Source organism: Podarcis filfolensis (genome assembly GCF_964270895.1).
Source record: "Podarcis filfolensis genome assembly, chromosome: 7".
Taxonomy (NCBI): domain Eukaryota; kingdom Metazoa; phylum Chordata; class Lepidosauria; order Squamata; family Lacertidae; genus Podarcis; species Podarcis filfolensis.
In genome coordinates, this window is record NC_139603.1 from 19,482,549 (window position 1) to 19,554,637 (window position 72,089).

The window sequence follows — 72,089 nt, forward strand, 5'->3', positions numbered from 1 at the left end:
AACATTTTGAAAAATATACAGAATTTGCCATAGCTCACAATCGCCATCTAAGTGTCACATTTGTATGTTGCACTTTACAACACACTTAAAATGTTTTATTTGCAGCTGTATAGCTGAGTCCTAAGACTGGTGCAAAGATGAGCCAGAACTTAGGAAGACTCTGTTGCTCAAGCAAGGATCCTATGGAACACAAAGTCCTTTATTATTTTATTCCTTCCTGGAAGGATCCAGTGACCATCTTTATGGATGGAGTCAGTGCTGGGCCTGAAAATGCTTCTCGCTGATGGCTGCCACCTGCTTACAACGGGAGGGGGAAATGCACAGAGAATAGAAGGACACAGTGCACTGATGTGAAGAGAGGAAACTTTCTTCCTCTTTCATAATACTGGGGTGTAAGTCACTAAAAGAAATTGATTTGCAGTAGGTCTGGGAGAGATAAAAGTTGGCATTTCTTCACGTTGGTGTAGTAATAGTTAGTGTATCAAGACACTGTGATAACAGCTCACTTAGATGTCTTTCCAAAAAGAATTGGCAAATCTCCTTTGGCGGATAGATCGAGGTGGATGGTTAAGTCCAGTTGTGGCATTTGCCCATTCGTTTAGAGCCTGTCTGTAACAGGGGGAAAAGAAAGGGTTAAAAATGTAGACCAATAGGAAAGCTGGAGGCGGAGCCTACATGTGTATAAAAGGGCTTAGCCCGAGGTTTGTTAGAGTTGTTGGTGGGTAGTGGGTTGGTTTTAGTGGGTTGGCTGGTTGGGAAAGGCAGTTGGAGAAGCAGTTGGGAGGCAGTTGGAAATAGAGACAGTTAGGGCAGTGGGTTCTTGAGTGAGGGGAGGTAGAAGAGCTAGAGAGAGGAAAATAAGACTAAGAAAGTAAAGAGTAACAACTTTTGGAATGCCGTAAAAGTTTGTTTGAGTCTCAAATAAAATACACTCTCTTTTATTAACTTGAGAATCCGACTGAGACTGAAGTGATTTTATCAGGGAGGACATGGTTGGTGGCAGCGGATTAGTGGTGTACAGGTCAATAGTCCATGAGACGACGGGGGGCTCCATACGAACGCCACACCAGTCAAAGGCAACTATGGGGTTGCAGCGCTCATCTCGCTTTCAGGCTGAGGGGGTCGGCATTTGTCCACAGACAGCTTTTACAGATCATTTGCCAGCATGACTAAACTACTTCTGGCACAACAGGATGCTGTGATGGAAACCAGAATGCATGGAAATGCCTTTTACCTTCCCACCACAGCAGTACCTATTTATCTACTTGCGCTGGTGTGCTTTTGAACTGCTAGGTTGGCAGGAGCTGGGACAAAGTGGGTGGTGCTTTGATCTAAACCACGGAGCCCCTGGGACTTGCCAATCAGAAGGTTGGCAGTTTGAATCCCTGTGATGGGGTGAGCTCCCATTGCTCTTGGATAGATCTATCCATAGCTGTGAGTTGTGATGGCTAACAATGAATATGAGGGTGCACAGATGGATGGTTGGGCTCCGAGTCACTCTAAGCCAGAGTGCAGAGGTACAATTTTTGTACTTCTCTGGGCCTGGGCCCTTTGGGGGGGCAAACTAGTCAACTCCTAGGTACGCTGTATGCATTCATCTCCCAATACTGATAGGCACCACCAAAGTGGTACAAACCAGCCCAAGCAGGAAGCGGATCATAAAACAAACTATGCACATGCCTATACAGCAAGTGTGATTTCAGAGGGTCTGCTCAATGTTGTGCCTTAGGAGGACTGGTCTGTCAAAATGTGCCATTTGCAGAAGACAACTTTGCCTTTAGATGAGTTAGTTCGCACCCTGCAAGTGCTTCAACTGAAAGCATAAAAGCATGCCGCAATTCAGAGGTGACCTTGGGCTTTTTCGTTATTATTTATTGTGATCTCTCTAGGCATCCTTATTTAGTAGTTATGAAGGTTTTACTAGTGCACTGTGAACTACTGTATATTCCGGTGAGACAATTTGCTTGCAGTTCAAATTAGGTTTCAATTTGGGTTCCTCGCGTCATATTTTCTCCTGGTAATTCGAGATGGCATATTCTTTTACCACAAACGAGGAGAAAGCAGTTTATAAATTTAAGCAAGTTACAGCCCTTCGAGCCCTTTCCTATATACTTCAGTTCTCATTTCCTTTTCATAATATTTCCCCCACTCTCCGTGAGCTCTGGAGTTATCGAACATTGTAAAGGTCTGGCTGGATGCTGAAACTGCAGGAGCCTTACATTGGACTATGAGATGATGACAGTAAAAACCAAAGGTGACACATCACAGAGTCAGCCTCATTTGACCATGATCTTGCTACATGGAGACCAGGTGTAATGTGGTGGCTTCTACACAGGGAAGAGCTTCTATAGGAAATTCAAATCAGGGACCTTCAAAAGCACATGTTACTATAGCATGGTGAGAAGATGTATTCTGCAGTTAAATATACATCTTGCATAAGTCGGTCATCTTCTCCCAATGATCACCAAATTTGAACACATGTGGCCCTCCAGATGTTGCTGGACTACAACTTTAGCCAACAATGACACCACCAGTCATTGTTTATTCTGTCTGTGAGGCATTCACAAAGTAAAGGAAGGATTGAACTCTGATTAATAAGAATACACACAGAGGCTTGAACCAGCAAGACTCTGGGAAGGGTGTGTATAATAGTCTCTCTCTGTCTGTCTGTGAGGCGTTCACAAAGTAAAGGAAGGATTGGACTCTGATTAACAAGAATACACACAGAGGCTTGAACCAGCAAGACTCTGGGAAGGGTGCGTATAATAGTCTCTCTCTGTCTGTCTTTCTCCAGCCCCTGGCCCAGGTCGTTTTATTCACAAAAGAACTTTTTACAGAGTGTTCGTAAGAACCACTCAGATTTCTTCTAAGCATTTCAACAAACCCACATGGGGACAAGTTAAACTACTAAAACTAATTAAGCACAAATATTTCTGGGGTAAACAAAGAACAGAACTACAAAGGAGGACATTTGGCAACCCTGGAGGTGATAAACAAGCAATACACATGATAAGGAGGATGGTCAGGAGGACAGCGATCATTATCACCTTCATGTGAGATCTGTTTACTGGCCCTAAGATTAACATCCTAAGATTAACATATTAGAAAGCTACTTCAAAGAAACTTGCCCACTATCTTTGATGATCCAGGATGCCTGCCTGGCGAAGCAACTGGCAGTGTACGTGACTTGTGAAGAAAGAGAAATGGAACAGGGATGCAGAGGTGTAGATTGATCAAGAATCATATCAAAATAGTTTAAACCCAGTCAACACAATGCTTTCATTGCTGACACAGATGGCTTACTCTATATTTGTTATAATTCCTCATAGCAATCCCACCTGATCACTACATGTCTGGGGCTGCTAGGAGTTGTAGTCCAACAACATCTGGATGGCCACAGGTTCCCCAGTCCTGCCAAAGGGATTGCAATGGCATGAGAAGTTCATCAGACTGCACTGTATTTCCCATTAGCACCATGCAGCAGAGAAAAGTTTCATGCAGAAGCAGTTCCCTCTAGCAGATATTCCATCTCTTATTTTTTCATACATAGATTTAATTTTTTACTTTGGATTTAGCAGCAGTCTCCGTGACTCCATCCACCCTAGTATTTAAAACAGATGTAGTCATTTTGCCTAGGGAAGCTTATTTTCTTCATCAGATGAAAGGTGTTAGTCATTATTTTATCTCGCAGCATGGATGTGCTCCTCCCTGCCCAACCGCTGTTTGCCTTCTTTCGTTTCATTAAAATGCATTTATAACTGGAATTTTACCGGGTGTCATTCAACAGATTAAAGAGAATCGGTGATACCTGCATCAGACAAAATGAAATCTGTCAGCTCGTCTGGATAGGATTAGCAGTTAATGATTTTTATCAGACACCGGCATCAGAAGTGACGTTTGTTAGGACATGACAGCACAAAAATGGGGAACGTCGCTGGTCTCAATCAGACAGATATCTTACAGGCACCCATTTGTTGTTTATAAGTCTCTGCAAATATGGTGATTTATGCTGCTTTACATGGGCAGGTTATTGACACTGAGATCAGAGTTTGTTGGTGATGGTGCTCATTCATCATCATTACCATGGAAAAATATTAGGGTAATTTTGACCAATAAAATAAACCTAAGTTTGCAGGTAGGAAGTAAATGACCTTACAGTGCATCTTCTGTTGCAGATATTAATATTGTGCAGTTTCAAGCAACTGGAAGCATAAGAACTGACTCCTTTAGGAAGAAATAATTGTTCAGGACCATAAAAATATCATTTAAAGTTTAAGAAGAAGAAGAGTTTGGATTTGATATCCCGCTTTATCACTACCTGAAGGAGTCTCAAAGCAGCTAACATTCTCCTTTCTCTTCCTCCCCCACAACAAACACTCTGTGAGGTGAGTGGGGCTGAGAGACTTCAAAGAAGTGTGACTGGCCCAAGGTCACCCAGTAGCTGCGTGTGGAGGAGCGGAGACACGAACCCGGTTCACCAGATTACAAGTCTACTGCTCTTAACCACTACACCACACTGGCTCTACCACCACACAGTGGTAGAACTCTTCAAAAACAGAACATAAGCATCAAAGATACATCAAAAATATCCATATAGTATATCGTGCTGTCCAGCACGGGCTCAGCTTAGAAAATATGAAATAATACAAACAGACCTTTAAGCAGACATCTTTCTCTTTAATAGCATCCATTTCCATGGAACTGTTTTGCTTGAGAGCTTCATTTACATCCTTCTGTTCTGTGTCCCATTCAGAGAAAGACACTCAGCCACCACCCTTTCAAGATGGCAAATTTGCAACTCAGTACCTTTGTCACCTGATCTAAGGTTACAACAGCTTAGCAGGCTTCCTCAAACTCAGCCCTCCAGATGTTTTGAGACTACAATTCCCATCATCCTTGACCGTTGGTCCTGCTAGCTAGGGATCATGGGAGTTGTAGTCCCAAAACAGCTGGAGGGGCAAGTTTGAGGAAGCCTGGTTTAGAGTAACAGAAAGCAATCAGCATTTATTCAGTAACCTATTGAGGAGCCCAGAGTCCTTTAGAAAACAATGGAGGAAAACCCCATTGTTCCATTTTAAAACTTCATTAATACACATACATTTTCATTCCTTTGTGAATTTTACTTAACACAGTTAATTAAATCAATTATACTTAACATCTTCCAGTCTTAAGCAGACTTGCAAGAAAATCCACGAAGTTACAAGTGCACAAGCAGTTTTAATGGTTCATCTGTATCTCCTTCTTGACCAGGGACTCAGCTACATTAGTAAAGAAAAAGTGTTTTAAATGCATTATAACACTGTGAAACCAGATGGCGCTATGGACTTCCATCTTTCAGCAACATGATTTCTCATTATGAGATTTACAATGTGTTTTCCTGAAACTTTTTTTTTTAATGTGTCTGGATCCAGCCTAGGAGAATCCAATAAGCGGATGAAGTTTATTTGGGGTCTGTAGAAGCTGAGAAGCTACCTGACTGCAGTTCTCCATCTACAATGCACCATATTTAATTTGGCAAGAGTACTGTCACAGAAAAGGGGCCCAATGAGGGGCAGACAGGGTGATCCAACTTGTTTATCCCTCTCTCCAACGATATTTTTTTCCATCACTTACAATAATGCGGTATGTCTCTGGAACAGAATGATGGTGACACTTTTACATAATCGATTTATAATTTCTTTATGGCAAGCCATGTTATGGGAAATAAATTACATATGGGATGATGCACTCAAATTCCCTCATTATTGAACACTCATCACAAGGTTCCACATGCAGAGTCATCAACATTTATATTACGACATACTAATCGCTAAGTGATTATATTAACAAAAAGGGAATGTTGATTGTTCCCATGGGGGTAAGGATGCAATCACACACCCTGTTTTGCATTGAATAAAATGATCAAAGGGTTCAGTTTTTGTTTTATCTTTGAATGATTGACATACACTGAAGTATTGTGGCAGCAGATTGAATATTAAAGGGAATGTGCGGTTTGTAAAATAATAGGTATCAAACGACTTTACTCGCAGCGAAGGAAATGGATTCAAATTTGATGTCATTTTAGAAATTGCAGAGATACTGTGAGGAGGGATTAGATTTTAGATCAGTGTATACAATAGTCTTTGGATGGAGTATAATAGGTGCTCTGATGTTAGGACTGACACAATAAACCTTAAAGTGAGATTAAGGGCTTTATTCTTTATTTTTATTTTTTCTGGAGAAGAACCAGGATTGTGAATTACAGCCCAGATGTTTTGAATCAAGTTGTCAACAAGACAACTTGCCTTTTCTCTTTCTGTGTTCTCCACATGGCATGTTTTAGGTTTGCAGAATAGCAGCAGGTTAGATGGAGCAGATAAGAGCATCAGCAGCACAGAAAAGGATTAAAGGCATGTTTGATGCAGACAAGCAACATCCAGAGAAAAAAAAGCTCTAAGGGAATGCTAAGAGGAGAACAATTATCCTATTAATATAACCAAGTAAATGTTAACCTTGGCTACAGCTGCAGTTAAAATTCAATATTATTGAATTTTCAGGTCAAATATTTGCATCTCCTCAGTATTTGAGCCATGCAATATTTTGTTATTCCTGGCCGTAGCATCTTGGAACAGGCTGCAATGCAGAGCCGCAGAAGCATCCTATAGATATTGCACCACCTCGTAAGTGCTGATTTCTTAGAAACTTTCATGCTAGAGGGAATTGGGGCTGACTGACCCATGAGGCAAAGTGAAGTGGTTGCCCAAGTAGATCCAGCCCTCCAAGGAATGCAACCAATATTGCAACCCCTTTCCCCATATTCCTAGCTCGTATATCTGCATAGTATCGGTCGTGCCTTTTTTCACTGCCAATACAGTGGTGCCTCGCAAGACGAAATTAATTCGTTCCGCGAATTTTTTCGTCTAGCGAATTTTTCGTCTTGCGAAGCACGAAATGCCATAGGAATGCATTGAAAATCAATTAATGCGTTCCTATGGTCAAAAAAAGTCCAAACAAAGCCAAATTTGGTACAACAAGAGTTTATTAAGTGCTCTTTAAAGTCACACATACTGTAAAGAGCATTTCAAAATTCAAACCCAGAATTTTTTTAAAAAAACAGCAGAGTGGCCCAATGGTCACAGAAAATCATAAAAATGCAGAAAAAAACACACAAGCTTCCAGATTCTTGCAAACCCCTCCCCAACACCAAGTCCTTGAATTCCAAACACCCCAACCCAAAATCCAACCCCCCCAAAAAAAAGTTTTAAAAGCTTAACTTACCAAATGGCTGCAAAAGAAGTTTTGGAAAAGCTTCAAAAATCACCAAAGTCTTTAAAAACCTCAAAAAAGGCTACTATGTACACTGCGTTCTATGAGTTGCTCCTCGAAGTCAAGTCACAAATGTATTAACGGTGTTAAGAAAAAGGAAACAAATTTGCAAGACGTTTTCGTCTTGCGAAGCAGCTCAAAAAACGGAAAACCCTTTCGTCTAGCTAGTTTTCCGTCTTGCGAGGCATTCGTCTTGCGGGGCACCACTGTACTATAAAAATATAGGAGCTAGGTTCCTCTGGCCTATACTACATAAATTTCCAGGTTGCTCAGAACAACTTTATACCTCCCTGCTACTTCCAGATGAAAACCGAGATGTTACGTACTCAGTTGCTAGATTTTGCGCTGCCATGATGGATATTTGTCGAAGGATGGTTAGCGCCACAAACTAGGCCCCAAACACAAGAGTTGTGCTCCTTCATGCTCCTTCCCTTATAATCACTTTTAACCATTTGTCCTTTTTTCTACTTTTTAAAGTTATGCATGATATAATCACCTTTAACTACTACTTTTTATCCCTTAACTGTTTTAAGTCTTGTGTTAAGTTGATGCGTATGTTTTATCTTATGCTGGTCCGTGACAGAAATAAAGTTTGATACTAGGGTTGACATATTCCCCAAAGTGAAAATCCGGACATCTCTCCCCCAAAAATTAAGTTTTGAGGCTTTTATTGGATTGTTTTAAAAAAATCACCCTACTTGCCATACGTCTGGGTTTTCCTGTACATTTTGCCGATTCGGCAAAAATCTGCTCGGACGCAATTTTGCCAGCCCGATTCCCGGACGTATGGCAGCCCTATTTGATACTGAACCCACTCTGTTGTGACACAGACCTTCTGACACTTGTGATGCTCTGCACCAACCACTGTAGTGCTGGTACCTTTTGCTTCAGGTGCCCAAACCTCCTGGGCCAGCCCTGATCTCAACAATATATAATGGTGAGAAGCCAGGCCACTCCTGTGACTCTTTCTCTCCTTCAACTGTGACCCAGCAGCAACTATTCAGTTAGGCTGCAGAAGAGCAGAGGGAGAAATGAAAAGCAGTCCTATCGATGGTTGGGACAATCTTGTTTCCAGTGACTTGTAAACTGCTCTGCTCCTTTTCAAATTGGAGAAAAATGACTTTCACTGTGCAAGGGTAAGGGCCACGCTCCATCCACTTTAGCTCTGGCATATGACACTCAGAAGCTTGTCCATGAGCGGATGTGGGCTTTGGGTTGAAAAATGTCTCCCACCCCTGTCTTAGAATACCATGTACGTTGTAATAACCACACAATGAAGTTGTTGCTCTGCACCATTCTGGATACATGTTGGCTATGTGAATGGTGTAAGGTTACTATAGTTTCTTGGTCATGGTCTGGAACTATCGTGTAAAAACTCAGATCATTTGTAACTCATAACCTCCAGAAGGGCACAGGATTAATTGTGATAGTTCCCTTCCAAGGACTCGTGGATCTTACCAGAACTCTCTGAGGGATTTATTCAACGATATCATTGATCATTCTGTCAATGCCCTGGGACATGAGAAAACATAGCCACTTAAATATTTCTGACAAAGCCTTTCCCACCACTTTGGTGAGGATTCTTTATTTGGGATGATGAGGAACACCAAGGAAGAATGAACCTGGTTTGAAAAGCATATTGTGGCTTGCAGACAGAGAATAAATAAGAGTTTCCTGGTTCGGATGGAATGGGAAATGGATTTAAACAAACCATAACAGAAGTGCCAGAGCTGGAAGAGGAGGAGGCAAGAGGCAACGAGCCTACGAGCATGACACTAGACCTCTCTCAGCCTAACAAACCATGGTTTGAAATTAATTAATTAATTAATTAATTAATTAAAAAAAAAAGTCCAGTAGCACCTTAGAGAACAACTAAGTTTGTTCTGGGTATAAGCTTTCGTGTGCATGCATATACCCAAAACAAACTTAGTTGGTCTCTAAGGTGCTACTGGAGAATTTTTTTTAAACAAATATTTATTTATTTTGATTGCATCTGACCAACATGGCTACCTACCTGAATCTAAAACCATGCTTTGTCAAGCCAAGATTTTGCCATCTGAATTAGCCCATAAATTTAGTAGATGGAGAAGCTGTAAAAGTCATTATGGAGTGTGGATTGGGGGGCGGGGGCGGTTAAAAGTAGGGGCCATGAAATAAAAAGTTCATGCTCATTTATAGTCTTTATTCTACCAGTAGAAATTATTAGAGGCTTTTATACTGCATCATGTACTCTGTTTTCTTACGATATTTATTTGCATGTTAATGTTTGCATTCTTATTTTAAGCTTGGTTGTTGGGCTGTCTGCAATATCTAGCCAAATCACTGTCAGAGGATACTCACTGAAATTGATTTTGATGGGTCTACTCTGAGTAGGACTTTGTTGGACACTATTTATACCCAAATACTATCATCTCTAATTTCTTTTCTGGTGGCTCAAATGCAATGTGTTAACCTTCTATTTTGTATGTATTTCAGTGGAATCTATTAATATTAATCACTTTCATAAAATTCTGCTGATGAGCTAGGGTTTATGGTCTGCTTCTTTTTTTTATTAAAAAAAACCACAATCTGGGTCCATGACAAATTTCTACATTTCCTAGATCCAAGTATAAGAACAACGGAGTCACCTGCTTTGCTCGCCATAACTGATTAATTCCAAGGTAAGCAGACATGACAAATGTTATGCAAATCTTTCTCTTTTGCTAAGAAAAGCATTCTTAATTATAGGAGAGCTGGCTCTGGAATTTTCCTTCTCCTCACATCTATGCATATTTTTGGGTGTGTGATCCATCAATTTCAGGTTTTGACAGAATCTATGCTTCTCATTAAATATATGCTAGCATTAAAAAGAGGTTCACGTTTCTGGCATTAAAACAAAATTATTCAGCATCAAAAACTGTACTGAATGCACTATTAACAAACTTCAGGCTACGGTGAATGGAATGAGAAATAGCAATATGTTTAATAAGGACCTTAATAGTTCATTTGTCAACGTGTGCATTCGGCTTTTCTTGTTCTGTGCTGTCTGGGGAAAAGACAATTATTAGCGTTTTAAAAATAGTCAAGAGAAATACCTTCAGGAGATGCTTGTGTTTAACCACCTGTGTAAGACAGAAATTGTGTTGGATACTTGCTCTTCTGATGTACAGCAACACAGGAAGTTGCTCAATATTGTCTACATTGACTGACAATTCCTTTGGCGATCACTTGTAGCTGAGTAAGATTGTCTTCCATGAACACGGTTTTAACAGTGAGTCCGTGAGTGACAGTGGAGGCCAATTCTGGATCCACACATCCTTCCACAGTGGGGAAATAGGTTTCTGGGTGGGAGTTGATCATGGTGAGGGTTTGCCAAGCGTGCCTTCCTCTTAGCATGTTTCTCCCTTTTGTCCTGAGTTTGTGCTTCTTCAAAGTCCATAATGCCTTTGGTGCAGGGGCGGAGGAAGGGGTGTGTGGTGGGTGTGGGTCATCCCGGGTGTCACCACTCCCTCATTCTGCGATACCTTAAATTATTATTTTAATATTTTCTGCATATACCAAATTAACTTAACTTTATATACTCTTAGAAAAAAACCCTGCAGGTTATTACAATAATTCTGCCAATGTTCTTATCTGTTTACAATAAGCCACTTTCATTCTTTTATGAAAAGTTTGTTATCTTGAATTCTTATTTTTCCAGTAAGTTTCTCCATTTCTACATATTCCCTAAGTTTTTGTATCCATTCTTCTTTTGTCGGGACCTTTTCCACATTCCATTTTTGGGCAAGTAACATTCTTGCCGCTGTAGTCACATACATGAAAAAATTTCTATACAGTTTGGGTAGTTTGTGTAGTTCTGCCCCTATAATTCCCTAAAGGAAAGTTTTGTTGTTGTTGTTTTACAAATGTTATTTTAAACATCTTTTTCAATTTGTTTCTTGGTTCGTCCCTAGTCTGCTTAGCAGGTGGATCACTCTCTCTCCTGGCTGCCGAGCAAACTAGGGGCGAGCCAAGAGGAAGAAAGCCCAGCGCCTTGCTGGGAAAGGACCTGACTTTTGCCACTGCTACCAAAGGCTGTCTGGCAAGCCTGCTGCATGCACTGATTTGTGGAGACCCTTTGCAATCCAGTGCATGCACCAGACTAGCCCTTGGCGGCAGCTCCTCCTGCAACGAGGCTTTGTAGTTCCCATATGTCCAGGTTTTCCCTGACATTTTTTATGATTTCCAGAAATTCCGCCCGGACACTTTTTTTGTCAGACAGATCCCAGACATGTCCAGGGAAACCTGGATATATGGCAGCCCCATGAAAATGGGGTATTCTGTGGAAAAAATGGGGAAGAGGCTAAGCTAGCCTGAAATCTGCTGGCTCCAAAGCCAGCCCCTCGGATATTAATTCACAACATTGGGCCCAGTCACCGCACCAACTCTAGGCTGAGTTCCCTGGAGTATTTTGCTTGCCCTTCTGCCCTGGCAAGCATGGGTCATGGGGCCGCAGATATAGCAGGGTCCATGCCACTCTGTCATGCCCCATGGTTGCCCGGTCCAACTTTGGATTCCCCTGCCATATAATTCTTAGAATAACTCATCCCCTGTAAAACAAACATCGCTCTGATTCTATTTCAGAGGGAGAATAGAATGAGAAACAGCTGGGATGGTATTAGCTAAGTTTTACTCAGAGTAGGCACATAGAAATTAATGGATACGGCTTAGGTCCATTAATTTTAATAGATGCACACTGACTAAAACTTAAATGCTACCCCTGAACTACAATTCGGGTGAGCTGCTCCGTAGCTGAATCAAGACAAAGGATTTTGAAGCACATTACAGGGGTTAATTAGCTTATCAATGCCATGATATTTGTGCAATTGATGACGGCTCCTTGCAAATTGTTCTCTGCCCCACCACAGGTATTAATGTACTAATCTTGGCAATGCTGAATAAATTATCACCACTTTGCTACGGGAAAAGGTTAAAAGTGTGCCTATTTAACCTACAATTAAGTTCTAATTATCACTGACTGTATTATTTAAAAGCGCATCATGGGCACGGAACAGGTGTAGGGAACTTTTGTTGTATTGCAGCTTCCATTAGCAAGCATAATGGAAGGCCTGGGATGATGGGAGTTACAGTTCAGAAACATATCAAAGGGTCCCTACACCCGATACAGAGGATTTCTCCTTAGGAGCATAAGTTCATCATAGAGTTGACATTTGCCTTCAAGAATCTGAGCTCTTTGTTTCAAAGCCTAATCAATAGGGCCGCCAGATGATTGGATTTTCCCAGACATTACCGGGATTGACGTCTGGGGGGGGATTTCTGAAAGGTGGCACTCTTTTGTCCTGGATCTTAGGCAAGTTAATTGAAAAATTGGGAGTTTTCCTATTTTTTTGAAAAAAGCAGCTCAACCATTTTGGGGTCTTCCTTAAAAAATATTTCAACAACTTTTGAAGTGTCCTGGTTTTTACTTTCCGAAATATGGCAACCCTAACTTAAAGCAAAATATGAAGACAAGAAAGCGTGCAAGATTATACACTGCTGCCAGTACAGTGTTTTTCCCCTGTTGCTTTTGAAGCAGGATCACAAGCTGAACTTGAATCTCACTCAAAGCCTGATTCCCTCTATTTCTGATATTCAGACTGGGTCAAATGGCAGCTGTTATTGGCCAGAGCAGTTAACAGTGGGTCTCGGTGTCAGGAAGATAGGAGGGCACAGGGAACTCTCCTGTGATGAGTCTTTCCAACATCACATTTAAACCAGCAGCTCTAATACATTTTCATAATAGGTGTATTTGAAGACTAGAGTTATAAACCTGGCATTTTCTAGCATGTCATTCATTCAACAGAAGTGACTAGGAGTGACCTGGATTACTGCTAGATAAGCCAAAGATAATACGGTATTTAATCACTAACAATATTGCTTTTTGTGGAACTAATACTGGCTCACCAGGAGCTATGTTCAGCTGCAGTTTCCTTCTCAGATCTCGAAGTTTCAAGAAGGGAAACATACTGCAAACCGAGTCAGATAATTTGTTCATACAGTCCCATTCTTTTCTACTCCAATGGGCAACGGCTCTCTAATATTTTTAGCAGAAGTCTTTGCCAGCCCTGCTATTTGAGTTTGCTTTAACGTTAAGCTGTGAGATATTCACCTGAGAATGTGTATGTATTTGTGCTGTGTGCAAATGGATTCTTGCCGTTCTCCATCATCATTGGGGGGGGGGGAGAAATTGGGGGCAGGAGGAATTTCACCAGACTTCCCCAAAGGGATTGGTGGGCAGCTTCCGACTGCCAGAAATGACACCTTGACAAAAAGTGGTTGCTTTGGTTTATGTGGCATAATACCAAATGGCTTTCAGATCTAAAGAAGAAGAAGAAGAAGAAGAAGAAGAAGAAGAAGAAGAAGAAGAAGAAGAAGAAGAAGAAGAAGAAAGGCATGACTACAAAATGGCACAGGCAGTGTTTTTTTTCTTAAAAAATGTTTAGGGGTACTCCCATTTTGACTCAATAAAATCACCATTTTATATTTCAAATCTTATATTTCAAATTGGGAAAAATGAATACAGTAAATGGACAAAAGTACAAAGATTCACAAAATATTTAGGGGTATGTGTCCGCCCAGAAAAAAGTACTGGGTGCAGGCATGCCCACACTTCAACCTTTCATCAAAGGGGGTGTCACCCAACACCGTACTTCTACGCTCCTTCACAGAGAGAAACACTTTGCGCTTCTCCCCTGTCCAGAATGTAAGAGCAGGTTGGCAACCCACACTGGCATGCAATGAAATGTGGATATATTTAAGGATATGGGTTCAAGAGGGGAGACTCTGAGCCAAATAATCTCTCAATAATCTCTCAAATAATCTCTTTGAGGTGAGACCTTGTATAGGAGGTAAGGTAAAGGTAAAAGGTAAAGGACCCCTGGACAGTTAAGTCCAGTCGAATTTGACTATGGGGTGTGGCGCTTATCTCACTTTCAGGCCAAGGGAGTTGACGTTTGTCCCCAGACAGCTTTCTGGGTCATGTGGCCAGCATGACTAACTGCTTCTAGCACAACAGAATACCATGACAGAAAGCAGAGCACATGGAAATGCCATTTACCTTCCCACCAAAGTGGTACCTATTTATCTACTTGCACTGGCATGCTTTTGAACTGCTAGCTTGGCAGAAGCTGGGACTGAGCAATGGGAGCTCACTCCGTCGTGCTGATTCGAACCACCGACCTTCTGATTAGCAAGCCTAAGAGGCCACAGTGCCACCTGCTTCCTATAGGAGGAATTCCTATAAGAGGCCCTGGCAATCCCACTAATGCCTGTGACCACCATGTTGGCAGCCCCTGCTATAGGAGGAAGGGGGAACTGACCTCAGCCCTTTCCACAGAAGGGATCCTCTACTGGATCTCAGTCTCGTCAGTGAACAGAAAGAGACCTTCCATTCGGAGATGCTAGGCATTCTCTAAACTTGTTTTGTTGTTAAAGGAAGTGGTGTTTGAAAAGAACCCTCGCATCACTTCCAAAGCCATGCACATGTAAAACCATTTGCCACAGCTGCACAGACGGAGCTTTGACTCTCGCAAGACACATGCGGCAGGCAGCCTTTTATTAATACGTCATGTCAGCCAGGGAGAAGCGTGCGTACGAAACATATGTGTTATAAAACAAACAAACAAGGAAGTGACTGCCGAGTCAATAGCGCCACAGCAGAACAGGAGCTATTGACTCGATGGTGTTATTAGAGTGCCAAAAAACGGATAGCTTAACTACAGTGCAAAAATATGAAACAGATGCTGCTGAGTAAAAAGCTGTAAAATTTAATTACTCAAGGCAGGCACGGAGGAGAAAGTGAGTGTGTTTATGAGTAGTAGATTAATTTAATCTTTCGGGGGTTGAAATCGTTATTACTTCAGGTTTCATCAGAAGAAGGCAATGCCTTTGTACATTTCAGCAGCAGGGTTGGGAATAATAATGCTCTCCCCTTCCCCAAGAGCAAAATTGCATGTACCAATAAGTATTTGTTTCTGGTAACAAAAATAATGATAAGATGCCAGAGCTAGTTGGCCAGGCCAGTCATGTCTCCCAAATAGTCTCTTAAGTACCCTTTATGCATTTGAAGAGACTTGCAGAAGGTATGTGATGGATGGGCTTCAAGAAATGGCAGGGCGCATCAGGGCCTTTCTTCGCACTCGCCACCCTGCCCCACTCCAGGCCTGTCCGGATAAGTTGCAGTTATGTCAGCATCAGAAGAGTGGTCCCACAGCTCTGCTCCCCTCCAAACCAGCCAATCCTGGCTGGTTGTGCAATGGAAAATGGCAGAACTCTGTGCACCCTGGGTTATGTTATCCATACTGTTCCTTCTGCACAGAGATGCTGAATCTCAATGCATGCACAGTTCTATCGAGTTTTGCCTCGGATGAATATAGCTCAAGCAAAGCAACAGGACAAATTGTGAGGAAAGCTCATACAACCTTGAAGACTCATAAGATTTCTCAACATAGCTGTCAACCGTCCCTTATTTGGCGGGAAACTCCCTTATCCCAGCGCCGTGTCCCGCTGCTGTCCCTTATTGATGATGTCCCTTAAATTTCCCAGGTTTCAAAGGAAGCAGCTCCTCTCCTTCCCTCCCTGCTGGCCAGGGAGGAGGGAGGCTCCAACTGGGTTGCTTGGCTGCGTTGCTCAGCCAATAAGGAGTCTAAGAACGACTGGGGGGTGGAGCTTGCATGCCTTGTGCTGATCAAATCGGCCGCGTTGCCTGGGGACTCGCCTTTGCTCAGCGCTTCCCAGCGGAGAGGTGACGGTGGTTTTCCTTGCTGCATCCCCTTTGCCAGGTTGCTGCGCTGTGCGAACCACTGCTTGAGTCTTCGTTTGGCTGCTGGTTGACTAAAATCCCTTATTTTGGCTGCTGATCCCTTATTTTCGAGGCTGCTGGTCCTTTATTTTCAAATCTGTAAGTTGACAGCTATGTTTCTCAAGGCTTGGTAAAAAGTTGTCTTTGTGGGGCTGGTGGGAGCAGGGGTAACTTCTTTTCGTAGTGGTAAGTGTTCTACCTGAACAAGCAAACACGCATGTCAGGATGGAGAAAGACATTTATTGAAACTGCAGCAGCAGCGACTTCATCCTGTTACTTGTTTAGCTTCTGGTCATGGGGCAGAAAACCTTGGAGCCCCTGAGACTCCAGAAAATTCTGATTTGGATTGGGCATGAAAGTGTTTCCTCCCTGATTCTCTAGTCTCTGTGTGTGTGTGTGTCTCTTTGTGTGTGCGCCTTTTTGAATAGGGCAACCCTATTGTCACTTTTTTGTGCATTGTGCAGAACCCTGACCTATGTACCCCTTTGGGAGTATTTGGTTATTTTTCTCTTCCCCCCTCTCTCTTTTTGCTTGGCTTATACCTAAAGGCCAAAGCATTTACATATTACATATTACACCTGTGTATATATTTGTCAGAATCATCATATTCTCACAAAATCAAATGGTCTTTTCAGCATCAGTGAGCAACATAGCAGTTGTACTGATGTCTGCTTAGGAATAAGGCCTATTGCATTGAGTTAGGCTTACACCCAAGTAGGAGGGATTAAGATTGAAGCCAAAAAAACTAAATGAACGGTGATGAAAACAATTCTAAATTATAGCAATGTGATTTCCCAAAAGATTAAACAGAACTATACCCCCCCACCCAACAAAAAAAATGGTGGACCTTGAGAGGAATCATTTTCATATGTTATTTTTCCATGTTGACCATGCCCGTTAAATATATATATATATATATTGGTTTTCTCACTTTACAGGTGTGTGTTTGCTATGACTACCCCCGAAACTGTGAGTTTCACAGTCACATAACTTTTAATTGTGAAAGGGATGGGAGAGTCGGTGGCATTCATTGCTCCCTGTCAAATCAAATTGGTTCTCTGTGTTTTTCTCTTTTTTTTTCTTTTTAATGAGCCGTATTTACATTTTAACATGTTCCTGTAGAGCCTCATTTTCAGGAGATGCTGCAGCGCTTAGAAGCCGCATGGTAAGTAACGAACTGTGTAAGACTAAATTCTTGCAAATGTGAAAGACGTACCGTTACATTGTAAGTACATTTTGAAATATATTTGTCACTGCATTTCTGTCGATGCAGCTAAAGGACGGGATTAGCTCCTGATCCCTTATGAATGTAAAAAGATTTTTGTAAATCTTGTCTCAGGATATCCTTTTGGAGACTCCGCAGGTTATCTAGGCGGTGAAAAATATAATATATGGATGTCTAGTCAAGTCGGTTTGTCCTGTTATCATTTTGTGGAATTACCACCAAGGCAGAGCTTGACAGGATCTTTCACCTTGTAATACAAAAATTGCTTCGTGTGGCAGAGATTCAGCTATTAAATACAAGCATCAGATAAATATACATCCCAGCTTAAAATACTAAAGGGTGTTATGGGGTATTGTTTTCACTTTGTCACATCAACAGCTACAAAGCTTAGCAGCAGCTTAACATTTAGAACTCCCCAGTCATAAAACTCTTCCGATAACATATTATCTCTATGCTAGCAGTGCTCAGCAAGTGCCACATTCTTCTTTGTCTTCTTTCTAAAATATACAAATTCAACTAATGCTTCTGTAAAGGTTTTTTAGGCCTCAAACCTCAAACTACAAGTGGAATAGGCCTCTATTGAAATTCTGGGACTATTATGCTTCCACCCTTAAAAACAGTCATCACAAACTGGACCTCTGTGCTGCCTTTTCTTTCCATAATATGTAGTTGCCTTGTCCCTCCATTCAAGAATATGGACATGAGACACAGATATGGATTAAACTAAAGCCACAAGTTTAATAAAAACTGATCTGTGACACAATTCCCCACTTAACTGCCTTCTGCCCCACTGTAGCACAGGTTCGTCACATTATAGGTGAGATTTTAGGAAATTAACATCTCTTTGCTGCCATCCTGGCCCAAAGCTAAACCCTCACCTCTTGATGTTTCCTTGCTCATGAAATGTTAAATGTGTGCCCAACAGGGGAGCCTAGCCACATCACCCATCAAATAAGTCCCATAGGTTTCTAAAATAGCCTTGGACCAAATTAGTGCTCTCAGGTTCCCTTTGTCCAGTTTGGGGGAAACTGTTCCAATTTGGATCCCTCTGAAGGCATCATTGCCAGATTTGGGACGATGGAGAAATTGGTTTTGGTCTACATTTGGACACCATTTTAAAAAGATGGTGGACCCATCGGTTCCAAACGGCACTGATTTAGACATCTCTGAAGATACATTGTTCAGTTTAAGGTTCCTCTGAATATGGTGCCCAATTTGGTGTCATAATTCCCAAAAGCAACAAGTAGGTTTTGGTCTACATGTGGATGCCAACTGATATAGCGGAACCTCGATTCTCAAACACCTCTGTTGTCATACATTTCGGTTCTCAAAAGCACGGAAGTAAATGCTTCCATTTTCGAACATTTTCCAGAACCTGAACGTGCAACGTGGCTTCTGCTGAGTGCAAGAAGCTCTTGCAACCAATGGGAAGCCATGCCTCAGTTTTTGAACATTTCGGAAGCTTCTGGAACAGATTTCATTTGAGAACCAAGGTACCACTGTACCACTTTGAATCAGGATGGTGGACCTGACCATTTGAAACTGAACCAATTTTAACTATCCTTTGCAGAAATGGAATAGGGCTGGGTATGGGATTAAGTCAAAGCCTGAAAAACGTCTGGTGGATTTGGGCTTTGACTGAATGAGGTTGAGGCAGCCTTGACTCGCCCCTAGGTTGGGCCACCTTGGGCAATCTGAGACTATCGTGAGTGGGGTATTGAATGTGCAGAAGGTGAGACGGGTAGCTTCCGCAAACAACAGCAATCGGTTGCTTGCAAGAGGGATTTCAAACAGCTCCACACTGTGTTTTGGCTATGCATGCAAGGTCCCAGTCAAAATTGGCACTACTGAACTCTCAGTTGCAATCCTGCTGACTGTAGGAGTCTTCATTGCCAGTGTGTTACCTGCAGTAAATTTGCTGGGAGAGCAGACCCAAGCATAATTGAATATGGTGTGACCAAGACCAGAGAGGTCCTAAGGAGGAACGAGAAGACATAAACTTGGGACTGGCAGGGTAGAGAAGAGGAGAGAAGAACAGGCTACTGACCTAGTATTGAACCACGGCCATGATCAGTTGAACTCACCATTGGCTATGGTGACAGCTTATACAGGAGTTTGTTTCGGGTGTTGGTGAATGAGCTGAGTCTCACTCAGGAAGCCATTTTCCACAATGCAGCAGCAAACATACTGGAATGATAGTTGGCTGTGCACAGCCCTGGAAATTAACAACTGTATATACAAATCACAGCGTTTTTGGTTTTTGAGAATTCCCAAGCAACACCAGGCACTTGCAGCTAGAGCCTTAATAAAAGCATTTCTTAGTCTTTAAGATGCTAGAGCACTTTTTGTTGCTTTTGCTACAACAGAACAGAACAGATTTCCCTCTGGAGTTTGCAGGGTAGCTGTGCCCTAAGACCTGTGACTCACTTGGATTTTAGAAATCCCTTTGAAATTTGAGTGGGTGAGTTTCAAATGTTGATATTAACTCCCCTCTCATCACCAACTTCATTTTAATCTCATAATGGGAGGAGACTGCTGAATGGAAATTCTGAGTGTAGGTGCACATAATTTCATCCACAAATACATATGTAGCTGTGCACCAAAGATTTATATGTCAAGCAAAAAGGGAAAAAAGTGTAAAGCCAGGGGACATAATTTATGTTTGTGAATTTCTGTTTTTATGATTAACGTAGGTGGCACAAGTTTTCAGGATGAAATCAAAGACGAAAACTCCAGACTCATTAATTTTGTCACCTGTAAATCACTAAATTTTTTAGAGGTCTGATTAAATCAAAGGGACGTTCCAATGACAAATGCTTAATTAGTTTATAATCCTTCCTCATAGTGATGTACCTGGTCAGTATTAGCTAGCTAATCTCTTTCTTTTTAAATGGGCATTATGGAAGCATCAGCAGTGATTTCCCTAGTCAAAGCTGCGCTGAGATTTTTTCAGTGGAAGCAATTTAGTCTAGACTTCAAGACAATCAGTGGATATGAGATATAACATCTTGGTAGACAAGATCTGCTTAAAGTAAACCCCTTGCCTGCTTAATACAATATACACAGTTAGGGAAACAACCCCTGAACAAGAAGGAGCTGCTGCTGCTGCTGATCTGCCTAAACCTAAAAGAGTAACAATAAAACAGTGAACAGGGTGGTGATACAATGACTACTGCAATTGACACAAGATAATATCACCAAGGTAACTACTGTATCTGTAGTTGCAAACAATAAACATCCTTAAAAATGGCAAAAGTAGTTTCCTTCCCAAATAGGTTTTATCTTAAACAATAGCAAACACAGTTCACTTGTCATATGTCAGTGGTTCAGTGCTCACTTCTTTTCTTTCCAAAATAGATTTTTTTATTGAGCAATTGCAAATGCAATCACTGAGCTGTCAAAATCTGTTGTAACAGAATTGCACTCATCTATTTATTCTTGTAGATAAACCACTGCTTTAAACCATTTCCATTCTCTTCTCTTGTATATCATTTACTACAAAGGTGTGTGTTAATTATGCATTTTCAACGTATTTTTAATTTTAATTTTCCTTATTCTACTTGTTAATTCAGTGCAATTCTGTTGCAATAGATTCTGACAGCTTGATGACTAAGCTCTTTAGCGACGAAACGTTGGATTACCAGAACAACGTCTGAGCTGGTATATCACAAGTGGACTCTTTATTACTGTGTTTGCAATTGTTCAAGATAAAAGCTATTTTGGAAAGAGAAGAAATGAGCACTGAACCACTGACACATGACAAGTGAACTCTTTATTTACTACAAAAAAAAATTAAAGACATTGAACAAAGACATTGGATTCTTATCTCATTATACATGACAAAGCCATTTTTCACCTTCTCACCCCTTGCTTTTTCCTGTAAGACCTATTGCAGTCGTTAAGAGTCGTCAACAGGCTCATCACAGCTATCTGCCAATCACCCATTCCCACCGCCCTTCTGAGTAATACCCCTCCCCACCTTCTCACTATATAGAAGGATCTGGCAACTTCTGTTTCAGTGTATCTGAAGAAGTGTGCATGCACACGAAAGCTCATACCAAGAACTAACTTAGTTGGTCTTTAAGGTGCTACTGGAAGAAAAAAAAAATTTTTTGTTTTGACTATGGCAGACCAACACGGCTACCTATCTGTAACTCTTTATTTACTGTGTTTGCTATTGTTTAAGATAAAACTGATTTGGGAAAGAAACTACTTTTGCCATTTTTATGGACATTTATTGTTTGTTTACAAATATTTGCCTTGGTGATATAAACCTAAAAGAGGGCAAGTACTTAAAACATTCCCTGCACTAGGTTGCCATGTCTTGTGGCCCAGGTATATGGGCTTAGGATCCAGCCTAAGTGTCCCAGGCTCTTGTCCTGCCCAGGCCTGACTCTCATAATACCTCTTTGCGGGCTCTTACACCAATACCAACTCAGCCAGCTTTGGCTCCGCTCAATGAGGAAATTATGCTGGTTGTCAGGCTTCAGCGAATCAGCTTCCTCCCCCTGTGGCGGTAGATAAGAAGATCAAATGAATGGAACGTCTTACCAGTTAGAATCACAGCGAGAGAACAAAGAACACATCTTCTAGAAATGGCGGTGCTCCCAATTAAGGGTCACCCCATCCTTCCATTCCTATTAATTCACATCACTCCTATGTCTTGTAATCTGAGCTTGTACCCTTTGTGCTTTCTGTTCTGAGACTTTCTGAGCTCTTATTGACCTTGGGGAGAGCGGAGACAGTGAATCTGTTAAACCCCCCCCCCCTGTGTTTCTTCTCCTAGCTCTTCCCCATCCAGCATTTCCCAGCTTCTGCCTTCTGAACTATGGCCCTCTGCAAACCACTGTTCCAAATCTATACTGTCCTCCTGCTCCTGGGAAGATTCAGGATCGGGTGAGGGGGTGGCTCCCACCATTCTTCCTCAGTGCAGCCCTCCTCAGCATGGTCCCTGACATTGGTGGATTTCCCCCCAAGGTAAGATTGGGGACTTAGCACCAGCTGAGCCCAAGGACTGGCCACCTGAACTAGAGAACCACTGCATTGGAGGTTGCTCATTCCAGCCTATTTTTCCCATAGGGTTGCCCCCGACATGTGCTGAAAATCCTTGATCTGTCAGTCACTGATGTTTCTCCTAAGGCAGAATACAAATCTTGAAATTGAAACTTCATTTTCAGGCCAGATGTCTGAGGAATGTTTAAGAGTTTTGATAGCAGCAAATTACTTAGGGGTCTCTGGTGTCTTCAAATGTTTGACTTCAAGTGAAATGAGAAAATTTTGTGCTTTAGGCAACTTCCAGTATTTGGGGATACCTCCTTGTGAATAAATACAGAGTTAGGTTTATAACTCCTTCACCAGTACCCCAAACTCACTTTCTTTTTTCTTCTTTCTTTTGAAATCTTTTTTTTTAAATAATTTTTATTGGTTTTACAATTTAGTTTTCCATTTACAAAAAATAATAATAAAAAAAATAAAAATCCAAAAGTATAGAATTATTCTCCAAATTCTCTAGCTTCCATCCTCCCTTTCGTGGGATCCACTAATAATCATTTTCACCACATATCATATTATCTTCCATATATCCATAAATCTCTATTTTCTCCTTTGGTTCCTTTCACATTGTGAGCGTTATTTCAATCCTGCTAATGTTTTTATAACAGTTTACAATGTTCTGTCAAATATATTACATTTTTTTCCCAGTCTTTGTTGAAGTTTTTGCCATCCTGATTCCTGATTTTTCCAGTCATTTTGGTCATCTCAGCATAGTCCATCAATTTTACTATCTACTCTTCTCTTGTAGGTATTGTGTCATCCTTCCATCTTGGGCTAAGAGCAACCTGGCCACCACCGTTGTGTACATAAATTGTCTTTTGTACTCCCTTCGTATCTCAGCACCTATAATTCCTAATAAAAAGGCTTCTGGTTTCTTTACAAATGTTATTTTGAACATTTTTTTAAGCTCATTACATATCATCTCCCAATATGTTTTATTGCCTTACAAGTCCACCACATATGAGAAAAGGTGCCCTCTTTTTCTTTCTATTTCCAACATATATTTGAGCTAGTCTTATACATTTCAGCTAATTTACTAATTTTATTTGATTTTACATATGTAAATTACAATTAGTTACAGTACTAAATACATAACCATAAAATGATATTTCTCTGAATTTCAAGACTTTCCCCCATACCCACCATCAGTCCTATTGTCAACATTTCCAACTGCATATAATAATAATAATAATAATAATAATAATAATAATAATAATAATAATAATTTATTATTTATACCCCACCCATCTGGCTGGGCCTCCCCAGCCACTCTGGGCGGCTTCCATAAAAACCAAAAATACAATAAAATATCACACGTTAAAAACTTCCCTGAACAGGGCTGCCTTAAGATGTCTTCTGAATGTCAGATAGTTGTTTATCACTTTGACATCTGCTGGAAGGGCGTTCCACAGGGCGGGCGCCACTACCGAGAAGGCCCTCTGCCTGGTTCCCTGTAGCTTTGCTTCTCGCAATGAGGGAACCGCCAGAAGGCCCTCGGCGCTGGACCTCAGCGTCCGGGCAGAATGAAGGGGGTGGAGACGCTCCTTCAGGTATACCTTCAGGTATATTATTTCATAGTCTATGTTTTGTATCTGTCCATAATATTTGGTACATGACAAGTGAGACTAAAACCCTGCTAATGTTCTCATCTGCTTACAGTGGTCTCCTAAATAAATTAATTAAACATTCCCCATTCATTCTTGAATTTATTGTCTTCTTTGTCTCTGAGTTTCCCAGTCATTTTTGCTATTTCAGGATAGACTAAGAGCTTAGTTTGCCATTCCCATCTGGCAGGGACTCTTTCTTCATCTCTGGGCTAGTAGCATCCATGCTGCTGTTGTCACATACATAAAGAGTCTTTACCAAACTCACCTTCCTTTAGGTGGAAATTTGGCGGCCCATTATTTGGTCACAGTAATCAGCAGCAGCGTGTGTGTGTAGATGTGATAAAAGAAAAGGAACAGAGTTTCTTTTGTGCTTTTGCGAACCACAAGAGAAGAGCTTGGGATTACCCATGGGCTGGACAACTGTGGCCTTAATCCTTTTCCTTGCTTATTTTCAAATATATCAAGTAACTTTTTCAAATCGCAGCAGAAAGCAATCCTTACCCTTCGAGGCTCGAGCTGATGCAGTCCAAGGACATAAAAGGCACAGATGTTCAGTGTCCACAGATTGCATTTCTTTTAAGGAGAGTAAAAGTTATAAGGTCTTACATCCCCCCCCCCCAGGGAATTTCTTTTTGATTGCTATGAACCTGTGACTCAGTCCAGTAATGACAATGTATCACAGCTTAGTTCCATCTGTGGCCATCTGTTTGTTGAATTTTTATAAAAGCTGAAACTCTTTAGGGAAGCCACTTCTCAATCTATATATTTTACACTGCATCTGAATGCATATTAATTGACCCAGGGAAAGAGCACATCCGGTATATTTAATTGCTTAGTGCTACTCTGTAGACAATGGAACCATTCTTAATTATATACCATTGAGCATTGCTGTAATTTCATATCCCATCCTATCTTGACTCCTTACCCCAACATTAAATCCCAATGATATTTCGAAACGAGTAATAGGCTTTGCACAGGAAGTTGACTTTAATTAAGTTCAAGAAATTGGGGGGGGGGTGTTGCAGGGTACAGTGGTACCTTGGTTTTCAAACTTTATCCGTTCCGGAAGTCAGTTCCAAAACCAAAGTGTTCCAAAACCAAGGCGCAGTTTCCCATAGAAAGTAATGCAAAATGGATTAATCTGTTCCTGACTTTTTAAAAAACACACATCCTAAAACAGCAATTTAACATGAATTTTACTATCTAACGAGACCATTGATCCATAAAATGAAAGCAATGATCAATGTACTGTACTATAAAATAAATAAGACAGTATTTTAGATGATAAAAATTAAAATTTATTTATTTTTTCTTACCTGCACTGATGATAGTCATTGTTTGGATGGGGGGCTTTTATCCATTTCCGCAGTCAAACAATCAATTCATCAGTAGCTGAACTGGGTTCCACACAGTCACAAAAACACATTAACCGAAAAAGCCTCAGAAACAAAACCACAAAATAAATGGCAAAAACAAAAGCACCAAACTAATCCATTCCGGAAGTCTGTTTGACATCTGAAATGTTTGAAAACCAAGAAAATACTTCTGATAGGTGCAGGTGCCCCAGAAACAATAGCTGACAGCCACATCAGACATACAGCTTCTGAAAATCATTCGAAAATCGGAACACTTACTTCCAGGTTTTCGGTGTTTGCGAACCAAGGCATTTGAGAACCAAGGCACCACTGTATTTAGGATTGCTAACCTCCATCTGTAAAAAGAATAAAATAAATAAAGAGTTTCATATCAGAAATGCAAGCAAATTCCCACTAATGCATGGCATATTGAAGTGGTAACTGGAAGTACAATTTTCATTTTGCTGATTTACAGGTATTTAGTTGCAGATCAAATTGAGTCCGGGATACATTTGACGAACCAAGACTTAAGATGGTAACAGTTTTGGTCACAATCCTAAATCACTTTAAGATCTCGTCTTCATCTTCTTTTCCCCCAAATGGGAGAGATGTAACAATAATATGAAGTCTGTGTTTGAAATCAGTGGGACCTCAACAGTATAATTCTCTATAAATCTAAGCAAATGTAATCCCCATAGGCTTCAATGGGCCTTACTCCCAAGGAATTGTGCAGAGGATTGCAGCCTAAATGACTTAATTTGCCTGAATCTTACCCTTTCATTATGGAATCACACCAGTTCTCTGAGCGTTGCAGTATGAGGATTGCTTCAATTGAATCAGAAGAACTAATAAAACTGTAGTATAAAAGTGCTTAGAAAAGAATAAAAACATAAAATCTGGCAATCGAAACATACAAAACAGGGTCTGATCTTATGGGTCAGGAAAACCTGGGCAAAAAGATATTTCTTTACAAAATGTGTGTTGCCTCTTTGTGTGGGCTGAATAATAAGGCAGATTGGGGTGATTCAAAGGTCTTTTACTTCTTCCTGAGTCCAGGTGTGATGTCAATAACATCTCCTACACATATCAAGTCGAATGAGGACTCACACAAAGTATTAACTTGCTCTGTTTTGCCTATATCTTTAGATATCTCTAAGTCCACGAGCTATGTTACCCAAGGATGATCTTTTTAAAAGTCAAATGCTTCATTTAAGTATTTTTCAAGATTTTACATTGCTCTGACTAAAAAAAAAAAATGTTTGAGGACACAGGTTCTGGGCTCCAAATATTTTGGTCATGAGCACTGGAAAGGAAGGGCTAGTATGTTATATAAAGTTATCAAAAATGTACAAGCAAGAATTCACATCACTTGACCACATCTTAATTATTTTAAGATAAGGAAGAGTGAGAGGCAACCCCCTCCCACTCCCAACTCCTATAAGAGATTATGAAAGAAAATGAAGGGTTTCCCCCCCCCTTCTTCCACAAGATGCCCCCTTGACTAATCTTTCTGTAATTTGTCAGACTTAATCCACTCTAGGGGGACTCCCAGGTCTGTGAAATTCATTTATTTTGGCCTACAGGGGGAAAAAATATAGTCATTTTTAGACAGGGAACCAGGCGGAAGGCCTTCTCAGTAGTGGCACCCTCCCTGTGGAACGCCCTCCCATCAGATGTCAAGGAAATAAACAACTATCTGACTTTTAGAAGACATCTGAAGGCAGCCCTGTTTATGGAAGTTTTTAATGTTTGATATTTTATCGTGTTTTACTGTTCAGAAACCCAGCCAGATGGGCATTATTATTATTATTATTATTATTATTATTATTATTATTATTATATTCCCCATTATAGTGAATGGAGAAACACAGAGCTTCATTTTAAAAGAGTGCCTCAGAACCCACAACACATATTGCAATCGAAACAGAAAGAGCACAGAGTTACTCAGAAAGAGTAAATTCCATTTATATGGCATTTACTTCCAGATATTATGAGGGGTGCAGCTTAATTTGTATGCACGTTTATGATGGACTGCAGCTGAAGTTTGTTTGCCTGTTTTGCAGTTTTCTATAATTTATTTATTATTACTATTATCTATTAAATTTGTATACCAACCTTCCTCTGCAGAGCTGTGTGGTTCACAATTCTATCCAGACTCTCCCCTCAGGAGCCTTCCAGGTGGCTTACAAAGGTTATTAAAAAAAGAAAGAAAAAAGAAAATAATAATTCTGAAACTAGTACAAACCAGTAAAATCTTAAAAGGGCAACATAGGCTAAAGGGGAGAGAGAGCTAGTAAGATCTGTTTGATGTTAATAAAAACTCAGAATAGGGTGGGATTTGCATGCAGGTGGAATTGGCCAAGAGGGAGCAAGACAGATTGGCTTGAGGAGAAAATCCCACTGCTGTATTTCTGAAGTTCCAACATATAATGTAAACTATAGAAACTGTTTGTGCCCACGTTCTAATGAGTGTCATTTGCATGTGCGTTCACAGAAGTTCATTTAGGTTAACTGAGATTCTGCACAATTTCCTTCTTAAATACGCCTTTATTATTTCATTACAACAACTTCCATCTGAGTGTCTCACAAGAGCATTTAATTTGGATTTAATGCGGTGGGTACTGTTTATTAATTAAACATCAAATGATTATTAAAACATACTTATTGAGATTTAACAGCTTTGTCAAAAGATGTGGCTGGCTGCAGACATAATTAGCTAGGAAATAATGAACATGTTATTATGCCAGTATATTTTATATATTAAAAAGCGCAAGAGTGTTCACTTGTGAAAATGAAATACACGGACACTTTCCAACATTATCTATTAGCAAAGAAATTAGATACACAATATTTGAAACCTCAAAATTATATGTACATCTTCATGCAAGAGGCAAGGAAATTTGGGCAAATTCTAAGTCGTGGCTGTTATGTCTTTGCAGTAACAATGATTATTTGCAAATAGGCTTATTAACCCAAGATTTAACCCTGCAAATGCAACCTGTAGAAAACAAGGATCCACTATCCAAAATATCATCCAGCTGTTGATCTATACTATGATATCACATTGGCCCATGTCCTCCTGACATCTCACTGTTTTCCCCAGTATTCCCCTGCTTTACATCAGTTTCTGCTGGAGATTGGGGGTGGGAATTTGGTTTGCATTTTAATCAATACATGAGTCAAAACACAGCTGTCCTTCCAAATTCACATTTCCCAATGCAGTCCTCCAACTGAAAAAGCATACAAAGCAGTACAAAGAAGGAAACTGTGTACAGCCATGCACATACAAGTGGAAATTAAAATTCAGAGATGTATTATATTAGGGAGAATTGCTTGCAAAATGTGTAAGCAAAATTACATACAAAACGAGGTACATTGTGAGAAACGCACTTGAGGGTGTGCTTGAATATTTCCCTTGACTTTTTTTTTACAAACTGATGTGGAAATCAGGTAAACAGAACTTAAGAACGGGAAAAAAGAGGAAAGGAGAGAAGCCAAAATTGACAGATTCATCCATCCTATTGTCTACCACTGGCAGGAAGTGGAAAAATACATTACCAGAAGGCAAGTTTTGCTATACTTTACAGAACAGGAGGCGGAGGAGAGGAATGATGCCATTTTTAGTGGTATCTCCTTGCTTTTTGTAGCATCAAGTTCCACCCTGGATTTTCCATTTTCTGCTTAGTGATGTACTACGCAGGTAGCATTGATCTGTTCACAGCATTTGATTATACATCGCCAGAAAGCGGAGAAAAAGCTCTCCATTCTGCTACTGTATATATATATTTAAAAAATTGCTGCTTTGTGCTTCAAAGAATTGCGATCTGAAATAAAAAATACAGAATCCATGTCTCTACAGATAGCCTACCATTCATTCTGGCTATCACCTTGTGGCGGAGTGGCAAATACATAAACCAAAAACAGCAATGTGAAATGGGAGTCCATTATGTAATAAGTAAAGCACTGAAATGACTGTGTACTGTAAATGATGAGTATATCTTTTCATTGGTCCATGAACATAAAAATGTGACTGGCAATAAAGGTTGTGATTTCAACCAGTAGTGGCAAGGTTTTGAGGTTTATGAAGAGAAGTTTAAATGTTAAATTTCAAGTCCAGCTTATACTTACTGAATGTGATAAACCCTAACTTTTCACATGTGGAGTTATCAATGTAAACGAACCAGAGACATAACATGGGAGGAAATTTTATTTATATTAAAAATGGAAAGGGCACATTTGCCAATAACGTAAAAGGAGTTTTACACAACTGATCTATGAATTTCAACCAGGAAGGGGGAGACATTTGATCCAGTTTGCATTTCAAGCCTACCTAATTCACTATTTCTGAAAGAATATGCAAATTGAAACAGCCATTCTTTGACATTCACATTTCTCTGAATTTTGCAATACATTTGTCCAGTGTACATGTGTGTGTGTGGTGTGTGTGTGTGTGTGTGTGTATATATATATGTGTGTGTGTGTGTGTGTGTGTGTGCGCGAAAATAATGTACCTAGATGCATTATGTCAGCAGAACATGCTTTGCAAAAATGTGCTATATAGTCATACTTTGGTTCTCAAATGTAATCCATTTCGGAAGTCCATTAGACTTCTGAAAACCAAGGCATGGCTTCCAATTGGCTGCAGGAGCTTCCTGCACTCAATTGGAAGCGCAGAAGCCGCATCGGACATTTGGCTTCTAAAAATAGCTCGCAAACCAGAACACTTCCAGGTTTGTGGCCTTTGGGAGCCAAAACGTTTGAGATCCTAGCAGTTCAAAAACCAACGTATTGGACAAAGTTGCATACAAAACTGCATATTAGGTGAAATTCTAACTAAAATGCTGCTGAATTTTCAGGATCCCCTTTATCTTCTTCTTTGTAAATTAACGTGAAGAACTAAATATATATGCACAATTGAGCATAGAAAAAACCTAAGAGATCACCAAGACATGGGATAGAGTTCATCCCTCCTTTAGTAATTTTCCCAGTATAAGTAAATGGCTCAAATTCATTCCTTTTGAGGAAAATACCACACTGACCTTGGTTACAAAAGTGGTAAAAGACGTTTCTGATTCTATCTGCTCATGCTCTTTGGGCAGCAAACATATTCTCCAATTCTCCTATGTCTTTGGGCAGCAAACATATTCTCCAACACAACAGCTAACTGCCTGCCTGCCTGCCCCAATTCAAAAACATTTGCAAATCTTCCACATCCCCCCCAATCACACTTGAGAAGGTTTGTGTGCTTGATCTGACTTTAGCAAAATTATTCAGATTTGATTAAGACCAACTACAGGCAGAATCGACACATTTGCATTTTCTTCACCCTGGTCAAAATGTAGATATGAGTTTTGTGAGGGGTGGGGTTAGGTGACTTTGTGGTCACAAAGCATTTTGGTATTTGTTTTCAGCAGCAAGCTGTCAATTAATTAGATAATCTCTCCAAATAAGGAGATTAACTGAATTATCAATACGACTCTGCGGGTCAAAGCCAACAATAGCATGAAAAGGATTAAATGAAAGCTTATTTAATGTGTGCCCTGCATACTAATCAGGAACAGTAATTAAGAGGTGGTTGTTTAAAGGAATGCTGCAGTCCGTGGCATTTTGCTCTCTTCCTTTTTCCCTGAACGTTAGCAAAAACATTCACTTTTGCTGAAAAAAAGAATGTTGAACGAAACGATTGCACATAATGAATGTTCAAAGAAATGATTGCACATAATGAATGGATGAAGGACAAGACACCTATGTACATATCACTAACTGGATAGCAAATCACAAGGACAAAATGGTCTTGGAGTCATAGCCCTGTAGCCATAATTGGAATCCCTCCAATCAGCTGTTTTGGAGGAGGAGCTGCATTTATTTATCTGCTGGTTTTCCTTCCCCACCCAGACAGGTTCGAGCCAGAGTAGGGTTCCCAGCACCTGTTTTTCATATGCAGGGGCAAGTTCAAATCAGTCATGAACATTACTTTATGTTCAGCCTAATAGTCAGGGACTGGGCAGAGGAGCAATGGTAGAGACCGCCTCCCCAGCCTGACCCTTCCAGAGAACAGGAAGACAGTATAGATTGACAACAGTGGTTTGCGGGAGGTCACAGCTCAGAGGCAGATGAGGGGGAAAGCTGGGAAATAATGGGAGTGGAGCAGGAAGAAGAAGAAGCACCCGGGGAGAGACAGCTGGCAGACTCAGTGTCCCGGAGTGCCTTCCATCAGCTTTGGCTGGTGACCCAGCTACGCCCCTATCTGGACTGTTGTCAATGCTCTGGTACATTCAGGGTTAGTTTAGTGCAATGCATTATACGTAGGGCTGCCTCTGAAGACGGCTCGGAAACTTCAGCTGCTGCAGAATTCAACAGCCAGGTTGCTCACCGGAGCAAGATGGTTTGAGCATATTACACTGATCCTGGTCCAACTGCACTGGCTACCAGTTAGTTTCTGGGCCCAATTCAAAGTGCTGGTTTTGACCTATAAAGCCTTAAATGGCTCAGGACCGCAATACCTCAAGGACTGCCTCTTTCCATATGAACCTACCCAGACCCCAAGATCATAATCTGAGGGCCTTCTTTGTGTGCCTCCTCTTCGAGAGGTCCAGACAACACCCAGGGAAGTTTGCCTGGTTCCTTCATTATACACCTTTAGGTGCCAGGCAAAAACGTTCCTTTTCAACCAGGTCTTTGGTTGATCTAGTTACAGATAGGTAGCCGTGTTGGTCTGCCATAGTCAAAACAAAAAATTTTTTTCTTCCAGTAGCACCTTAAAGACCAACTAAGTTAGTTCTTGGTATGAGCTTTCGTGTGCATGCAGATTCTGTGTATCTGAAGAAGTGTGCATGCACACGAAAGCTCATACCAAGAACTAACTTAGTTGGTCTTTAAGGTGCTACTGGAAGAAAAAAAAAATTGTTTTGGTTGATCTGATTGACATCCAACACCCTTTTTGAATGTGACTTTGGGGGAGGGGGTTATTGGGTTACTGCTTTTGTTTTGATTTTATACCTTGTGGTCTTGTTGTGAACCGCCCTGAGACCTCCAGGTATAGGGTGGTGTATAAGTTGAATAATAAAAAAATAATAATGATAAAGCATTTAAGACCCCCACCCTCCCAGAACCTGGCAGGTATTGAAAGTAGGAGAGCAGAAAGCTCAGAGGCAGAAGGCACAGATCAGCCACCATAGGGATGATGTATAATAGAAGAGACGAAGGGCGTGGGATTTCACTCAGAGCAACACCATTATTGAAGGAGGCTGCATTTATAAGCCTCTCCGTGTGAATATTGAATAAAACGCATTGGTAAGAATTTCCTTGTCTTATCCATTCTTGGCAACCGGCTTGGGGGGGGGGGGGGCGGGCTGGATTCTCTGAAGCCTGACACTAATATAATTCACACAGTTGTTGAGAGGAGAGTGATAACTCAGCCTGAACATTTAGAACACAGGAAGTCCAACCATTGATCCATCCAGCTCAGTATTATCTGCAAAGGGTTTTGGGCAGGGATCTCTCCTGGCCCTGCTTGGAGATGCCTGGGGGCTAGATCTCGACCTTTTGCATAAAAAACAGTTGCTCTACCACTGAGCTTAGCATTTCTGTATCTTGGGCTACGGAGGGGAGAACCGAAATGCATCATCAAACTTTTATTTCTCTTGATAAGGAATTTCCAGTAGACGAGGAGCTGCAAGATGGTGAATCAAAACAGGCTGTTGACCCAGAATATCACAAGTATATTTTAAAGCTTGTGGGGCTTTTTTTTTTTTAAAGGATGCAAGTTCACAGCAGAATTAAAAAAAAACTGCTCTAGGATGAACTGAAGACTATTCATGTATCATGACTTAGAAGTAAGCCCCATTGAATTACATGCACCTCACTCCCAGTAAAGTGTGTACAGGATTGATGCCTAAGGGTTCTAGCCACCTAGGTTTTACTCAGGGCAAATGATGACGATGATGATTAGAATTTATATACAACCCTATACCCAGAAGTCTCAGAGCGGTTTTGTCAGGCTTTGGGGAATCAGATCCCTGCCCCGGTGGCAGTAAATAAACAGATCAAATGAAAAGAGAGTTCTTACCAGATAAGTGATTTAATAATCAGAGCAAGAAACAAAGGAATGCGTAGCTCTATGTTGGGTAATCTGAGCTTGTTGCTGTTGTGCTTCCTGTTCTAACGCTTTCTGAGCCCTTCTAGTCTTAGGCTAAGGGGGGAGGGGGTCAGGAATGCTGTCCAAGGACACTGAATCTGCCAGCTATCTCTCTCCTGGTCCTTCCTCTTATTGCTGTTCCTCACCCAGTATTTTCCAGCTTCTGCCCTCTAGACTATGCCCCTCTGCAAACCACTGTTCTAAATCAATACTGTCCTTCTGCTGTTGGGAAGGTTCAGAAAAAGGCCGGTGGCAGCTCCCACCATTCCTCCTCAGTCCAGCCCCTGATAGGTTCACAGAAAAAAAATCAAAATATAGAATCACAAAATATATACTCAAAATCCATTTAAATTACTGGATGTAAGTTAGTTATGTTCATTAATTTTATTGCATCTACTCTGAGCAGGACTAGCATTGGATGCAAACCTAAATTGCAAAAAAGAAGAAGAAAAAATCAACATAGTTAAGGGCACTTGTTCAGAATTCAAACATGCCTCTAAAAAATGATCAGCAATATTTTGAAATATGGGTGGAATCAGCCTGAATCTACAGTTCTCACACAAGTAGAGCATGGGTGTGTTTCTCAAGAAGATACAGGATACAGATGGACTGCAGCTAACATGTGTACTAGGCTTCAAACACTAGTGGTGGGAACATGTTGAAGACGGAGGAAATAGTAATTATAATTCTCATTTATATTGGCCGCCTAATGCTGAAGCTTTAAAATCAAGAAAAAGCAGGTCCACATAAACAACACAACTGTTAAAAGAATAAATCAAATTACAACCTGACAAACATCCCCTGCACGCACGCACGCACACACACACACACACACACACCAAAAGCAAGCATTAAAAGTACAGCTTTCCTGAACAGTAAAATAAACTATGTGAATCCACTGATCTTTGAAAATATCTGACTCAAGGTCACTCCTACAGCACCACCTACTGGTCTTCGTAACAGATTCCAAGCAGGGAGAAGGAATATTAAATGCTCATATTAAATGCTAAACTTTGCAACAATCAGATATATTCTTTTTTATATAAATAATAATAATAATAATCAGGGAAATGTAATTCAACACGTTGGTGGTCCTGTGGAAAATATACTGGTGGCCGAAATCATTGTAAAATTAGACACTGTCTAATTTTTATTAAGTTTTACTATTTTACATTTTAGAATATTCATTTGAACAACCTTAAAATATCAATGACTTCCCTTCTTGACCTTCCATGGTTCATTTTGCATATCATAAATCCCTGAATATTTTATATAAACTAAACCATTCAGTAGTCCATTTTTACATCCATCATAACTTATTTACACTGTTGGGTTTATCTTAATGCTGCCAACGTTTTCAAATGCACACAATTTTCTCCCATATATTCTTTAAACATTTTCCAATCTTCTTTAAACATATACATAAATAACCTTTTTCGACACCTGGGAATTTCAGTCTGAATTATCTCCAACAAAAAGGACTCTCTCTTTTTTTTAAGTACCTTTAAACATTTTTTTCCCAATTCATTATAAATTATTTCCCAATACTCTTTTACCCTTTTACAAATCCACCACATATGAAAGAACATACCCTCAGCCTCTTTGCATCTCCAGCACTTAACTGATTCAGCCTTATACATCTTAGCAAGTCTACTCGGAGTTAAATACCATCTGTAAATCATTTTCAGGTAGTTCTCTTTCAAGGAATAACATGCTGTGAACTTCAAATCTATATTATGTCCTGTATCTATTGCCCATTGTGTGAAATGACACTTTTAAACTTGTTCCTAAAACTTGAACTGTGGGAATAGGGGCCGGAGAAAAAGCTGCCCAAGTATGTGGATGACACCAAGTTATTCAGGTTCAGGGAGCTTGAAACAAAAAAGGGCTTGTGCGAAGCTCCAAAATGATCTCTCCAGACTTGTGGGGTGAGCGATAAATAGCAAACAAGGTTTGATTCAAGTGTAAAGAGATGTGTGCAGGGAAAACAGTCCTGATTTCACATATAAAAAGGTAAAGGACCCCTGGACGTTTAAGTCCAGTCAAAGGCGATTATGGGGTTGCGGCACTCATCTTGCTTTCAGGCTGAGGGAGCTGGTGTTTATTCACAGACAACTTTCCGGGTCATGTGGCTAGCATGACTAAATCGCTTCTGGCACAACAGGACACTATGATGGTAACCAGAGTGCACAGAAATGCCATTTACCTTCCTGCCACAGCGGTACCTATTTATTGCACTGGCGTGCTTTCGAACTGCTAGGTTGGCAGAAGCTGGGACAGAGCAACGGGAGCTCACTCTGTCACAGGGATTCGAACCACCGACATTCCAGTCGGCAAGCCCAAGAGGCTCAGTGGTTTAGACCACAGCACCACCTGTGTACCCATATATCCATGTCATATATCATAGTATATATGATTTAACATATATAATAAACACAGCCTTGGGTGCTGGCGGAGAGCTCAATTAAAATGTTGACATGCACTAACAATTCAGCATCAATACAAACAGCAGGTGAAACGAAAACTTTCACAGGATCAACTGGTTGTTTTGAAAGGGGAATTGGGATTCCAGGTATACAGAACTCTCCTTCAGGCTCTGGATATGAGGGAGATTTTTAAAATGAACTTACTGGACTGTTGGGCTGAGCATTAGAGAGGTTTATTGGCTGCAGTAGTTGGTTGGCATGGAGATGCCCTCACAACAATGTAAACATGACATTATGATGTCACAAGCAGGATGAGCTCCAAGCCTTTGCAATGTGAGAGAGCTAACATTATGACCGAGCCCTATGAAAATGGATTTTCATAGCAGGTGATGATAAGTAGTTTTATAGCGGCTTGGAAAGTTTATGCTTTCTGAATGCCTTGTTAATCAAAGAGTTAGCCTTATGCATGTTTGTTTGGGCTGATTCACAATATTGCTTTCTGTGACATGTTGCTTGTTCCTAATGAAAGTATTGTTTGACTGTGGATTTTGATATTTGTCCAACGGACTGATTTAACTTCATCGTCCTTTTGCAGAGAGCTATGTTTTAGATTTAGGTTCATCATAGTGCAACTCATCCACTTTTGTACTGTGATGGCAGCCTCGTATTACAGGGCCATTTTATACCGTCTGCATTCCCTGCTGCCGCCAGAAAATAGTAATTTGAAATGTGACTGTTTGGGTATTTTTCACCCTCTTTGGGGCAATGCTGTTTTGACATGAGAAGAAAGTCACATGGATGGGTTGCGAAATTGAGTATGAAGGCAATCAGGATGAATCTTTGTAACAAGTGATGATAAATAGATTTATTTGGAAGTATGCTAACTTTACTATTGGGGGAAAGTTGCAAGAGCAAAAACAAACATTGCTGTATAGTCAGACTGAGTTACCTACATTTACTGGTCCCTGCAGCTGGCATGGAGGCAGTAGCCTAGGTTGAAAGCAAACATGGCATTCTGATGTCATCCATGATGTCACAAACAAGATAAGCTCAAATGATCAAAAAGTGAGGAACAGTTAACAGTCAGACAGAGTCTGAACAACGTCAGGATGGATCTTCATAACTGGTGAGTGTAAATAGGTTTATTTGGGAGCTGTATCAGCATTATCAAAGTTAAAAGATTTGCAGATTGCTAAATCCTAATCTGCCAACTTCTAACACCTTGCCCAAGGACCTAACATAAAGAATAAGAGGACAAGAAGAACATACATTTAAAGAAGATTGGAAAATGTTTATTGAATATATGAGGAGAGATAGTGTACACTTGAAAACATTGGCAGAATTAAGATAAATTCAACAGTGTAAAAAAGTTTTGATGGATGTAACAATGGAATAGTGAATGGTTTCGTGTTTATGTAAAATATGCAGGAATTTATGTTATGCAAAATGAATCATGGAAAGAGAAGAAGGGAAGTCATTGATATTTCCTGTATATTTTAGAAGATATATTCTAATTACAAATAACATCTTTTCTTCTTAAGAAAAAACAACAACACCCATCTCAAAATGTTGTTGTATAAGAAAGCCAGCAGAGGGGGTACGAGTCAGTTAGCAGCTATCCTCAAGCTTAGCTAGGTTGCCATATTTCAAAAAGTAAAATTCCTGACAACCGAAAAGCTCTTTTTAGGAAGACCCCAAAATTGTTGAACTTCTTTTTAGGAAACCACAAAACTAGTGATTTTAAGCTTTTTGAGCTGTTTCCACTGCTATTTCCATCTTGTAGCCATAAAAAATTCCCCCTGACACCATTATTTACACCCGAAAACCAGGACTTGTCAGCAGTGCTTTTTTCTGGGGGCACCTCTAAACATTTTGTGAATCTGTTTGGCCTCACTGAGGGGCAGTATGAATAGGAAAATGAGAGTACCCCTATATATATATATATATATATATATATATATATATATATATATATGAAATTAAGCCCTGCTTGTCAGGAATTTTCTTGATATATGGCAAGCCTAAGCTTAGCTACCACAGACAGCAAACAAGCTGAGGATCCTAGTCTTGAATTTTCTCTTTCTAGCAGCGCAGTGGAATTCACCTGACTGTCTGTCACCAAGACTCTCAGGTAGGATTTACTGCACATCCTATGTTTGCAAAAATCTATATGTAATGAGGAAGAGAATGGCTGTAGCCTGTAGCATAGTGGAAAAAAGATTATCTTGGATTGCAGAAGATCCCAGGTTCTTTTCTCTCTTTTTTGGAAAATATGTTTTATTTGGTTTTACAAATGCAGAGTTAGAACAACGCAAAATAAATACCCATATTTACAGATTCCTCTGAATGTCTAGACTCTGCCCCCCATCACCTACATGGGTCTTATTGTCAATGTTTTCAACTGCATATTTTTTTTCATATTCCTTAATTCTTAGGAATGTTGAGTTGTGTCGTAGAGAGAGGTATCCTGCAATGGCTGCTAAGAAGGAATAATAATAATACCAACAATATCAACAATAACAACAACAACAACAACAACAACAATAATAATTTATTATTTATATCCCACCCATCTTGGTGGCTTCCAACAGAATATATATATATATGTATAGTGATAAAACATCAGTCATTAAAAACTTCCCTAAACAGGGCTGCCTTCAGATATCTTCTAAAAGTCAGATAGTTGTTTATTTCTTTGACTTCTGATGGGAGGGCATTCCACAGTGCAGGTGCCACTACCGAGAAGCTCTCTGCCTGGTTCCCTTTAACCTTACTTCTTGCAGTGAGGAAACCTCCAGAAGGCCCTCGGCACTGGACCTCAGTGTCCGGGCTGAACGATGGAGGTGGAGATGCTCCTTCAAGTATACTGGGCCAAGGCCATTTAGGGCATTATAGGTCAGCACCAACACTTTGAATTGTGCTCGGAAACATACCGGAAGCCAATGTAGGTCTTTCAAAACCAGTGTTATATGGTCTCGAGAGCCACTCCCAGTCACCAGTCTAGCTGCCGCATTCTGGATTAATTGTAGTTTCCGGGTCACCTTCAAAGGTAGCCCCACACAGAGCACATTGCAATAGTCCAAGAGGGAGATGACTAGAGCATGCACCACTCTGGCGAGACAGTCTGCGGGCAGGTAGGGTCTCACCCTGTGTACCAGATGGAGCTGGTAGACAGCTGCCCTGGACACAGAATTGACCTGCACCTTCATGGACAACTATGAGTCCAAAATGACTCCCAGGCTGTGCACCTGGTTCTTCAGGGGCACAGTTCCCCCATTCAGGACCAAGGAGTCCTCCACACTAGCCCACCCCCAAGTACTTCTGTCTTGTCAGGATTCAGCCTCTATCTGTTAGCCGCCATTCATCCTCTAACTGTCACCACTTACGATTTTTCTTTCAGTGGATAGTACTTCAAATAATAAGAAGTGAAGCAATTGGCAGAACATTCCTTCATGCCTGGAGGTTCTCAGGATGTTAATGCTTCAATTTCTGTTTGATTTATCAGGGTCTTTTGAGCCACCCCTCTCCACACAATATTTATTGTATGTTTCATCGTGTACCTCAGTGCTTATTATTTCCAGTTAAATTCAGTAAAATACCTTTATTATAGCCAATGAATTTTCACAGCACAGTATGTGAGCTTTTGAGTTCCCACAGACCTCTTTCTCTAGCCGGATGGTTTTCCTGCTGTGTCACACTTTTTTCCATTTTCACTTCTATAATGTGTGAAGAAAAGCTTCCAAGTGAAGTGAAATTCAAACCAGACTTCCTTTTTTTAAAAGTCCCTATACATTTTCTTCCATGAAGTTGTAAGCACCCTCTTTGGAGAATTACAATCTGTCATGCAACCCAATGGGTCATGTCTACTCATAATTAAGATCCATTGAGTTCAATGGAATTTATTCCCATCTCCGGAAACATTGTATAGGCTTGTAACTGTAATCATAATTTAATTATTCTTTCACAGCTTTCTTTTTTATCAGAATGCATAGGGTGGCAATTGGCCAAGTCACACTCAGACTGAACATAACTTAGTCCAGGGTAGGGATATAATAAAAGGATTATAAGAAAGAGGGAGAAAGGAGAGCAGGCTTATCTACACAGAATTTACTTCAGTTGAGAATCATGGATATTGATTGTGTGAACATAGTCTGTAACATTGTGCCAACCCAGAGGTCAACATAATAATATGCTATATTTACAAAAACAATGTATGCAAGTTAATACATTAGCAGGATTAAAAAAAAACAACTCTTGTAATGTTATATATAATGTGTAAACTTGGAGGTAATTAGAGATAACGATTTTATTGACATGCATAAATGAAGATAATACAAAGGAACCAGGAGAGGGAGGGGAGGGAAGTCACAGGATTAAAGTAATCTCAGAATGTGGATTTAAAATCAATTGTTTATATAGTTGTTTTAAACGTTTCAGTTTATGGGGTTTTTTTTCTTTAATGCAACAATTTTGTTTTTCTTTTTTGTGAAAATTAATACAAAGATTATATAATAATGCTAAATTCGCAGTTCTGGGAAACGACCTGTGAAAATCAGAATAAATCATTGGCTTTGGTTCTGGGCTCATATTCCAGCTTACATTAACTAGCATAAGGAAAGCTATTAGTTTTCAGCCATAATTAATCACCAGCTTTTCTAGTTCTGATTTTCATGTTAAAACAGACAACTTTATGGGATAGGATTCCTGCCCTCAAACACACACAATTTGTACTATTATCAACCTTTTTTAAAACATATTTTATGGTGTCGTTGTTTCCCTGGCTGCTACTTGTTCCTGAATCAGTCCAATTGTTGATATCCCCAAATGAGAGATTGTGGAATGAACAGAGCAATGTCTTAATACTACATTTGATGTGCTGATGCCACCAAGCATTTAAGGTGATGTGGAACAATCTAGCCAAACATATTTTGCCATATCAGAGATGAAGAACCTCCAACCTGGGGTTGGATCTGGTCCTCAGCAGATCCAGCAGAGAAGAGCAGCAACTTTGGTGTGTGTGTGTGTGTGTGTGTGTGTGAGAGAGAGAGAGAGAGAGAGAGAGAGAGAGAGCGGAGTGGTCCTGCCAACTTTTGACCTGGATCTGCCCACTACTGGGATGTCATTTCACTGAAGGAATGTAGTCTTTGGCAAGGGAATAATTTTCATCTCAAGGCTAGGTGATGTCATCCCTGAGGGCAATGAGAACTGTAAATAAGGACAAACAGAAGCAACCTAAATGGGAAAGCAAAAGCTTTTCAGATAAAGTGCTAGAAAATTTCTAGAAAGGGGTGGCATTTTTCAGCACTGACCAACATTTCTATGAACAATGTGAGGAACTTTAACTCGGTTCTAAGAGCAATCTAGCTCACATAGTTATGAAGTTTTATGGATATTGTGGATAATATGAATAATCAATTTAAACAAGATGTTCTGTTTAGCTGCCAAGCCAGTTCAGGATGTTACTTGGAAAACGCAAATGTTTTGAAGCTGAAATGTAACTGAAAAGTTTCAAATTCTCGGGCTCAGTTCATAACTTAATTGAAAATGGACTAGATGTAATGTCAAAACTATGTTGCCCGGACTCCCCTTATTTTCTACTCATAAAGCCGTTTGATCAGGAGAAAAGTAAATGTTGTGATTATGCTTTGATTTAAATTAAAATCATGCTAACAGCCATGCCATTATTCCATCAACATTGCTAATTTCATCTCCATCCATTTATTTCATGGACAGTTAATATCTACTTTTGAAAGAAATGACATTGGGTCATTTCTTTAATGATACTAACTGTCTCAGTTATATCCCATCCCTAATAAACAGGCACTTGAGACAAGGGGAGTAATAATGTCCATTACATGGTATTTAAAATCTCACAGGGGGTCTTGTAGATTCCCTAGGACAATTCCGATTTGAGAGGTGATAATTTAGGCAGACTTCAGCACTGAGACTCACTGATCTTTACTAACATTTACTCTGATATTAAAAGAATGTGGGGGGGCATTTTCACATTGGAATAACAACAAATAGACCTGCCCACTCAAGAGGAAAGGAAGCTCAATTATGGATAATGGGGGAAAAAATTTCCAGGGGGAGAGGAAGAGAACAGAAGTGAAGTATCTGCCTCTAGCTCAGTGTGGGAAAACTTTATCAGCTCAAGGGACATGTACCTTTCACAACAACCTTTCAAGGGCCACATGGCACTGGTGTGTAGGGCCGAAACAAACGTGCGTAGACTTTCGCTTTGGAACAGTAAAAACCAGACTTCTACATGCAGTCATGGTCCTATCCTTCATCCTGCCAGTTTGCATTTCTTAATGCAGAAAGTATTGATCTGATGTGTAGGGATCTTTCCTTTTCTGATGAATTCAAGAGGGTTCTGGAAGCTTCTCTGTATGGAAGAAACTTCATGACTGTTTGGGTTATACCTTTTGGAAGCTGAGTACAGCTGGTTTGAACTGGTTCTCTTATCTCTTCCCATATATATATATATATATATATATATATATATATAGGCCAGAAGGAGCCTGGGATTTACTTTCTTTCTCTTTCTATCTCTCTTCCTTCTGGTGTGGTGTTCTGTACATAGTATGCTTAGTGTTAAGGTATAGTCTGGTTATAAGTTTATAAGTTTTTGTAGGGGCTGCAACTGTTTTTACGGGCTGTGCCAATCCTGAATGTACTGGATTTGTGACCATTGTGCTCATTTGCCTTCAGTAGCAAGTAAAGCTCTGCTGGATGAAATACAATTGACTTTGGTCTATTTTTGGGAACTCTCCTGTATCACGTTTAAGTTTTTTTCCTTCCTCCAGCACTGGTGCAACATATCCACGCCAGCAAGGGGTGAAGGGCAGGCAGACACTCCCAGGTTCAATCCCTGCCATCTCCAGGTAGGACTGAGAAAGTCTCCTTGCTTCAAGAACTTTATATTTCTTTCTTTTACTGTCCAGCCTCCTGTGGCGTTTGCCTCCTAGGTGGGTCATAAGGAAAGGGTTAAATGAGTGTGAAGTGACTGGCCAGTGGGAACCCAAGGGGAGGAGTTAGAGTTAGGATTGCAGTTGTGTGGAAGTCAGTTGAGAGTTGGAGAAGGAAGAGGGAGGATAAGTCTGTGGGTTGGTCGAGTTGTGTTGTAAGAGAGTGAGAGGAACTGTTAGGTGGAGTCAGATAGATAGTTGGGATAATCAGTCTGAAGTTGTTAGGAATGTATAGGTCGGCATAGAAACTAAGATTAAGGAACTGACAAGAAAAATTAACTGAAACCTTAAACTTGTTCATGCTTATAAAAATAAACTTGATTATTTGTTAATGTTAACAACTGTCTGGACTCCGTGTGCACCCGAGAGAAACGGGTTGGTGGCAGCGAAGAAAGCAATCACAGTGGTGGCACAGGGATCAATAGACCGTCAAACGTCCAGGGACCCTGTGTGATCGCCACACCTGCCTTTCCCCACTCTCAGCTGTTCCCCAGTCAGCTGAACAACACAGGAAAGATGGGAGCCTCCCCACAGTATGCTCAGGCTGTATGTATATAAGGGTAAATAAAAGAAATATCATAAAGACACCACCTGCACATAATTGTCCAAAAGAAAACACAAACCCTGGGTAAGGAAGCCTGGTGCCCCTGGAACCCCTGGGAGATTGGGGTGGTGGGTTACAATATAAAGCAGTTTAATTCACATGGCAGCACCAAAATAGGCTTTCATTTACAGGTACTTTTATATGCAATACAAAACGATTCTCCAAAATATACAGCGCCCATGAGCAAATGCAATTTAATCTGGTGCACAAATGCAGTGAATGTCACCCATTTGGTTTTCCGCAATGTGCTGTTACATTGAGCTGCCCTTTACAGTGGTACCTCGGGTTAAGTATTTAATTCATTCCAGAGGTCTGTTCTTAACCTGAAACTGTTCTTAACCTGAAGCACCACTTTAGCTAATGGGGCCTCCTGCTGCTGCCGCGCCGCTGGAGCATGTTTTCTGTTCTCATCCTGAAGCCAAGTTCTTAACCCGAGGTACTATTTCTGGGTTAGCAGAATCTGTAACCTGAAGCGTATGTAACCCGAGGTACCACTGTATGATGTTTTGGAAGCTGCACTTGGTACAGCGTTATACCGGTCATCTCCCAGCTAGAGCAGGCCAGAAGGAGCATAACACACCTGCCTCATTTATCTGAAATAGCTCATTTCAAGGTGCTGCCTATAGCATCTAAATCCCTAAATGACATTGCCTCGTATGCCTGAAGGTGTGCCTTTTCCTACGTATTCTGTTATGCCCCCACTGGAGGAATCCTCTTCGAAGGAGGACCTGGAGCTCCCCAAGGCAAACATCACAGAGAAATAATCCATCCCAGCAGACTGAGAGGCAGAGCAAGGTGATTTAGGGCCTTTCACAGTTATGGCAAGGGACACGGGTAGCGCTGTGGGTTAAACCACAGAGCCTAGGACTTGCTGATCAGAAGGTCGGCAGTTTGAATCCCTGCGACGGGGTGAGCTCCCGTTGCTCGGTCCGTGCTCCTGCCAACCTAGCAGTTCGAAAGCACGTCAAAGTGCAAGTAGATAAATTGGTACTGCTCCGGCGGGAAGGTAAACGGCGTTTCCGTGCGCTGCTCTAGTTTGCCAGAAGCGGCTTCGTCATGCTGGCCACATGAACCGGAAGCTGTCTGCGGACAAATGCCGGCTCCCTCGGCCTATAGAGTGAGATGAGCGCACAACCCCAGAGTTGGTCACGACTGGACCTAATGGTCAGGTGTACCTTTACCTATGGTTATGGCAACTCAACTTTTGCCACAGGACACAGGAATCAGAGGTGGACGTTGAGCGACCATTGAGTCCTAAGGAATGCAAGTGGAGCAAGATCTCAGTAGTAAAGGGATACCCAGGAACAAGCTACTCCTCTGAGTAGACCAAATCCCTCAGGCAACCTGAATGAGATGCAGCTGTCCTTTGGGTGGGGCTCCAAAGACTCAGGTTTAAAAGTGATCAATTCCAAGCACAGAACCTAGATTGGTGCTGCCAACATGTTTCATCAGTGTTGAATCCCGGTTATTGAAGTAAAGGGGAGGTTTATCACATTGTTCCATGGGAATAGTAGTCTGTGGACTGTTTGGACCAGGGAGTTGGTCAACGTCTGGCTGGTGAGCCTAAATTAGTTCTACAAGGGTTCTAGTTTTGTCTATGAGGCATTTTCCCTCAAAACTATGCTCACCTGTGTCACATCTGATGTCACATCTGGTATCAGGTGAGAGGCAGGTGGAGATGCAATTGCCAATGGGCAACTGGGAGCCTTAACACGTAGTCCTGATTTTGTGCGTTGGCAAGGGAGGCTTGGTGTCAATCAGGTGACTGGCAGTGAGGGCAAGCCCGTTGGGATCGTCTTTGCTGCTGAAAGCTCCATAGCACAGCTGATCCTAGCAGAAAGTGGGAATTGAAGGCAGTGCTTAGCAGATCTGTGGGATCGGCTACCCTACAAAGGGGCTGGCAAAGAGTCTTGTTCCGTGGTTTGAAGTTCTGACAACAAGCCAATCAGCATCACTCCAAAGCACCATGCCAGGTTCTTTGCAAGCCCTGTATGATGCTTTGAATTCCCCATGACGGTGGATATTTTGAAGTGCCACCTCACCTGACATTGTGACGATAGGTGATTGACAGATGAGCAGGGCTACCCAGAAGGCAAAGGGGTGATAAATATCTGTTCCACTGATGAGATTCTTTTCCCCACTGCTGCCACAGAGTAACAGAAATTTCATCTACCCAGGTTTTAACAGACCTACTTGGGAATGAGACCCATTATACACAGTGCCTAAGGCTGATTTTTCAGTATGCATAAATGAGATTGCACTAATTCATTAAAGCAACAACAACAACAACAACAACAACAACAACAATAAATAATTTATACCCAACACAACTGTTTGGGTTTCCCCAGCCATTCTGGGTGGCTTACAGCACATATAAAAAAATTGTAAAACATCAGGCATTAAAATTTTCCCTATATAGGGCTGCCTTTCAAGTGTGCTTAGCTACATTTTAAATAGGACATAAAAGCTGATTTGTGGAAGGTTCAGTGACCAATATTTTACTTTTGTCTTCAGCAGAAAATTTGAACTCTTGAGATATTGTTCACATACCTACTTCTCAAAACAGTTTCGGACATACAGCCTTCAAGAAGGGAGGAGGGGGTAGGATTCTGCAGGGCTGCAAAGTATTTTTATATGTCGCAGGAATAAAACACAACATTCTAACAACATTAATCAAAGATCTATATCTTTCTAAAAGGCCTCTCTCATAATAAAAACTCAAGGAGAATAGACCTTGCTTCCAAAAGGCATTTGGTCTTGATAGAATGATTGCCTTGCAAGCCATAGGCTTCAAAACTATAAAAAGTAGTAAGAGATGAGAGATTGTGCAAAGGTTTGTGTTTACTTTACATTATAGGTTTCCCTTTCAGCCATGGGGCTGAAAACTGAAACAGAAGTAGACAGATTCATGCATTGCCATGCCAGCTCTCTCTGCTAGATTTAGGCATGTAATATATAACAATGATTACATACTACGGGGGTGGTCCACATGATACCCTCCCCCAGATGTTGTGGACTGAAGTTCCCATCAGTCCCATCCAACATTGCCAATTGTCAGGCGTGATGGAAGTTTCAGTTCACAACATTTGGAAAGCAACATGTTGGCTACCCTGGAGCTACTGTATGATGCCAGAGACAAATCCAGCTCCCTGAGTAGTACCCCCAGTTGCCAATCCAGGAGAAAAGAGAGCTTTTGAATGAATTGGATTGGGACGTAATCACAGTCCATTTTGGAAATAACTGCTGGCCCTCTGCATTTCATCCCCCCACCCCATTAAAGCAGACCTTCAACATCGTAATAGTGTTAAAGTGATCAAGTCTGGTATGTTATATCAGAGATCCCTTCACAAGGTCTTTCCCTCAGCAGTCATTTTTGACCCTGCCAGCAGAATCTCTGGATAAGCTGGGCAGCAGCACAACCCATTCTGACAACTTGGTCAATTTATCTGAGAAAGGACCAGGTGTGAGTTGTCTTACCTTTTCGTAGCCAGTAACGGCTCATTGTGTGGTCTGAATAATGACACAAATTGGGGCGACTTAAGGGTCTCTACAAACCCTCCAAAGTTGGATGTCAGTAACTCTCTGAGTTGGACTGGGGCTCCCAGAAAGCCTTGTGTCATTCTGCTTCTGAACTTTTCTGTATGTTTCTTTGGGTAAATGGGCTTTTCAAGAAGTGAGGGTGTTCAAAATGTTGCCTGAGGAGCACTGAAGAGCTCTGGTTTGTTTGTTTTTAAAGCAAAGCAACAGAAAATTTTATTTTTAGTCCAAAATGCCATGTAAGGGGTTTTATTTGTAATAAAATAAAAAAAACCAAACCTGTGTTATTCTGCGTTAACAAAAACAAAACAACCCCCCAGTGCTCTTCAAAACTCTGCAGGCAGTGTTCTAGACAGCCTCATGTTGTATGGCCTCATGAACTCATAAAGGTATTTTGGAAGGCTTGTGAAGCCTATCAGAGGACTCACATAACCACCAGAAGGAAAGGCCACTGTGAAGCAGCAAAGGTTTTTAAAATAAAAAAGGCAGAATAAGAACCACCCAGCCATCTGTTAGTTATTTTAAGCGAGAAAGACACAAACCCCTGCTCTTCCTCACTCACAAGGGATAAAAGAGAAATGTGAATCTTTTATTTCCACCACAAAAAGCTTCTAGAGACCTATTTGACTGCAATTTGGTAGACTTTAAACACTCTTTGAAGGGTTTATGTGCCTGTAAATTTCATCCACTTTGGCCAAAAGGGGAAAAGTTAAAGCAATTTTACATTCCATTATGGCAAGTGGTGAACATAGCGCTTCATTTTATAGTGTTACTCAGAACCTGAAACACAGATTAAAGTGGTGAGAGCACAGAGGAACTTGGAAAATGACTGGAATTTTAAACTAGGCAGAGAAATAGATACAAGGCAAATCTTGGGGCGCACACCCACTCCTACTGAACGCACCCCTCAGCACTGTGACAGCAGGACAAGGAGGTGCTTGCTCCAACTAAAGCTTGCTGTCACACATTCTTGTTATAGTAGCTTTGTATAAGTGCCAAGTTTGCCACTGAAGGAGATGAGGAGAAGCTTGTAAAGAGGCCTGGATCACTTGTGCTCTGTCGCCTCTGCAACAAGGGATAGTTCTGTCTGCGGATGCCACCATTACTCAGAGATAGAGGAGATAGTTTGCACCATGTGATTCACTACTCTTCCATCAGCATGAGGAACACAATGTGAAAAGTGTAGCTGCTAATGTGGGAATGGGGAACCCGTTGCTCTTTAGATTTTGTTAGACTAAAGCTTTCATTAGCCCCCTGTGGAAGAAAGGGGTTAAGCTCACCACATGTACTGTGTTAAAGGAAAATATAATGAAAATGATGTATAGATGGTATTTGACCCCTGTTAAATTAGCTAAGATTTATCATAACTGTGATAACTTATGTTGAAAATGTAAAGAAAAAGAAGGAACTTTTTATCACATGTGGTGGACCTGCCCCAAGGTGAAAGACTTCTGTTTATAATTTTGTGAAAATTAATAAAAAAATTGGGGGCAGGGAAAGCTTTCATTAGCCCCTGAAAATTGACCACGCTGACTAGGGCTGTTTTGAGTTGAGGCAAAGAACCTCCAAACCACCACAGGTTCCCCATTCCTGTACTACGGAAGGGGTCTTGAGTGCCATCCAAAGCCACTCCATATTCAGTGCAACAGAGGCAGTGCCATACAGAGAGCAAAGGGGCAAATGCCTTCCCCCCCCCAGTTTTGATGGCAGCCAACTGACAACCCTGGTTGGGAGAGGAACAGCAGGCCTAGTGTCAGTGGTCAGCCAGGTTGGACACTGGCCAAAGATCCCAGGTGACCAGCAACCCAACCTGGCTTTGCCACAACTCACTGCTCTCCCTGCTCGGCAACAGGAGCATTGGATTTGTGGGAAATTAAGATGGTGGGCGGTTCTGTGAATGGCGACTGAACATAGCTCCCATTCAAAAGTAGGACCACCACTCACCCACTGCTAACATGCTGTTCTGGGATTTCACTCGTGTGTGTGCACTGGGAAAGCTATCAGTGGTGCTATGCCATGAGCCTCCTGAAATCTGGTGCTGGCCCTGAAAGGGATCCTAATTCTGTGGCAGGGTGTCCATCATTGTCCGATGAATAGATGAGCAGAGAGTCCTATCTCTGTGAAACTTCTAAAGGTTCTTCATAATGTAACCTGAAGGATTAATTATTTAGGGTGGGAACTTCTCCATAAAGCTAGCAATTATGCCAAACCAGAAAGTCTCAAGAGAAACAAAATGTGGCAATAAATCTTTTCCATTTCTATAATTAAGTGTCACATTTCTTCTTGGAATCCATTTCTAGCAAATGGGTGCAGAATAAAAATGTAATGTGGATGTTGATCTCATCGGGGCAAATATGATTGAAATTCATGACCATTTTCTGGTTGGATGTGCAGAACGGAGAACAATTGCCTGTATTAAAAGGCGTTTTTAAAAGGTTCACTAAGGGACAGCACTTAAAATAATGAGCAAGTAAAGAAGCATGGGATTGATGCTACACCTCATGTCATAGCACAAAAGTGACCATGGGGAAGAACTATGGAAAGAAGGCCCAGTTCACCCAGTCTTTGTGTCTTGTCTCTCTTTAGTTCCATACATGGTCACAAAACCATCTCTTAAGATTAAAACAGAAAATACTGATGTTTTAACAAAACATGTAGTGTTTTGAAGCCAACCAAATCCTCCCTAGAAATACTGTAGGAACTGGAACTTAAAAATAACCTCCCCCATCTATGGTTTCCATAACCCCCAGTTGGCAGCTGTAGCACTGAAGGAACTGAGATGACATTTGCTGCTCGATCACATTTTGCAGCACCCCTTACCTGAAGGATGGATTTTGGCCTCTGCTCTAAATTGTTTAGAAATTATTGACTTAACATTCACCTTAAACCGCAGTTCATTTACACTGGAGTTAATAGTTGGCTCCTATGGTGTCAGTGCCTTTAAATCAAAAACCTGGGTTTGCGTGTGCTGTGAATTGGGCTGTAAATGATCTCAAATGAGATGAAGTCAAGACATAATACAGTACATTGGCACACCTTTGAATGATCCACAGTCACAGACATTAATCAAAATGTGTGTAGACTGTTCAGTCTCCCTGAAGTCACTGTAAAATAGATAAAGTCAGCACAATTCAGCTGGGGGCTATACATGGGTGGGAGGAGTATTTCATGAATAGATCCCTATGTATCAATGTGCAACACATGTGGTTCCCCAACTTGATCCAGTGAGTAGGGCTGGATGTGCATTGCCCAGTAAAAGAAGCTGGAATCTCACCAATCAGCTGTTGGTGGGAGCAGCCTAGTGCCTTTCAGATTTTTTTTTTGAATACAACATCCATCCTCCCAACACTGTTTAGTTTGGTGGGCATCCTGGAAATGCTGCCAAATTGGAAGCTGACATGAGAGCTTTGTACTACCAAGCATTGCAATTTTAGTTGCACAATGCTGAAGAAAAAATAAAGACCCTATCTTCAAATCAAATCAAATACCGTTATTGGCATCACCCAAAGGGATGGTTTGTTGGGAACCCTTTCGGGTAAAATTGTGGCCAAAAAGGAAGCTACTGGAGCAGTGGTATCTTTGTCCTGATCTGCCAGGAGGAATAAAGACCCTATCCTGGCTATCTCATGGGTTGGCATAGACACCTTCCCCTCAAAAAGTATTTGATAAATGTGTACTGCATCTATGAAACATGCCATAAACAGCACCCCAATTCAGAAAGGGGTGAATAGCTCTGAACGCACAGTTTGAGCCTAGCACTAGTATAAACTTGTCACTCTTCAGACATCCAAACTCAATATGCAAACTCTGAGGGTATGGCCAACTGGTGTGTGTGTGCGTTCTCACAAGTGGGGCTGGTGACTCTGCCTACTCTCTCTGGCAATCACAATTGCTTTCCATGCAATAAATAATGATTGAAGAGAACTTGTTTCCACTCTCACTTGATATTACTTCAGAGCTTTTAAAGAGAAAGGCATGTGATCTCTCTGAGATGCTGGATTAAAATATCAACACATTGCCTTTCTAAAATGGCACACCTCTATGAAATTAACCCCACCCAAGGGATTAGAATGTGGTCTAAACCTTAATCCATCTCAGCTAAAAAAAAAGAACTCACCCTGAAACTCACTTAAAGATGGTACCGAACACCATGGAAACTAGCACTGATACACCCAGTTGCCTCACCAAAATGCTGAAGAGGATGCACCTCCACAGGCACATACCTCCACATGTGGTGGGAATGCCCCAAAATCCAACTCTTCTGGACATCAGTCATACAAGAAATAAGCAAAATAACTAAACAAATATTGGAAGTAACCCAAGAACTGGCTCTACCGAACATCTTCCCAGATATTAATGCCCACTCACATTATAAAGAGTTCATAAGCCACCTACTCTCAGCAGCCAGAATCATCATATCCAGACACTGGAGAGACCTGTCAGGAATAAACATACACCAATGGTATCAAATAGTATGGGACACAGCCTTATTAGAAAAACTAATCAATAAACTGAAACTGACACAGGGACAAATAGAAGAAGACACCTTCACCTCTGTATGTTTTCCCTTTATCACATACACAGCCCAACAAGATAACAACAAGAATCCGCTGAGACCATACAAATCAATATGGCTAACCTTACCCCAAAACCCACCCTCTCACACACTCACACATAAACAAATCTCATTACAGCCAACCAAAGTCAACCAACCACACTCTAGCCCACCCCAACCTCTTTCACCACCAAGGAAATATAGCAAGTGAATAGAAAGAGAACCCACACAAGTGACACTGACACAAAACCTCGCACATACACTAAGTAGAAAAATAGAAGCATTGTCAACCCAACCAAACCCACTCACCATTCCCCCTCCCTCTCTTCCCCCTTCTCGCCCCCCCAGCCTAATACTGCATGCAACACTAATGTCTCACAACAAATGAAACTGATCTGTAGAAGACACAACTTGAAAAAAGAGGCAATGTACGTCAACTAAGAAATCTTTAATAAAAATGATTAAAATAAAAATAAAATAAAATGGCACACATGATTTTTACAATGAAGTTTCTCAGTTTTATATAATGGTTTCCCATCTCTTGGATACTTTCTTATCTTCATCAAAGTAGAGGAAGGCAGTTTGATTCCTTTCGAAACTAGGAAACTCCCAATACGAACAGAAAGTTGGAAATCCTAGACATGTGTTGTTGGTGTTTTTTTTTAAAGCCTCTGAAACTTTTGGTCCCATTACCGTGTTTCCCAGGAGACTGAGAGTTTGGATAATCATCAGATAAATGCATTACACTTGGATGCTTTTCTAATTGGATGTTTAATCTTTTGAAGACTCAGCTGTCACCTGCAAATTTGTTCTTTGTGACATGCACACTGGCGTCACGTCCCCCTCCCTACTTGGCATCATCTGTGGAATTATACATTGCAGTGGAAGCTACCCAGAATGGAAAGGGCTATTTGCATAATTACATACCTGAGACAATTAAAAGCACAGCCCATGTGCTTATGCGGAACACCACAAATACTTTCCCCGATAAAGAGACAGGGACATTTGTTTGCTTGTTGGTACTACAACAGCCCTGTTCCAGCTTCATGCCAGAGTTGCCACACATTGTATGCAGGCCAGGTAATATGAGAGGCAGTGCTACAAATCAATTCCCAAAGGGCAGGAGGGATCATGGAAGACGCGCTCTAACATCACTGCAAAGCATAGCCTGGGGACTATGCGCACATGTCCTATTCAGGTATTAATATGCCAGTGGTCATCAACTGGGGATGGGAAAGCAAACTAGGGCTGTGAAGCAGATACAGCAGGTGTCTAAACAGAACTGAGCCAATTTGGAGGGGTTCCAGGTTTTGATCAGGTTGGTTGAGATGACACCAGAGGTTGTAGCCTTCGCCTGCCACACCGCAGTACAGCGGACCCTCCGGATACGAATTAAATTCGTTCTGGGGGTCTGTCCGCAACTTGAAAAGTCCGTAGGCAGAGGCAGCATGATTGAGAGCTTCTGCACATGCGTGACACACAGAGTGCTTCTGCGCATGCGCACACGGTGAAACCCAGAAGTATACACTTCTGAGTTTGCTGCTTTTGTAACCCGAAAGTTACATATCAAGAATGGTACGTAACTAGAAGGTCCACTGTAAGGGTATCCTGTTAAAGGGATCCAGGGGTGTGGATTCTGTCTGATGCACGTATGTGGGCTAGGGCCATATCACAACCCAAATGGGAACCCCTCGGGGGGGGGGGAGTTACTTGATGTAAGTCATAGGGCTCCTCCTACTGGTGGTTTACCCTTAGATGGACTTCCTGAAGATGGGCAGGAGTCAAGAAAAAGCCTTGCTTCACCCAATGCCTAAGCCAAACCACTCACACCTGTATCCAATAAAGTTGCAGCCTATTTGTACCCATAAACCAAAATAATCATGTCTGTGTAATTATTGTCCTTGGGGGAACTGTGGGTCACGGGACATTGGCATACAATCCAGGGAGGTCAGGTGGTAGGGCATTGGCAGGCTTTCAAATTTCAGCAGCACCCTGTGCGGTGCCTAAATTCTGCACCTGCCCCACCTCTTGCCTTCCGTAGTTGTTCTTCATTGTTGCAGCGTCCCCTGCAGCCCCCTCTTGGCTCAGCACCCAGTGTGGGCAAACTGGCCATGCTCCCCTAAATGCACCTCTGGCATTCAGTAGGAAGAAGTGGGGGCAGGTGGAGTCTGCAAAAAAACCAGCATGGGACTGTTGGAAAGAGAGCTTTTAAACTTCCACGCCACTGTAGCTGTGTGCAGCTGTTCCCAGGAGGCAACCCCCAAACACACAGTCAAATGGAGCAAGTATCAGTTTTGCTAGTGCATTCCCCACAGGAAAGATGCCCACTAAACAGCATTTAGAAGAATTATACTCTCTGCTTGCCAGCTGGTAAGGGGAGGGTTCAATCCTGCTGGCTGCATGGATTCACAAGTGTGTCCTCAGTGGGGAAGCTGCTTAAATAAATTCATGGTGTGCTTTAAACCCCAACCATTTGAGCAGCGATCTGCGCCCCCCACCCCCAGTATATAGACACCCGCCTCCTCTCTACAAAACAAATCATTTTGTCAAATGGAACAAGAGAAAAGGAAAAAAAACAACAACAACAGAGGAATGCTTGGCAACTGAAAATTTCTTCTTTTACAGATAACTAGCTGCACCATGCAGTGCACTGAATCTGACCGTATGGAACGGCACAGCATTCCCCACAGGGGAAGATTCATTCATTTATTATACTTCTACGCCACTTTTCACTCATAGGAGTCACAAAGCAGCTCACATACAATAAACAGAGCAGGACATCACAATTGCAGCATAAATGATAATATAATTAACAAATTGTTAATAAACCAACCGCTTTCTATAAAACACTACTAACAAAAGAACTTTAAAAACAGATTAAACAGCACAGCCACAGGAAGTCAAATCATAAAATTCGCAAAGCATCACGGCACTCATAATACACAAAACAATATTAACATTGACAAACTAACAGCCAAAAATAAACTGAGCACTGCTGAATTCAAACATGCTCTCTCCCCTGCCCCCATGACTCATAGTCAAGTGTCTATGGTTGTACTTGTGTGATGTGGACATCTCATATTTCCTGCCAGGGTGCACTGGTTGGCAACGCTCAAAGTGTGTTTGAGCGTAAGGAACTGGAGATGCCCAACCTAAAGCAATGTATTACTATTGCTGGGGAAGAAAGCAAGGAAGACCCATTTTGCATGCCCTTTTGAACCATCTTCCCTGTGATCTCACATCTATACCTCCTCTTGGAAAGGAGCTCCCCAACCCATGCAGTTTCCCAGTTCCCAGTTCCTCAAGGAAGATAGTAACGTTATGGTCCTCCCCAGTGTCCTGTATGTGAGCATGATGGTATTTCACACCAGACTCCAGATGCACCTGCATCTCCTAAGTTGTACCCAAGTCCTGCAAACTTAGCGTGCTCTTTTTTTCAAAGTTAGTTTCGGTCACTCAACCACACACAATGCTCTATGCTGCAATAGATCATTGGCTCCAGTATTGTCAGACCTTCGTGTGGAAAGGGACTGTTCATAGCTTCTGAAAGCTAATTGGAAGAAGCATGGTGGAGGCTTGCCTTATCCCTCGCTAGTGGGAGAACCTCAGCCTACTGAGATTCTCGCTCGTAACCGCTTTATTGTGGTCCTGTTCAGCATGCTTCCTCTCCACAGCTGTGAATGTAGCGCCTGTACTCCTAGCTCTGCGTGCGAGAAACAGCAGCGCCAAAATGCTAAGAAAGAGCCCAGTGGGGAATGTGTTTTTGAAGCAGCACCCAGCATGAATGCACTCACTGCTTGCTCACCAGCTGGCAAGCAGAGTTTGATTCTGCTGGCTGCAGGGGTCTGCTTTGTCTGTATGAACGTGCTGGCAAAGCAGGACCCACCAGCAGGATCATATGTTCCTGTTCTTTGCCATGTGCTGGATGGCAGGAACATCCTCTCCCCTTTCCCCTCCAATCATATGTTCGATTAGAGTTTAAATCTGTAGTGGTGAAGCCCATCTGTAGCGTTAGAGCCAAATGCTGCACAATATGGGTCATGTATTCTGTGTCCATGCTCCCTGCTGCTGCGTCGACAAGCATGGGAGCATGAATGTAACCAAATAGGGCTACAGGCTAAGGAAGAACTACCCATTTATATGTGTGCTTTTTCATCCAAAAATGCCACTTTGCTAGATCAAGACAACTACCTGCATTTGAATGGGTAAACACGGAGGTGTGTGAGATTTTAACTGAAAATAATGTCTTTAGGGAGTAGGGCAGAATTTTGAAACGATAGCGTTGGAAAAATTCCCAAGAGAAGTCTATGTTCCTCTGCATCTTAGGAAACAAAACAAAAAACACCCAGATTTGTGTCTGAAATATGACCTGCGATATTAGCCCATGCTTAACGCCAGCAAAAATGGCAATCATTTATTTAGCGATAAAGATGTGGCTGTTTTCTGGTAAAATAAAAATAAAAATCAAGCCGTATTTCTCGTAGATTATTCCTTTTATCTTTTCTAATGGGGAAAATGCATTTTTATTCAAGCATGAGAAAAAATATAGTGTTGGTTTTGCTTTTTATGCTTCAAACAAACTGGCCATTTCCACCGTGAAAGACTAGTGATTTACAAAAGGTGACAAGTTATAAAATGAGTTTGCCTGCAATTTATGAATTGCTGGGTCTATTCCTGATAACAATCGGAGATGGACTCTGTTTTAATAACTTCATGGAGTCAACTGTTCATGTGTCTGCATATTCAGTGACATGGGGGGGTGTTCAAATGTTTCCTAGGCTGTAGAATAGCCTTGCCGTCTATCAAATCATTTTGATAACAGAAGAAGGTTTAAGACCAGATTAACAAAACACTACAGGCAAGCCGTATCTTTCCAAACTATGATCTTTGAGTGTTTTACTACATGGTCATCATCAAGGCCTTGTATGTGATATGATTACATGTCTCTGCACATAGCTTGTTGTTGTTGTCAATTTACATATACTGTATATAAATAGCTATGGTATAAATCAGGGGTAGGGAAACCCAGGCCCAAAGAGCTCTCACATTCCCCCCCCCCCCACTTGCCTTGTTCTATGCCCTCCTTCTGTATTATTTTCTGGCTGGAATGGGTTGTACCCAATGTTAGTTTTACTCAGAGTAAACCCATTGAAATTGATGAACAAGACTAAATTGCCTCCATTGATTTCAAAGGATCTGCTTTGAGCAGAACTTAGTTGGGTACAATCCAAGGTGCCTTTGAATTGTGTTAAGATGACTTTCATCTGCCTGGAGTGTGTGTAAGCCTCAGATATTTGCAAGGCTGCGCCTACTCTACAAGTAAGAGTCATATTCAGTGTGATGTCACTTTTGCCTCTGGCCCACCTGACATGTGGCCTCCACAAGCTTGTCTATGGGAAGATACGTCTGTTGTCAGGGCACTGTCAGGCAAGGAATGTCTAGAGTGAAGAATTAAATCTTTATTGTCAAAACCCAACTTGCAAGTTAAGAAAAGGCATGTCCCTCAGTCCTGTGTCTCTCTCTTTTTCTTTTTCTTTTTTGAAGTTTTATTCGAGTTCAGAATTTTTACATACATTATATTATCTACTTCCAATTTTAAATTTCCTGTGCAATTTTTTCCTTTCCCTCCCGCCCCCCCCCCCATATCCATTGGAAGGGTTCAAACTATTATCCTCAGTCACGGGCATAGTGTTTTTAGTTTCCACCCAATGTCTTTTGTTTCAGTAGTTTTTATCCATTGATGATAGGGGTTCCATCTGTTCCTTATTGTGGTGGACTTGACCTTCCACATTGTTTCCTGTGACAGGGCTGTGACAATGTCCAACTGAATAAGTTCAAAGAAATAACTATTCCATACCTCTGCTGTCCATTTTTCTCTATCTTTCCAACCTAAAGCTATTTGCCTTTCCCGCTAATATCATAGCTTTGAAGGTAAACTGGTCACCTTTCTCTATAGCCGCAGTCCTATGTCTCTTAGCTACTCCTGGGTATGTGGCCACTGAGGTAATTGCAGCAACAGAGAGGTGCCGCCCCTGATCTCAACTCATATATCTCCCCCACCTGAGCAGCATGCAAGCAGCCGACGACTATGCCTGCATGTAACCTGCTTGTGCTCCTCCCTCTTCAGTCCTTGCCTGGTTCTGGGAAACAGTAGAGCAGGAGAAGAGGAGGAGGTGTGGAAGCCCCTGATTCAACACCAGCGTGACACACTTTCCCCTCTTGCCGCTCTTGTTCGTCACTCTCCAATTCTGCAGCTCCTCATGCCTCTCGTCTCATGGCTGTTGCGAGCTCCCCCAGATCACTGATCCCTTCTTCCCTGTCAGTCTTCAGCTCATCTTCTCCTGGTACCAGCATCCAGTATCAGTATCCAGCCACCACTCCTCAGTGTCCAGACAGTCCCTTACATCTGTCAGGCTGGAAAAGGTACCCTATCCCTGACATATATCTTGCCCTTGCCCTTTGCTTGCTTGACTACAGGCAGTGCATTTCCCCCAACGTTTTGTGGTTGAGCCCTGAAGCTATAATTTGGAGCTGGTTAACCTTCACTCCTTGTGCTGTACACTGCTCAGTCTAGCCAAAAATAATACGGCCAGAGATCAGAATAGTAGTCCCCAGGGTTGGCATATCCTGTTTTGTCACCTGAGGCAAAGTGGGATGTGCCACTTTGCCCTGCCACTGTGCCCACCTCTGCTTCATCCACGGAGTCTACACTGCTTTCTGCGCCAGGCTCTTCTTGCTTGATAAAGCTTGTTGCTTCTTCAGCATCGAGCTGTTCCTTTTTTTAAAAAATAATTTTTTTATTAATTTTCCAACATATATCAAAACGCAACACAACTGACAATACACAAACAAACAAACATACAAACACGTATAATTTCATAACCTCTTTTTCTTAAACCTTATTTCAACGACTTCCCCATACCTCCCTTTTCTGCATCCCTGTTTTAAACTTTTCCAGCAACCCCTAATTTCAATTACTTATAATTCACTTTCTTTAATCCTTTTTCTCTTGCCCAATTATTTGTCACTGCAATTCTGTTTTACATTACCCATAACATTTTAGCACTCATTAATTTTACAACAGTTCTTAAGATAAGTTTTAAATTTCTTCCAATCTTCTTCCACCGTCTCTTTTCCTTGGTCACGGATTCTGCCAGTCATCTCAGCCAATCCCATATAGTCTATCACCTTCGTCTGCCACTCTTCCAGTGTGGGTAGTTCTTGTGTCTTCCAATACTTTGCTAAAAGAACTCTTGCTGCTGTTGTAGCATACATAAAGAATGTCCTATCTTTCCTTGACACCAATTGGCCTACCATGCCCAGGAGAAAGGCCTCTGGTTTCTTATGAAAGGTACACTTAAGTACCTTCTTAATTTCATTATAGATCATTTCCCAGAAGGCCTTGATCCTTGGGCACGTCCACCAGAGGTGGTAGAAAGTACCTTCAGTTTCCTTACATTTCCAGCATTTATTATTGGGCGTATGATAGATTTTTGCAAGCTTGACTGGGGTCATGTACCACCTATAAATCATTTTCATAATGTTCTCTCTTAAGGCATTACATGCCGTAAATTTTATACCGGTAGTCCATAACTGTTCCCAGTCAGCAAACATAATGTCATGACCAATGTCTTGTGCCCATTTAATCATAGCAGCATCGAGCTGTTCCTCCCTTCTTCACCCTCTGACCTGTGCTCAGTGTCCCCCCACCACTTCCTGAGTTTTGAGCCTTACTCTTCTGAGGCATTCCTTGGCGGTTGGTGCCACCCACTACTCCTTGTCATCCAGCCAGTTCCTGACAACCATCATAGATTCAATGGGCAAATAGTCGGATGTGGTATGAATTCTGGGCTCCTGAATTTGCTCATTTAAATTTAAATGACCTTTCCGTGGCGAAATCTGTCAACATTGCCATGGGGCAGGAGTCAGCTTCACCTGCTGAGCAGCAGCCTGAAGGAGCACCTACTGCTGATCAGCCTTCTTGCTCCTGAGGACCACGTGGTTTTGCTTCTTGTGACCTTGGACCCTTGGATTATCTGACTACGTGAACTAAGATACTCCTGATCTTTGGACTGGACTGAACCTTGCATACAGACTCTGCCTCCAGGCAAGTACCCGCCCTGTCCTGAGACTCAGCTGGTTGGCTGGCCTCTACCACTCAGCACTGCCGTGGCTGAGCAGCACAGGACTATGACAAACATCAGCAGACAGGAACCTAATATCTTATCACAGTAATCTCCGCCACCACTAGTTTCTGTATAACATTTCCGCGTGCAGCTATTCACTCGATCACTTCAAAAAGTGGGTTTTTAACTTTAAATTGTTTTAACTTTAAAACTCCAGTCAGCTTTGTGCTCTTTTGGAATATAAACTGAAATGAGCAATGCCTTCTGCTGCTGAAAACAGGCAACCCCTTAAGTAACAAATATTTCAGCACCTAGTGTAGCTCGCTGCATCTAAAGTTAATTCATGCTTGTCAGACAAAACATAGGGAAACTGGCAAGTTGCCTTTTGTTCCAGCTTAGAGCCTGTTTAGCAGATGGCTAAAGAGGTAGGCAGCCAAAACTGTATCCTAGCATCATCTATGTGAGGGCCAAAATTCCCACCCAGAAGGTCTGAGGTTGTTAGTAAGGCCAGCCTTGAGATGGGGCTCCACAGCCTCTCCTTAGATGATCTGCTATGAAGCTTTCCCTTACATGGAGGGTGAATGCTTCTAAAATGAGTGCACTGACAAAAGTAAATGTTTTGTTCCAAAAATTACCAATGCAGTGCCCTAAGGAACAGCTACAAGAATTGCATGAATGGATCTGGATCTGGAACGGGAAAAGGGCAAAAATAGCAGAAAAGTTAAAGTTAGAGGTGTTGGAATTAGGAGGGACTACAGATCCCCAATACGTCCAGCTATTATGAAGTTGTCATATTAAGAACACCATTTCAGGCAAGTAAAAGAAATGGAGGAGGAGGAGTTTGGATTTGATATCCCGCTTTATCACTACCCAAAGGAGTCTCAAAGAGGCTAACATTCTCCTTTCCCTTCCTCCCCCACAACAAACACTCTGTGAGGTGAGTGGGGCTGAGAGACTTCAGAGAAGTGTGACTAGCCCAAGGTCACCCAGCAGCTGCATGTGGAGGAGTGGAGACGCGAACCCGGTTCCCCAGATTACGAGACTACCGCTCTTAACCACTACACCACACTGGCTCTCACCATGGGAGAGCCAAATGGGGGGGAGGGGATCAATCTAAAAACATGTTATGCAATGGTGCAAAATGGAATCCAATATATGTTATTTTGAGGCATTTAGAGTCCATGTTAACATGGTGTGGGTCAGAGAGAAAAAGAGACAGAGATTTAGCGCCACCCTTACTATTCTGGATCTGTCTTGTCTATCATTGACCCATTACTTTAATTTAGCCAACAACTTCTTTGGGGGAAACAAGCTACAACCGTTTGTCTGCTGTCCATCGTCTGTGATAGCTTCTATAAACTGTTGGTCATCTTTATCACATAATCTACATTTATTAATTTCTCTATTACTTTTAATTATCCTTAACTAATAACTCCCTTCATAATCTTCTCTGCAATACTTTGCATAATCCTTATTACAGAACTTCTTGGAGTCCTACTAGTGTAATCTGTTTATTACAATTGCTTTTCAAATAGTTCAAATATTTACTCCAGTCCTCTGAGAATCTCTGGTCCTGCAGGTTTTGGATTCTTCCTGTTAATTTCCCATTAATTTCGTCTGCCATTCTTTTTCATCGGTAGTTCTTCTTGTTTCCATTTCTGTGCCAGAAATATTCTTGCTGCCGTTATCGCATATAAAAACAGTTTACTTTCCTGTTTGTTAATATCCTCCCCTACAATGCCAAGTAAAAATGCTTCTTTTTTTTGTAAGTGTATATTTCAACATCTTTTTCATCTCATTATATATCATTTCCCAGAAGCTTTTCACTTCCTTGCATTCCCACCACATGTGATAAAAATATCCTTTTCCTTTACATTTCCAACATTTGTTACTTGTTTTATACATTTTAGCTAATTTCACTGCTGTAATATACCATCTATACATAATTTTCATCACATTTTATTTCAAGGCATTGCATGCTGTAAATTTTAATGTTTCCTTCCATAGTTTTCCCCACTCTTTTAACTGTATATTATACCCAAAATCCTTAGCCCAGTGTATCATAACCGACTTTACCTCTTCATCTTTCAAATGCCATTCCAGCAGCAATTTATACATTTTAGACAATATTTTACAATCATTACTCAATACTTCTATTTCAAATTTTGATTTATTATGATCAAATCCATTTTCCTTTAAATCTTGTTCAAACATTTCATTGGCTTGGCGATAGTGCAGCCAATCATTTACAAATTCTTTAACTTCTTCATAAGGTTTCATTTTCCATTTATTTCTTTCCTCTTGTATTAATTCTTCATATGTAACCCAATATTTACTCATATTTGTCTTTTTTCACACTCATTGCTTCTAAAGGAGACAACCACCATGGTGTTTTACGTTCTAATAGGTTTTTATACCTATCCCATATTTCAAATAGAGATCTTTGGAATATATGGTTACCAAATCCTTTATGGACTTTTGTTTTGTTATACCATAAATATGTGTTTTTTGACCCAAAGCTTAATTGGACCAGAAATATCTGCAAGTGCTGTTCTTATGCAGGAAGTCACAAAATTAATATCTTGTTAGGGGAATGCCTATTCTGTATTCGCATGGATTATACAGAAGGTGGTGCAGTGATTTTGGAAATATGGGAAGTTGCTATATGCTTTGTCCAGCCAGACCAATACTGCTTACTCCAACTTGCAGTGGTGTCAGGCAGAGGACCTTCTCCTACCTATTATACAGGTGGGGAACTGGGTCTGGCTGGACCAATTTTGGCAAGTGGGTGGGATGACCCATCTGCCAGTCTCCCTCCAAAGCCCACTTTAAGATGCCAGGAGAATCAACTTCAACGGAAGAATCACAAACACACTCTAAGTATATAATAACCCTTCTAGAGTTGTTATCCTGGCACATTGGAAGCTTGGGGTTTTGTTGGGTTTTAAAAAGAAAAATATAGGGTGACTGAGAGATTGATTTTATCAGAAGTGCAATTCAAGTGATAGGAACTGGGGGGGGGGGGAGATGAGAGTGTCAGTTGTGGGTGGAAATACATCATATGGATGCCAGGTCTACACACTGAGAAACAATTGAAGGGTAAACCCAGAATGCAAGTTTCTGAGAGGTCAGGTCTTCCCATCATTCAACCATCAGCTATACCAGAAACAGTAGAGCCGTTCTCTGATTCTAACTATTGTTTGTATTCTCTTTGTCTCACCCCTGGAAATATTCCTGCAGACTCCCATGCCCACTGTGATGCCCAAAACCACAATTGCTATTTGCATGAGCAAGGAAGCTTCTATTTGTGCCTCCTTACTTTACTGAGGGTTATTATTTCTAGCAGTGAATATATAATTTTCATTCTGGGAATTGTAAGCCATAGATGTTAATTGCATCCCTAGCGTGTATCGCACCACTCTGAACTTTCCGATAAAACAACCCGCCACCTGAGAAGCTTTGGAAAGTTTGTATCTAAATAAGAGAAAAACAGAATTATTCCAGCTATGAGGCTCAAAGTGCACCAGAGACTAGTTCAGGTTTGCATCCAACATCATGCAGGTCAGCTGCGGGCAGATTCCACCGCCCCTCCATTTTTCCTCCTCTTGCATATTGTAAAGAATCCTGTTATTTCACACTCTCACCCACCTTGAGCCCCAGTAATTATTTGAATTTTGAATATGTCTATAGATTTACATGAGTTTTTTTATAGTCATGGCTTGCAGCCAGAGGACGCATATGCAGCTTTCATCATCTGTCAGATGAAAATGGAAGCATTCGAAAAATTAATCCATGATGACGAGAATAAGCACTTATAGTCATGGAGTGGCTAAGCAACATTTGAGTGATCAGGAACCATAACTACTGTAACTTTGGTGCAGAAATTATTGTATGTCGCAGGGAGGGAAAACAGGGATGAATGTACTCCATCTGAGCAGCTTGGATATTTACCTAAATGTCAGAAATGAATATTTTGGACACGAGAAACACTTCATCCAATAGTTCAAAGGACTTAGGCCTTGCAGCAACCTTGTGATGAAATCTGAGTCATTGCCACCTCCCTCCTCAATCTGTGTCACCAGAATGGGCAGGGATAGGAATGGACCAGATCCTGTCATTAAGGCCTCTGGCTTCCCAGGTTCCAGTGCAGTGTGCTCAAGAATGTTGGTGTCAGGGGCTGGACTGAGGAGGAATGGTGGGAACCACCCCCTCTTCCTGCACCTACCCGAGAAGAGAAGGACAGTATAGATTTAGAACAGTGGTTCACAGGTCACAGCTTAGAGGCTGAAGAGGGGAGAAGCTGGGAAATATTGGGGGAGCAGCAGGAAAAAGAAGCACCAAGGGAGAGACAGCCAACAGACTCATTGTCTCTTGAAATCCTTTCTGGCCCCCTTTCAGAACCAGGTATGCCTTGAGAGTAGTAGAACAGAAAGCTCAGAGGCATAAAGCACAGATCAGCTGGCGCAGGGGTGACGTACAATAGGAGGGACTGAGGGGGTGGGACTTTACTTGGAGCAACGCTATTATCTAAGAGAGACCGCATTCCTTCGTCTCTCTCTGTGAATATTGAATAAACTACTTAGTAAGAACTCTTCTTGTTTTTCTGCTTCTTGGCTGCCACCGTGGGAGGGATCAGATTCCCTGAAGCCTTGACAGTTGGGGATCATGGGAGATGTAGATCAACAAATACTGTGCAGGTGTCATAGGAGCCTCCGGTGGAATGTATGGGTTGCATCCAACAAAGTTTTACTCACTGAACTTAATCATGTTCATTAATTTTAATGGGTCTACTTTGAGTCGGAAGAGCATTGGGTACAATGCTTTGACTTAAGGTGGGGGACCGATGGACATGGTTTGGTTTGATTTCAGAAAGCAGTCTCTCAGGCCAAATGAGGACCCTGGCCGGGCCAAATTAGACCCATGGGCTGGAGGTTCCACATTACAATCATAGAAACACAGCAAACTGCCTTACATTGAGTCAGAACATGGGCCCATCTTTCTCAGTTCTTTCTGCACTGAACTGACTGGCAGTTGCTCTCCAGGGATTCAGGCAAGAGTCTCTACCTGGAAATGTTGGGGATTGGACCTAGGGCCTTCTTCATGCAAAGCAGATGGTTTATCATTGAGCTATAGCCCTTCCCTAAATCAGCCCACTGCTGATTTAAGCCAATAGTCCCTATTTTCTTGGCCAACCTCATTATTTTTGGTAAGGCAATTTGTCAATGACATTTTGAGCAACTGCAATGGCTCTTCCTGCAATTGTACTACTTCTTGGCGTTGGTCTGCCTGAGTCAGCCCATCCAAAACACAAACAGTTCCAACAACTAATGATGACCTTTGAATCTCTCGTGACGTGACAGCGCTGCTGTTTATTTCCACATCCTATATAATACCCAACGAATCCATAGTGTCTGCTTCAGTTTAACCTGTAGACTTTGGAATCAATATGAATCTGTGTATTTTAGATTGTCTCATCTGCTCATGAAGCAGGATAAAGACTGACCAGATGCTAAAACCGTATGACCACCACATGGTTGGGATAAGACCTAAAACAAACCCTGGCAACCATATGGTGCAGATGGCTATAAGAAAAACATCTTTGCAGTTTCTAATATAGTGACATTTGATTCCCTCTATCTGGTTTTGAGTTTTCTGGAAGTCAAACCATTCAATCCTGCCTCCAACAATAATGTTTTCTAAGAACTCTTGCCAGGCTCGTTAAAAGAGAGCCGTGTCACCCTTATTTTTTGATACTTATTTGGCTTCTCATCTTAAGTTAATCATTTTTTTGGGGGGGGGGAGGCAGGATTTTGGCATGGCCCAAATCAAATATAAATAAGGACATCATAAAGAGGGTAAGGGAGGGATGGAGGGATGCCTGGCCAGATCTTTTTGCAATGATGTGAACTTTGTACAAAAGAAGACGCATTAAAATCACCCAGAACTTCACTTCATTTTTTTCTCCTGCCTAATAAACATATTTATTATTTTTGAAAATCTACGAAACAGCTAGGAGAGGCAGCTGGTGCAGAATAGTTGGGCATGCCCTTTTTATAGAGAACTGGCGCCATGCTTTGGCACACATTTTTCTTGGCTGCACATGAATAGCTTGCCGTATAGGGCCAATTACATCCTGGAATGACATGGCATAAAGACCTGATGCAATCTGCCATCTTAGCATCTTGTATGAGGCATGTAAAGCACAATCGCTCCTGGGGAGCATCCGGTTAAGAATGCATAGACTGTAATGTGTCGGGTGGTATGTGTACAAAAGAAGGAGCTGTGATGGGGTGTTAAGCCTGAAAATGTTTTATTTGGGATCCCCAACCCCACACCCCTTCATTTGATACAGAGCCTGCTCCCAGAGCTATTTGACTTGCTGCCTCATTAGGATTTTGCCACTCTCTTCATGCTGCTAAAGGAATGGGGGATATTCCACCAAGCTGCAAATATTGCTCGTAAATCCAAAAATCCTTTGTTATGCTCAAACCGAAGATTCTCAAACTGGGAAGCAAATGGTGCGGTACTGACAACTCACAGCTGTACTGTCCCTTTTTATCATATGGCAAATAACAAGCAATCGTTAAGCATAAATCTCTGAGCATCTCACAATTTGTCATATCATTTATACAAAATGTGATGGTTAGGATTGTCAGTCAGCAGCAGAGGATGACATTGTGGGGCTGGACTGCTCTACTGCTCTTCCTCTGCTTGTGTTGCTGCTAGGCGACTCCCAAGACATAAAAACATAATAAAACATCAAACATTAATAGTAGCAATCTGATCCAATATAGAAGTCACAATAATTTTAGAATAAACAACTTATAGCCAACAAAGCAATGTTCGACAATCCATCAAAAATCTAATATTAAACAGTAAAATTGAACATCAGCAAATAATAATTAACAGTTCAACCACAACAAAGAATTACCAATCTATAATCAATAAAAATAACAGCAAATCACAATTCATAAAATACCACAAAACATACAAACCCATGTAAAAGGGTCAGATTGAGAAACAAAGAAGCACAACTTATAAAACTATTTTTAAAAAATCCCTAAACTCCTTTTTTCTCAGCTGCTGCTGCTGTTCTCAAAGTCATAGTCTGGGAAAGGCTAGGTGGGGCAAGGCAGGTGGAAACACCATTGCCTGATGAGGAACAGAAAGTCTCTCTCCTATTATTATTATTATTATTATTATTATTATTATTATTATTATTATTCTATGCTGCCCATCTGTCTGAGTTGCCCCAGCCAGATCGTAAAAGCACAGTGTGACATCACACACGAAAAACTTGTGTACAGGTGAGACAGGAGTGAGGTCAGCATGGTGTAAACACATTAGGTTGTCAATCTGAATCTCCTGCTGGCGTGTTTTCACTATGTGGACCTTGCTGCCTCTTCACCTTGCCCCTCTCTCCATCCAAGCACACAGCAGGAACACAACCAGAGGTAGGTAATTGACAAAGCGGCCTTGAGTCTCTGCCAGGGGAAAAGGTGGGGTATGAATAAATATACAACAACACCACACTGCTCACTGCTGCTAACCAGCCAGATTCTTCCTGGTCTGATCAATAAAACTGTGTTCCGTTATTTGTCCTGATCGTTATTAGAAGCTGAAAAGCCAGTAAGCTCCAGATTCTGCCTTGGCTCCATCCCTGACATGATCTTTACTGGTTCTGAACCTCCTGGCCATATCCGGAAACTTAGTATAAAAAAAGGAATCATTTGGTCAACATGCACAAGGCCCAAACCTGACCTGCCATAAGTAAGAATTTATTGGCGAGGAGTGGGGGAAATATTTGAATTCACTGAAGTGTGTGGGATAGCATGCTTAATGGCCAGCCCAATCCTGTGTGTGCATACAGTGGTACCTTGGTTCTCAAGCTCAAGGCGTTTGAGAAAACATGTTCTCCCTAGCAGAGAGCACGTATTGCGGTGAGGGATACAGGCCACCCCATGGTTGCTGGGCGGATGTGTTGAGAGAACCAGGCAGTGAATTGGTTAATTGGGTCGCTGGGGAGATTTGCTTGTTGCCAATTTTGAAGGAGGGGTCAGAGGTTTTAAATGCTGGACGCCCAGCTTTGGGCGTCCTCTTGGCTGCTTACACCGGATCACCCGTCCACCCTCCCTGTATTGGGGGGGGGGGAGGTTTGTTTCGCTTGACCTTGCTATGCCTGTCATGGGGTCATCTGCGTTGAGGCAGGGGCCTGGTAGGAATTTTGTCCATCTGGCTGATTGGCTGGTGCCATTTGGTTTTTGCCTACTGCGTAGCAAATCGTCACAACTTGTAAGGTTGGTGGTTAGGCATTGGTTAAAATTGGTTGGTGGAAGTGTAAGTGCCTACCCCTCCAATGGTGGTGGGGAACGGGAATTCCGTTAAAGGAATCCAGGGGCTTGCCATTCTTTTCGTCCTTGTCCCTGGCATCGGACTTGGGCCGTGCAAGCCACCAGGAGCATAAGGGTAAGAAGTGAGGGACTGATGCCCAGCTTCATTTCTCCCCAACATTTGTTTCCCTGACTGGCTTCCACTGGAATCCGGAAGTCAGTTCTGTCCCTGGGCAAGGACAGATAGTCGTAACCAATGCCTAAGCAACCACTCACATGGTGTGTATTTAAATAAAGTTGTGGCCAAAATCATGCCAAAAACCTTAAACAAAAATTATGTTTGATGTATGAGTTATTTGGGGTGTGGCTTGGGGACCTTGACCCGCAACCAAAATACCACTGTATTTGGAAATAAGTCATGGGAAATGAGTTCAAGGTGGTGTACTCCCAGGTAAGTGGGCAGGGATGTGTATTTTTGTTGTTGTTCTGTAAAGCACATAGGCATTGATCGTGAAATCACTCTTCTTCTTGTTGTTGCTATTGTTAAAAATAAAATTCATAGAAGAGGCACGAAACATTCTTCGCACCTCTTTGTACCCAGAGCATATATTCCATAGTTATTGACTTAGCTTATAACAAGACTAACTACATGATCATTCTTTTCATTAATAACTTAAAGCAGGTCTATATTGCCGTTGATCTATGCAGCTTTCTCTTTCCTACAAAAGTAACAGCACTTGGCTTCCATAATTTTCATGTAAATGATCTTTGGGGCTCTGTAAATGTCAATATGCTTGTACGGCTTTATGTGTTAGGTTTTTATAACCACTCTGCATGCGTGAGAGGAGAACGAACAGAGAAAAAGTTCATTCGAAGATCCATACTCCTCAGTGACTCTGGATGTATTTCAGTGGCACACTGATTTTGTTTGCTGTTATTTATTAAAATGTATTAGTGCTGTTTTATGTCTACAAAGCACCCAAAGCAAGGAGCGAGTTAAAAACATGAAACCATTGAAGCAAATTAGGATGCTTACTTCATCACCAGGACACTAGGGGATGCTTAAGTAGTTCAAATGAATTTTTGAGGGCCAGGCAGCCAGACTCCTAGATAAAAGGGTGGCTCTGGTTGTCAGCGAACAACCAGAGGAAAATCGTTTCTGATGAAGCTGAGACAAGTGTGCTTTGCTTTTTTTATTATTTCCAGAGGCCTAATTTATCCAAGTACAAAAGTAACAAAGAGAGAAGAGAGGTGGGGTTGCCTGGGGGGAAAGGACGTAAGAAAGGGAGCAAAGCTGACTAGTCATCGGATCACGTTGGATAGAAGAGACTCCACATAGTCAGAACACTCTGACAGATTCAGGTTACACGCAGGCTGCATTTTATTCAGTCTTCCAATTGTTTCTATGCCTGATCATGTTCACATTTTATGTGACCTTTCACACATGAAAGCCACTTTGGAAAATCTAGCAGAATCAAGTTGAAGTTGAGTTCCCATTTGTGTGGACAGGCAGAGTCCCCAGATCCCGAGCGGCACCCCCCGTCATGTGGAATAACGACTCAAGACAATGTGCTATGGGATTAAATTAGCCACAACTTTATTAAATTTCAAATGTGGGTAAACCTTGGCTCAGGCATTGAGCGTTCTCCCTCCCCAGTCCCCAGCCTGGGACCTAGGGAGCATCAGGGTTATCCAGTGTTTGTGTGGGGAATGGGCCGGCTCTGGAGAACATATGTTCAAGCAGAGATAGCTGCCCCCGTTACGCCGCCGCCGCAGGGGAGAGCAATGACGACCTTTCGGCGTACGGTCAAAGCCTCCCTTCAGAAACCCCTTTAACGGGGAACCCTGGTATTGCCACTGCAAAGAGGAAGATGGACAAAAGGATTCCGCCCAAGGCCTGATACCACCAAAGTTGTGACGTTTTGCTACGGGAAAGGCAAAACCTGCCAATGCAGGGAAATTCCTTTCCGGCCCTTTAACAGCGACCTTGACGTAGCAGCGCCCGCATACCTGTGAAGGAAAGGTTAACCTGCAAAACCTGTGAGGAAACGTTAACCTGCAAAATAAAGCATTAACTGAGGGTGGGTAGGGTGGGAGAAGCTCTGGAGCCAAGTGAGGATTCCCAGGTAAGATCTTCCCTCTATTGTGTGGGCAGGTAATCCCTCCCCTACCTGGCCTGATCTCCTTGGCAACACTTCCCCCAGGTGGGATTGGACAGCTGACTGGGGTAGGCGGAGACCTCCAGGTATCCCACCTGAGGGAAGGCAAAGCCAAGCCCATGCTGATGGAGCAGATCCAGGGGCTGTGCGCGTCCACGCAAAGGTCGCCCCCCGTTTTATGCGGGGAGCGGTCATTCTGTATTAATTGCATCAAGAGAACAAGTCGTTTTCGGCCCCCTTAACCCCAGGAGATCAGTATTCAAATTCCCACTCAGCCATGAAGCTCACTGGGCTGACCTCAGGCTAATAATAAGAAGAAGAATATAATGTTATTATTTACAGTGGTACCTTGGTTCTCAAACTTAATCCATTCCAGACGTCTGTTCCAAAACCAAAGCGCTCCAAAACCAAGGCATGCTTTCCCATAGAAAGTAATGCAAAATGGATTAATCCGTTCCAGACTTTTAAAAACAACCCCTAAAACAGCAATTTAACATGAATTTTAGTATCTAATGAGACCATAGATCCATAAAATGAAAGCAATAATCAATGTACTGTACCATAAAATAAATAAGAAAGTATTGTAGATGATAAAAATTAAAATCATTTTTCCCCCCTGCACTGACGATAGTCATTGTTTGGATGGGGGACTTTTATCCATTTCTACAGTCACACAATCAATCATAATATGAAGAACAAGCCACAGTCACAAAATGAAAAAGCCACACAAACAAAAATGCAAAAACAAAATAAAATAGCAAAAACAAAAGCACCAAATATAAGATCCAAATATCACCGCAGAACCCTGCAATTGGAAATGGAAGGCTTTGATTAAAATGGGGGGGGGGGCAAATTAGCAGTGCAACAGTGAAAACGGAAGCTCAGGAGGACGTTCGGCTTCCAAAGCAAAGATCGCAAACCGGAAAACTGACTTCCAGGTTTGCAGCGTTCAAGTTCCAAGTTGTTTGGGAACTAAGCTGCTGGAAAACCGAGGTACCACTGTATACCCCACCCATCTGGCTGGGTTTCCCCAGCTACTCTGGATGGCTTCCAGCGCATATAAAAACATAATAAAACATCAAACATTAAAAACTTCCCAATACAGGACTTTCTTCAGATGCCTTCTAAAAGTTGTATAGTTCTTTATCTCCTTGACATCCATAGGGTGGGTGCCACTACTGAGAAGACCCTCTGCCTGGTTCCCTGTAACATCACTTCTCTCAGTGAGGGAACCAGCAGAAGACCCTCGGAGGAGGACCTCAGTGTCCGGGTTGAGCAATGGGGGTGGAGACGCTCCTTCAGGTATACTTACTCTCATCCTGTCAGGGAACTGTCATCTGAGACGAAGGAGGTGAAAGGGCTCATGGAGGGTGAGAGAGACCACTCAGCGGAGGAGGGGACCAGCAGGGGGAGAAGTGGAGTTCCAAGGGAAAGTGAGTCGGAGGGACGGCTCAGAGACACTTCAAGCGAGAACAGTGGGGAGGTTTCAGGACCTCCCGTAGGGACACCCACTCCTCGGCGGAAACTGTCACGCCGAGAGTCCAGAAGACGCGTTTCCGTTAAGGAGCTTTTATGCTGGAAGAAGTTCCGTAAACGCCCACTGTCCGATTCAACGAGCGATTGATGGAGCCATGCTTAAGGAGCTCCATCACAGACAGAGGTTTGGGGACTTAGCCAAACTCTGAGGGATCAGGATTTTACGCACAAGCAGCTCACCATCCCATCACAGCAATCGGACAGTCCCTGAAAGCAGCTTGTGCAGAGAGGCATCATGAGCAACCCAGCCGGAGCCGGAGGAGCAGCAGGAGCTGGAGAAAGTCCAAGTCTGGAAGAAAGGTACAGAGTGTTGGAACTCCAGCTAGCAATGCAAACGGCGAGGCTA

General features: G+C 41.7%; 1 long non-coding RNA gene across 1 annotated transcript; it reads left to right on the top strand.

Moving 5' to 3' along the window:
* The first annotated feature begins 36,241 nt into the window (after window positions 1-36,241).
* On the top strand, window positions 36,242-39,615 carry LOC310767248. Its single transcript, XR_014550796.1, has 4 exons — window positions 36,242-36,311; window positions 36,897-37,051; window positions 38,012-38,056; window positions 39,326-39,615. It is a non-coding gene; the product is annotated as an uncharacterized lncRNA (long non-coding RNA).
* The last annotated feature ends 32,474 nt before the right edge of the window (window positions 39,616-72,089 follow it).